Consider the following 72,089-nt stretch of genomic DNA (forward strand, 5'->3'; position numbering starts at 1 on the left):
TCTCAAGCTACACCTTGAAGTTCAAGGAGTTTTGTGACTTGCTCGGCTCAATAAGCGTCGATGTTGATGATGATGAGATGGTGCAAATATGCTTCAGCGCGATGAGGACCGTCGTACTAGCATGGGAGAATCCTCCCTCTTTCTTCGATCTTCAATTCATGTTGTTAGTTGAAGAAAACCATGTTTGAATGAGGAGCAATTCCTCGGAAGACCACATGCTCTACACACATTCAAACGGCGGAAGAGGACATAACCGAGTAAGAGGCCAATTCGGCCAAGGACGAGGCGGACAAGGTCTGACTTACGAAAACAACTCCCAATTTCGGCAACAAGACGGAAGCCATCGAGGAACCTTCAAAAGAAGGAGGAGCTTTCATTCCAGTCTGAACCGATAAAACTCGATTGAATGCGGATATTGTGGCAAAATTGGCCACCACGACGAAGAGTGTCGAAAGAAGAAGCGCGAGTTGGCTTCTACTAGCCAACAACTAACCATCTATGCCACAAATTTTGACTATGACGTCCATGGCGGAATGTTCGTGATGAGACATAGAGAAAATTCTACGTTGGCTTCTACTTCAACTAGTGCCTCCAGTCCGGAGGACGTATGGTTCGTAGACTCCTGCGCCTCGAACTATATGACGTCTCATCAAGAATGGTTTCGAGAACTTCGTGAGCCGGATCGAACCGGCTATATCAAAACCGGAGACGACACTACTCACCAATTCGGCACATCGGCAATGTTCCATTTGGCAAAGAAGCTAACCAAAATTATATTAAGAATTTCTTGCATGTACCGACCATCACAAAGAATTTGGTCTCCATCGGCCAAATTGTTGAGCAATGGATGCAAGTTCGATTTAATCAAGGCAGTTGCTTTATCGAGAAAGAGGGTCAACTCATCGCTCGCAGACGAAGAGAGGGCCGAATGTTCATTCTCGACTCGCACGAGATGAAATCGGCCATGTTTGCACCAAAGCCGACACTGACATAGAGTTGTGGCACATTGTCAAGTGGATTGGCCACATCAACCTCCGAAAGCTCAAGGCAATGCAATTGAAAGGAGTCGTCATTAGACTCCCGAACTTCAAAGAGAAAGAGATTGAAGGCGTATGTGCAACTTGCCAATTCGGCAAGCAACATCGGCACCCATTTCTGAAGGAGAGGAATGTGAGCAAAGGCGTACTTGATGTAATTCATTCCGATGTATGGGGACCAGCTCAAACGACTACATTCGGTGGATGACGATACTATGTGGCCTTTATAGACGACTTCTCCAAGCACACCTAGATCTACCCCATGCGACAAAAGAGTGAAGTGTTCAGACACTTCCAAAAATTCAAGAGTGGCATTGAAAAAGAAACAGGTCGACATGTACGACGTCTTCGGTCAGATGGAGGAAAAGAGTACTTTAACGATTTTTTGGCTTTTCTTCAGAAAGAAGGAATTCGGCGAGCGTTTTCATGTCAACATACGTCACAACAAAACAAAGTAGCCAAACAAAAGAATTGGCACATCCTCGAAGTAGCATGGGCCATGCTTAATGAGAAGCACATGCCGAAGTTGTACTGGGCAAAAGGCGCCAACACAACCGTCTAGCTAATGAACCGGTGTACACCATTTGGCGTGAATGAGGTTACCTCATATGACATGTTCGGATATTCGGTTCCATTGCATACGTGCACATCCCTAACGAGAAGCGACAAAAGCTCGACCTGAAGTTGGAGAAATGTATCCTCGTAGGATACTCATTGGAGCAAAAACGGTACAAGTGTTATAACCCCTAGACTCAGAAGGTTCATGTGAGTCGAGAAGTAGTCTTCGACGAATCAGCCTCATGGTACGAACCCAAGCCAACTCCTCCCCATGGTTGTTTACGTACCCGTATTTAACATTTAAATGGGATAGACATGACAACAACAATCATGTCAAGATTTGAACTCTTGACCTCTTATATATAGTTAAGTGTTGTGCTCTAACCAACACGTCCAAATATATGGTCATGTTATATATATCTTAGTAGATTATTAGTAGATTATATATTTCAAGTCACAGGAGTTTTTAGAAAGTTCTAGAACTACAAGGTTCTAGAGGGTTCTAGAATATTCTCTCGAATATTCTAATGCATGTACTTAGACTCACAGTATAAATACTTGTAACCTCCTTGGTCCCTTTCAAGGGATTCAATGCTAGTCATTGACACATCAATCTAGTATTATCGTCTCGCCCCATCTTGTCTCCTTCATCTTCATATTTCTCTTCATGCTCTCCAGTTAACCCTAGCTTCCTATGTTCATAGTCTTGTCGTCCACAGCTTCTAGAGTTCCTAGCCTTGTCACTTCCGGTTCCACTTATCAGTCGTAGCCTCGTCATCCATGCTCCGTAGTAGTCTGTGGTTGGTGTGTCTGTGACATTAAATACGTATAGTACCTCATCATTTGTATAGTATGTACTATACCTCAATGTTGTTCAGTCAAATATCATGTACATTTGTCCAATACGGTATTTAACGTATTTATAAAAAAACAGGTATAATATGTATTTATAAAGAAAATGTAAGTAAAACCCCAACAAAAAGCAAAAGAAAAAAACGATTTTAGTGAAAAAGAAACCAAAGGAAGGAAGAAAGAAGAATAGAAGAGACGACGATGAAAGAAGAAGAAGAAGAAGAAGAGAGAAAAGAAGACATAAACTTATCCTTACTCTGAGTGTGATAATCGTAGAAGATAGAAGAAGAAGAATCTAAGAAAACGAAGAAAAGAGAAACCTATCATGAGTGTGATAATCGTAGACGATTCCTCAATCTATGAAGGCATAATTGTAAATAATTACAATTTGAAGTAGAACATCATGATACACACTTACACTGATTTATAGAATAAGGGAATGTCAACATCCATATTACTACAAATATTTTAGGATGTGAAATGTTCAAATGTCTTATATGCATTTTAGGATGTAGAACTATATTGTACATCACAAAATTGTGTAAACATAGATGTTTTTTACAATATTATAGATATTGTTTAGAAAGGTAGATAATTTTCAAACTCTAGATGTATTTAACGTACTATACGTAAAATATGTATTTTATAAGTATTTAACATATTAAGAAAACGTATTTAATGTATTTTTAAATTGGGAAATACTGTTCGCGTATTAATACGTTATATATGTATGGGATCCGTACCGTACCTAACAACCTTGCTCCTCCCGAATCATTTCTAGTTGACTTGGAATCCACTAAACAAGAGATAGAAGATGGAGATCGACTCAAACACATGTTCGAAGAAATTCTGATTATGACAAGGCTTAGTGGGCCACAAGAGCTCCCGAGCAACCAAAGCACATCTCGGCCTAGTCCGAAGATGGACAAAGGAAAGGTGAAAATGCCGGAGCATGAAGATGATCAATTCGACGACAACGAATCGACTCACTCCCTCGACAGTAAGTTTGGTGGCTTCGATGTACCAATCATGAAGACACTTGGCGTAAAGAAAGCCATTGCCACGGCAAACGAAAAACTCTGTCGCTCCACCCGTGAGAAGAATACTGTTAGCCGATTCGGCGACAACGATTGCCTTTATGATGAAGGTGGTGACAATTCGAGAACCAAAAAGTTTTTCAAAAGCAGCCAAGGATGCACGATGAACGAGGAGATGCGGGCACTATGCAAGAACGAGACACTCACCGCACAAGAAGGCAATTGATTACAGATGGATTTACAAGGTGAAGTATAATGCTGACGGCTCCGTCAACTGCTACAAAGCTCCACTCGTAGCGAAAGGATACACACAAACACATGGAGTTGACTATGAAGAGACCTTTGCCCCGATGGCAAAGATGATGACTATGTGAACTGTAATTGCACTTGCAATAGCGAAAGGGTGCACCTCCATCAAATGGACGTAACGTCTTTCTTTAAGGAGAATTAGAAGATGAGGTGTACGTGGTACAACTGCTCGGCTTCGAATCAACCATCCATCCAAAAGCAGTCTGCCGACTGAAGAAGCCACTCTACGGCCTTAAGCAATATCTTCATCGAATCGGCTTTCGAATGTCGAAATCCGACAATGTCCTCTACGTACGAAACGACTCTGAAAGCCCGATTGTCACCATCCTATATGTGGATGATCTGGTCATTGGAGGTGAAATTCTAATAGACATCAACAAGGTCAAGTCCCTCCTCTCCAACAAATTCGAGATGACGGACATAAAGGAGCTCCATTACTTCCTTGGCATCGAGGTAATTCGGACTCCGCCCGACATTATGATCTCTCAACGACACTACATCCTCAACTTATTATAAAAGTTCGGGATGACTAAGTGCAAATCTGTGGCAACCCCTCTCGATCGAAACCTCAAACTGGATGCCGACTCCGACACGGAAGAGTGCGAGCTGACTTAGTATCAACACTAACCAGGAGTCTCATCTACCTCACGATCACTCGAACCGACCTCAACTATCCGGTCGGCCTGCTTAGCCAATTCATGCAAACGCCATGAGATATCCATTTGGATTGTGCTAAGCGAGTATTACGATATACATGAGCGGCACAATGAATTGTGGTATTCTCTATGAATCAACCACACCAATTCGACTCTAAGGGTACACAAATGCTAACTGGGTCGATTATAGGGATGATCAACGATCGACCTCCAGATTTGTTTTCTCCCTCGACAACAGAGCGATTTCGTGGAGTAGCAAGAAGCAACCAATTTTCCCTCTTTTGAGCACAGAGGCCAAATACAAGGGTGCAGTCGTGGCCACATGTGAAGCCATATGGCTCAAGAGGATTTTGAAGGATGTAGGCGCTCCCATCAAGGATCTGACTCCCCTTTACTCCGATAACATGAGCAATATTTATCTAGCAAGAAGCAACCAATTTTCCCTCTTTTGAGCACAGAGGCCAAATACAAGGGTGCAGTCGTGGCTGCATGTGAAGCCATATGGCTCAAGAGGATTTTGAAGGATGTAGGCGCTCCCATCAAGGATCTGACTCCCCTTTACTCCGATAACATGAGCAATATTTATCTGGCTCGGAACCTGGTGTTCCACGCACGCACAAAGCATATCGAAGTGCACTATCACTTCATTTGAGAGCATGTACAGGCCGGAGATGTCGACCTTCAACACATCAACACGAATCTTCAGACAACCGACATCTTCACCAAGGCCCTAGGAGCTAACAAGCTTCGGCAATTCATGTCAGACCTTGGATTGACGATCCTTGAGTTGCCAAGCCTGAGGGGGAGTACAAGAGAGGATTGGATATCGTCCGAGCCGGATACCAGCCGAAGCGAACATCAACCGAAAGGAGCCGACCTGAGTTGAGCTTGAGGGGGCGTGTTAAGAATCAAGATCAATCTAACATTATGTGTGAACACAACCTTTGAGAATGTATGTGCTCTCAAAGGTCAAGAGTCACACCACTCTCTACACATTAACTATGAGTCATAGAATCATAGAATCATATTCTATGACACATAACTAATGAGTTCCATATTCCCCATGACTAATGAGTCTTCACATTCTTGAAGGTTCTAGAGAGAAAATGGACATTGCAATGAGTTAATGACGAGTGAGGGTGACCTTATGTAAAGCCCCCTCCTCCTACTTCATAGAGTGTCGGTTGTGACTCCTTGTAATGCTACATTTTGTATTTTGTATTCTCCTTGTTAATATACATCTTCTTCTTGAGTATTCTATTTTCCATTCTTTCATCTATCTATCTTGTGTTTTCTCTTCTCTCATCTCTTTCCTCTCACACATACACATAACACACATCTCTTCCGTTGCACAAGAATCATATCCAACTGTTTACAAAGAAGCATTGGTGTCACCAAAATGTCTAAAAGGTATTTCTACATAATATGTTGCCTCTCTCACCTTAAGTAGTGGGTAGCACATTCATTTCATCTATTATTTGAGAGAACTTTAAGGCCAAGGTGTTCTGTATTAAGTTCAATTAGCTCATTACTAGACATAATGCATGGTTTATCTTTATTTTGGTCTTTCACAAGCATAATATTTGCTTTAGGTCTATTAACATTTAACTTAATCAGCATGCAAAACTCTTTGAATTCCTTGAGAAGAATTTATGCATGTTCGAAAGAATTTGCAGAAAGCATCACATCATCTACATGCGACAAAAGCATGACAATTACGTTCCTAGTGACAACTTCAATACCTCCTTCTATTACGAATTTGGAAACCATTTGTTTGATGCATTAATGCAGAATGCAAATAAAGTTCAAGGTGAGAGTGGGAATCCTTTCTTAATGTAAATATCGCGATTGAAAAAGTCTGAAATTTCATTAGCCATAGCAATGGGCCCGATTCGGTTTCGGTTTGGTTTGGTTTTTTGGCCTTGAAACCAAACCAAACCACTTATTAAGAAAAAAAACCCAACCAAACCGTTTGAACATTTTGAAGCCATTTAAACCAAACCATTTAAGCCAAACCGTTTAGGAACAATTTAGAACCAAACCAAAGCATTTACGAAAAAATCAGAACCAAACCAAACCATTTACGAAAAAACCAAAACCAAACCAAACCAAACCAAACCACTTTAAGAAAATGTAACAAAAGACATTGCAACATCTAAACCAAAACTAGAGATTCGTTAGACATAATAAAGAAAGTAGAGGTTAGATAAACATAAAAACAAAACCAAAGACAAATAATAATAAACAAAACGAATTACAGAAAGAGAAACAGAAATTTAGACATTTGAAATGTTTTTTGAAGAAAAATACCATAATAAACAAAAAAAATTTGATAATAAAGTTTTGTGGAGAATGTATAGATAATACACAAAAAACTAAAAGGTTTTTGGAATGAAATCCTAGAGCTTATGACCAACAATCGATCATATACAGTTCACGTCAACATTTAAGTTTATATCCAACATTTACAACAAAGTCAAAAATATAGGAAAAATGTGAAAAACCTCTACATAAACTAATGTTCCTCTTTTAGTTTCCAATGTTTACTTTCAGCTAGAATTACGGATTCCTGGAAGTATAAAATATGTAAAAGAAGTAATTAGTAATAAAATAATAAAATAAAAACAAATTCGTAAAAGTATGCACTAAGAAATTACAATGTCTTCGAGGATCTCCAATTGCAACTTGCATTTCATGGATTTGTGAAAAAGTATCATGATTCCTGTACCATGTACATATTAAAAACATCAAATAAGTAAAAAACTAGTAATGAAAAATAAACTTAAAGAATGAATTAAAATGTATGTACACCTTATCTCCCATAATTATCACGTAGCATGTAATCTATTACCTCGTCTTCACCAACAAGATCATCTAGATTAAATTTAAGTTCTTCATAAGCCATGTGAAAGTTGTCTGTTATTTGAACATTCGATTCTCGCAAAACTTGCATCCATGATCGAATACACATCTCGGCCTTGAATGTGCATGAATGTAGTTTGATCCTATCATCAAAGGTCATTTTTGCTGCTGAATTTGCCTCTTCAGTAGGTACTGATGATGTTGGTATAGCAAGGTAATCACATGCCATCCTATACAATTGTGGCATTGTAGATTTATTATCATGCCACCATTGTAAAGGATCCTTGTCTGTGCTAGCCAAAGGAAGTTTTATGAACTGCTCAATTTCAAATCGTGAATCAGAAACAAGACTTTTATTGTGTACACCCATTAACCTCCAAATTTTAGAGTTATTATCAATAGGTTGTATTGTGGTTGAAGGTGGCTCAACACCACTCGAGAATGAATGGTAATGGGACTCAATCATGCCTTCAACCAGCTTAATATCTAACTCTCTTTCGATATGGTCATTTGGAATAGGCAATCTATAAAGGAATGAAAAATATTATTAAACTCAAATAAAATATTAGAAAGCATGAAGACAATTGTAAAACTTAAAGGAAAGTATTACCTGGGATCAAGAAACATTGCAATGCACGATGGAATATACTTTAATGATTCTTGATACTTAATTAAATATTGTAAGCAGTTCTTAGACGTTTTTTGAAGCACCTCTTGTGTGAATCTAGATGATCCCGGAAAGGAAGAATCTAAAAATTAATTACAATGATTAAGTAAACAATTATACGCTAGTGATGCTAGTGATAATGTAGGATATCTTGATCCTCCTAGAAAGGTAGAAACCTCTGCAGGTTTTTCTAACCATTCCTCCATAGCATGTATGTGACTCCAATCTTCTATGGTCAAGACATAACCATTGAAATCACTTGAAATTGTTAGATCTAAAATTGTAAAATTCAATATATCTCTATCCTTGATAGCTTGCCTAAACATCTCCAAAGTAGAATTCCATCTTGTAACGACATCAAGCCTTGGAGGTTCCTTTTCACGATGTTCAACCATCTTAGCATACTTCCTAAACACTTCCCTTCGAACCTTGCTAGATCTAATAGTTTGGAGCATTGTTCTCAACTTTTCCGTTGAGGGTGAGATAATCTCTAATGCTGACTTGATGCCCAATTGAAAAGTGTGCACCTGCACCATACACCTTAACATGTGTGAGGGAGCTAAAATTTCCTTACCATGCTCATTTTGTAACAACATGCTCAATTCCTTTGCAACCATTTGTGCATTACTAGCTCCATCAAAAATTGTAGCTAATGCTCGACTTGAAATATTAAAAGATCCAAGACGACAAAAGAGGGCATGTGCACAACGTTTCCCTGATCCAATACCTAGAAATACATGCACAAAATCCAATAGCATGGACCTTGATCTTGTTGTCTCGTGACATGCCCAATGAAGTGTCACTGAGTAGAAGCCCTTCAGACTACTATTTGACCAACCATCAAAAGTAATAGAAAATCTTGATTGACTTTTTGATAACAAATCTATCACTTGATGGCGCAACACCACATACATTTCTAAGATGGAACGTTTAATCGTGTGCCTTGTCTTCATTTGATATCCAGGTACAAGGTTGTGTACGAACTCTTTAAATGCATCTGATTCCACATGTGCATGGGGCAAAGTTCCCTTGACAATATACCTTGTGACGAAACAATCAATTTTCTTCTCTAAAACACGAGATACTTTAGTAGACTCTATAGAAGATTGAATAATCTTCGAAATACCTGAATTTTGATTTGGTTCGTCTAATAGATGATGTTTTTCCATTAAATGCTTAGCTATAGTACTTGTGGATGTTTTTGAAGACCATCATTGTCAAGGTGTGCCATTATCCATATAAGATATGATGTGAGCATCTGTCCATGATGAACGTTGCCTTTTTCTTGACATGCTTGTTTGCCCTTGGCTAACATTAATTGATGATGAGTCCATCGTTGCATGAGTTTGAGAAGATGATTCCATTTAATGTTGTCCCTATAAAACATAAAAAAAGAAAGCATAGTTATGTATATAATACACATATTTTGTCCATAAGATAGTAACTACCATGACTATGACTCATATATGCATGGTTGCATCCTCTTATTAATAGCAATAGTAAATAGCATTGTATGTACTGAGCAAATACAATGCAAACAAGTTAAAAAGCTCACAAAAACGAGTGTGCGTTCAAATGTTAAAGTTAAGCCTATGAACTCACTCACAAAAACGAGTGTGCGTTCAAATGTCAAATACCTCTAGAATGGTAATTGGGTTGCTAACCTCTACAAAATTGGCCCAATACTGAAATTGACTTATTAACCTTCAAAATTCCCATCTATGGCCAGTAACGAACCACTCGCTATCCGATGCCTTACTTAAATGGTCCCAAAAAATGGATGTAGTTTAACTTCTAGAAGGTCATCTATGGTCTAGAATAAAACCCCTTAAATACCCCAAGAGACAGAGAACTCAAGCAAACCAATTCGGCTCTAAAGCCCCATCTATGCCAAGTGTGTGGAATTTGGTTAACTCTAGAAACAAACTGGAATTGGGTTGAAAGATCTTTAAAAAACCATCTATGCCAGGTACACACCTTAAGATTCATTGGCAAAACACGAAATTCAAAATTGCATAAGGGTTGAAATCTTGACAATGTAACATGGTAGGCAAGGTAATCTGATATGTTAGAGTGGGTTCAACTAGAAAAACCCTATTATAGCAGACGACAAAATTGAGTTGAGCTCTAGTAACCCATCGATGTTATGAATGCCTGAGGAGTCTTCGATCAATCTAATGTTCCAATGAACGTAATTATCTAGGCAAACAATGCAACTTGATCTATCTCTGGGATGCAACTGTAAACCAAGTTTGCTTGAAGGCCAGAGAGGAATGTGTCTATCCTCTTGGCCAAAACTGTGATGCCCTTCAACAACACGTAATCAACCATAGCAGCCCATTTACACACATAGAACTGGGTAATCCTATTCATGATGATCCAAATGGATTGTGAATGAATTGATTGCTTGATTAGAATTCACCTCAATTGATGATCCAAAGGATTGTGAATGAATTATTTGCTCAAATGTACTTGGTCTCGATGACAATCTAAAAAGATTGTGAACGAAGTTATTGGCCTCATTTACATTAAATTAATGCAACAAGGTACAGATATGGGACTCCGACTGATTCTAGGATGCTGAATTTCTAGAGCTACTAAAAATGTCCTCCAATGGTGTCACACAAGCATCATCATCATTATGTAACACTTTTCGAGACTTACAGCAACTCTAGTTATTGCGATGGAATGTATTCAATGAATAGTAGAAGAGTTTTGTTTAGATCATTTAACATAAACAATCATCATCCAACTGATTCACTTGTAAGAAAAACATGTAAACCTAAACAATTTTTGATACAAAGAGGTAAGGTAAACTCCATGACGAAAATCCTTAAGACATTGCCTTTTCTTCATATAAACAAGGACACCAACACCATTGTAATTGCAGGGCTTTCTGAATGAGCTCAAAGAGTTCCTTGCTTTCGTATCTGTCTAAGAGAAACCTATACATAAACTTATTTATTGTAGGGTGTTGAATGATGGATTGATCATCAGGCACCCATAAGGAACCCTGTGTCATGAACACATGACCATTATGGCATCACCCGGACTTCAACCTCGAACCTTGTAATTCATACTTGAAAACCTCAACCATTAAGATAGCTTATTGTTATATGAAACAATAAAAGCTACTTCTTGTATTACATTGATTATTGTAAAAACTCTAGATTATTCTAGAATGTTCTAGAATGTCCTAGAGCATTCTAGGTCTGGAACATTCTAGAACATTCTAGAAATCTCTAAGCTATTCTATAGGAACCTATAAATAAGCGCATACATGTACTCTCAAATCAATTCGAATCAAACTGTCAGAACCAAGGATAAAAGATAGAGTGATGGAAGAAGGATAGAGAAGAATGGATGTATAAGCCAATTAGAAGAGGAGTCAAACGAATAAGTCCGGCCAAAATAGGAGCCATTTGGTTGGACAACCCTAGATATGTACAACCTAGTGTGGGTTCCATTTCTTCCAAGCATGTTAGTAGAGTCTTCTCAGCCCTAGTACAAGTTAGGACACCCAGTTGTCAACTTCAAGTCCAAGCCCTCTTAGATACTAGAGCCAATTCTTGTTTCATGGATAGAGATTTTGCCCAAAAACACCAAATATCCTTGCATACACTTCCTTGTCCAGTTTCCGTAGTAGTGATTGATGGACGCCCCATAGCTTCCGGGAAGATATTTGAAGAGTCTGAGCCAATACACATACTCTTGGGTGATTTAGGATGTGTAGTTTCCTTTAACATAATCCGTAGTCCTGAGCATCCAATTGTCCTCGGTTTGCCATGGTTCGAGCTACATAACCCTAGAATCGATTGGAGGAAGCGAGAAATTAGGTGCCCTTTAGCAGAAAATATCATTGTCAAGGATCGAACTCGGGATTATCCTCCCAAAGTATATAGTTCTACCGATGCACCATATCCTTCTCATCAAATTTCAGCCATCACATTGCAACAATTGCACCAAGTGGGAGGCAAGGAGGACCTTTTCTTATTTGCAGTATCAGTGACACCTTCTAGTGTCACTCAAGGGAATTCAGACATCCAAATTCCCAAAAAATATCAAGACTATGCTGATGTTTTCGACAAAGTCAAAGCTAGTGTTCTTCCAAAGCATCGGCCGTACGACTGTCCTATTGATCTCCAACTAGGAAAAGAGCCTCCGTGGGGTCCGATTTACAATTTATCACCCACTGAGCTTGAGGTTCTTCGAGAATACATCGAGGAAAATCTTGCACATGGGTTTATTCGACATTCAAAGTCTCCAGCTGGTGCTCCTATCTTTTTTGTGAAGAAAAAGGATGGCTCCCTTCGTTTGGTCGTGGACTATCGAGGCTTAAATAAAGTCACCATAAGGAATAGGTATGCTTTACCTTTAATCTCCAATCTCTTAGAACGCATTGGTGGGGCAAAGCATTTTACCAAAATTGATCTAAGGGGTGCATATAATCTTGTTCGAATTCGGCCAGGAGATGAGTGGAAAACAACATTTCGTACTTGGTATGGTCATTTCGAGTATACAGTCATGCCTTTCGGGCTCACAAATGCACCTGCTGTATTCCAACATATGGCAAATGACATCTTCCGGGATTTCTTGGATATTTTTCTAATCATCTACCTAGATGATCTATTGATTTACTCTAAAACACAGGGGGAGCATGATATACATGTGCGGCAAGTACTTGAACGCCTAAGGAAGTATGGTCTTTACGCCAAACTTGAGAAATGCAGTTTTGATTGCAAACAAGTCGAATTTTTGGGATACACTATTTCATCCTAGGGTGTTTTCATGGACCCGGCAAAAGTCCAAACAATATTGGAATGGAAACCCCCATGCTCAGTTCGGGATGTCCAGTGTTTCCTCGGATTTGCGAACTTCTATCGCAAATTCATACATAATTATTCAAGCATTGTGTTGCCCCTTACTCAACTCACCAAGAAAAATCAAGCATTTTTTTGGAGTATCGAAGCGGACAAGGCTTTTACGCAGCTAAAAGAGGCATTCACATCAGCACCCATCCTAGCACATATTGATCCTGAAAAGCCATTTACTATTGAGGCGGATGCATCAGAATTTGCATTGGGGAGTATCCTATCGCAACTAGGCGACGACGGGCAGATACATCCAGTCGCGTTTCACTCGAGAAAGTTTACTGTTTCGGAGATAAACTATGAGGTGCATGACAAGGAGTTACTAGCTGTGGTCGACTCATTCGAGCAATGGCATCATTTTCTAGAAGGATCACCTCATCAAATTATCATTTATAGTGATCAAAAAAATCTCACATATTTTCAAACAGCTCGAGTATTAAATAGACGACAAGCTCGGTGGGCCCAATTTCTAACGCGTTTCGATTTCAAGATCATTTTTCGCCCCGGAAAACAACAAGGGAAAGCAGATGCTCTGTCTCGGCGTTCGTATCTAGCACTTCGACCTGGAGATCCGGCCTTTGAAAATCAAAAGCAAACTCTCCTCGGGCCATCAAAGCTAAAGGTAACAACAATTTATGCCACACCACTTGATTCTACCCTTCTTGACACTATTCGGCAACAACTTCATTCGGATGATTTTGCTAAGGATGTCTTAGCCCACTGTGGTTCAAGTCGTCCATCTTGCTCCACATTGCCAGGGTCATCTCAACATTATAAGGACTTCAAGTGGCAAGATGGTTTACTCTTCTACAAGAATCTCCTTTACGTCCCCGACGGATCACCCCGACTTCAAGTGTTGGAACATTGTCATGATGCCCCCATGGCTGGACATTTTGGTATTTCCAAGACCATTGAGTTGGTGAAACGTTCGTTTTGGTGGCCTCACTTGCAAAAATTTGTCGAAGATTATGTTCGCACTTGTGACACTTGTTGTCGCGCCAAAATACCCCGGCATCACCCTTATGGCTTACTACAACCATTACCCCCTCCCAACAAGCCATGGCAGTCTATTTCTATGGATTTCATTACGGATCTGCCACCTTCCAAAGGATTTGATACTATTTTAACAGTAGTGGATCGGTTCACCAAGATGGCACATTTTGTACCATGTGTAAAGATCATCAATAGTGAAGAAACTGCAGATCTCATTATGCGTGAAGTGTTTCGCCATCATGGTCTCCCGAATGATATTATTAGCGATCGAGGTCCTCAATTTATCTCACACTTTTGGAAGCACCTATGGGCAGGCCTCAAAATCTCTTGCAAACTCTCTTCGGCTTATCATCCACAAACTGACGGACAAACAGAGTGCACAAATCAAACGCTCGAGCAATATCTTCGATGTTTCATTAGTTATCAACAAGATGATTGGAGTAAAATTTTACATCTTGCTGAGTTTGCATACAACAACACGGTCCACTCTTCTACCAAAGTTACACCTTTCTTTGCCTACACCGGCAACCACCCTCGATGGTGTATACTGGATCTTCCCGAGGTGTCACGAAACCCTAGTGCAGCGCATCACCTCCACCGACTACAACAAATCTAGTTCGAGTTATCGTCACATCTTCAGAAAGTGCAAGCACACCATAAGACCAATGCCGATCGACATCGTCTTAAGTCTCCGTTTAAGGTTGGTGACCATGTATGGTTGCTTCGTCGTCACATCAAGACTACCCGACCGTGTGCTAAGCTTGACTATCAACGCTTAGGTCCTTTTGTCATCACGGCGCAGATTAATGATGCAACATTTCGTCTTAACCTTCCTGCACATATGCGGCTTCACCCTGTCTTTCATAGCTCTCTTTTGGAACCTTGCCACACCTCTTTAATTCCTGATCGTGTCGTGCCACCATCGCCTTCTGTACAACTTGTGGACGGCCCCGAATACGAGGTAGCTGCTATTCTCGATTCTAAGATTGTGCGCAATAAGCTTTATTATCTAGTTGATTGGCTTGGTTATCCTCCGAGTGATTGCACTTGGGAACCCATCGATAACGTTTGTAATGCTGAAGCTTTGGTCAACGACTTCCATCGTCACTATCCAAACAAGCCCGGCCCAACAATGTTAACGCCGACTTCCACTCGGCGTTCTCGAAGGAGGGATAGTGTCATGAACACATGACCATTATGGCGTCACCCGGACTTGAACCTCGAACCTTGTAATTCATACTTGAAAACCTCAACCATTAAGATAGCTTATTGTTATATGAAACAATAAAAGCTACTTCTTGTATTACATTGATTATTGTAAAAACTCTAGATTATTCTAGAATGTTCTAGAATGTCCTAGAGCATTCTAGGTCTAGAACATTCTAGAACATTCTAGAAATCTCTAAGCTATTCTATAGGAACCTATAAATAAGCGCATACAGGTACTCTCAAATCAATTCGAATCAACACCAGTCTTTAGCTCTCATTACATATCTTGTATCCATTCTCTTTCTTTCTCTATCTTATACATCCATTCTTCTCTATCCTTCTTCCATCACTCTATCTTTTATCCTTGGTTCTGACACCCTGAGGACTAAATGCATTAAGTCCATCTAATGGATTAAAAAATCAAGTTCTCCTTGACAAAATTGCCAAATGGTTTGACTACAAGCTTTGGAAATGGAAATGATTATGACAAAACAAAATGAAGTTTTCTTCCATGGAGAGTATCGCAGAAAGCATAGGATACTTGCAAGGGAAACATATGAATTATCCCTTAATTAATCACAACCATAACAGTGGTCACGACTGCTGGATGATGATGGTAACATCTGTTTTCAATGACATCGTAACAAATCATTGGGTAAAATGCAGCAAACAATATGTACCGGAACTAGTTTCTGATCCTGAAAGTGGAAGAGAAGCCAATATATTTTCTACCAGTATCATCCTAGAAATTAAACTAATGATTAGTGCATTATTCAGTAATCATGCAACAAACATGAAATCATGTGATGTTCCTTGATATCATGTGATGTACATACCCATCCACAATGAATGCATGCATTCGGGTATACCAAAAACATTCAAAGGAAAGATCATAGACATGTTCTGAGATATCATGGGAAGTATAGCAATACATACCTTTGTAACCTATTATAGTAGATTGTAGACTGTAGTAGGAACTTTGAAGAGGACTAGGGAGTTGGGACTCAGGACTCAGGACTCAGGAGTTAGGAGTTAGGATGAGGACCAAGGTAGCGTAGCAGAGAGTATACAGTTTGTGAAGGCGTACAGAAAAGAGAGTCAAGAGGCAAGAGTCAATACTTAGAATTTAGGATTATTATTTTTAAATCTAAAAACCTAAAAACCAAACCTTTAAACCGAAACCGATAAACTAATAAGCCTTTAAACCGCTAAACCGCTAACTCCAAAAACTGAACCGAACCGAATCGTATACTATGAAACCAAACCAAACTAATTATTTAACTTTAAACCGATAAACCATTAAGCCACGGCTTAGCAATTCGGTTCGGTTCGAGTTGAAACCGGGCCCATTGCTAATTACCCATACTCACACATCATATACTCTTCTCATATATTTAAGGAATTGCAAACATTTATTCAATTGGCACCCTGAGTTCTTCCATAGGTTTTCAAAGATGCTTACAAGGTACTATTGCAAATGCTTCCGTGAAGTCCACCTCTCCAATAACCTTTTTCCATTAAACTCAAAGGTAGACATGGTGATGGATAATGTATGGGATTTCCAAAAATAAGCTTGACTATATGCTTTCAGACCATTTTCTTCACTCAATGCAACTACCTTTGATTCCGATATATAATCAAATAGTGTTTCTCTTAGTGAGCTGACCATAATGGTTTAGTTATTGTTTACATTATTTATATCTTCACCTTTATGGTTTGATGCAAATTGTCATCCAATCGTAGGGCACACTATTTGACAATACGTGGTTAAACATATCACCTATCCATGCATGTGGTTTCTTTATCGTACATTTGAACATTGAAGCCTTTATACATTGGAGATCTCTTTTAGAAAGGCCAATTTCTTAAGACCTATGTATATATCTTCAACCATAAAGAAGGGGCGTGTATGTGAAATAGAATCATACCACATAGTTTTTCAAATAAGATAAGGACCTTTGGCCATAATGCACTTGGATGTTCGGTGGAAACCCTAGTGGTCTCATATAGATGTCAATTTTATTCTCTCTTGTACTATATTCGATACAAAACTATTGACAATTTCATAGAGATGATCCCAATTAGGAGCATACTTGCGGGCTTCCTTTATACATGTGTCCTCAACATACATAAATTCCTCTTCTTCAATCATCTCTAGACAATCCCATATTCCTCACTAAATTGATAATTATAGTGTAGCATGAAAATACTTGAATTGTTTGCATGTGTGCCCATATAATCACTTCCTTCAAATGTCGTGAGGTGTGGTTAGCATTAAAATATGTTATATTTATACAATGTCAAATAAAGTATGTATGAAGAGGTTGAATGGGGTGAGTATTATCTTTTATTTTTTATTGTATATGTTGTTGCAACTTCTGTCTTTTGGTGATTTGAAACTATTTGGACGTTTATGTAACTGCATAATCCTATTCTACTTGTATAACTTATAATATAATTGAATATATTCTCTCTGTACTTATAAAAAGATCATTCAAAATTCAAAGAAAATCAACAATTTTGATGTCTCTTGAAATCCCACCTCTCTCTCTTATTCACTTTCTTAAGCATTCATACTCTCTACACTCTACGTCACATTTTGTTTGTCACATGATCTTGGCAATCATACAATCAACATATATGAAGAAATTTTTTCTAGTTTTAATTAAGATATTCTATCTAATATACTGTATTCTATTGCTCAAACATAATCAAGGAGACTTTTCATGAATTGCTTGATTTCTTACTGTCAAGTTTGTTAATGAGTTGCTAAATTGAAAAGGATGTTTAGAAAAATGTAATGTATCATGTGGGACCATCCCAACATCAAAAGGGAGACATATAAACCATGCCAATCACAATATTCTTCCTTGAACTATTTATAATCAACATCCCATATTAGTATATTATTACTAAATGTTTTAAATAGCAATCTCTGATTTATTCTTTTGATACCGGTATGGTAAAGATAATCTATGTCTGCAACATTTCGAATTTCATAAAGAATCACGATTCCAAGTAAAAGGAGTGAAATTGTATTGATCCAATTCAAAAACACATGAGTGAGCACTTAATAGTGCAACTATATTATGGTTCACATAATAACGATTTTGCTATTCCAACCAATCATTTTTATTCTACGTTGATTCCAATTATATTGAAATATCTTGTCTTCTTGTGATAATGCTAGGCGTGGATCATGTAATGTCCACCAATTAGTAAAGTACTTGCAGTGACCCTACAAGGATACTTAATCAAATTCCCAAACCTTAATAATCATCGTTCTACAAATAGCACAACTCAACTTTTTGTTGAGTATTATTCATTGAAATGCTTCCTATTCACCTTTTTTATCACAATGTACTCAATCATAGATATCAGTGTATCACTAATGAAATCCCCCCATATCCATACATAATTCAGACTTATAGTTGATTATGCTCACTTGTGGTTGAGATTTCCAAAATCTTCCTAATTGTAATATGGTGATTATTGACCATTATTTCGTTTTTACATTGATATACATTAAGCACCCCATTGCATTAAATGGTGTGGATGACCCAAACAAAGAAAGGAATAAGACAAAAAATAATTTTGCATTTTCTGTCACAACTCTTGAACATTAGTACAATTATTATTTAAAGCCAATTTTCATTCAATCCTAGTGAAACCCGTTAACCTTCTCGGTTGTTGTGATGCTTCTCTTCTTTTTAATTACAAGTTCTAGTTGTTTTTGCTAACATGAGAGTCATTATCATTTGGATGTATATATTTATTTATTCTCATATACTAATCACTTACAAAATTTAATCTACGTCTAGATCGAGTATCCTTTATGCTATATGACATAACTGAGTGAGTCATTCATTGGACATTAAAACAATGTCATGACCACAACTCAATCATGTTATGCCAAGATACACAAACATTTATGGTGATCCAGCTCAAAAACATGGAATGGGCAACTTTTTCTTTCACAATTGGAGAAGAGTACTTTATGCAATAGTGTGTTCAACTCTCAAATGTCATGACTTATGAATCTCTTGGTCTATATGTATGTAATACCATAATAAAGTGTCAAGTATTGAATCTCTGGAGAAAGATTATTTTGACAATTCAAAGTTTGAACATTGTTTTTTGAAGGTGGCATGATTCCTTAATTGCATATTAATATTGATGTTTCAATTGATACTATAGCAAGAGTGCATTACAATTCGGGTAATACACCAAGAGTTCCATGTCGAGACAAGGGAGGGGTCATTCGATAAATAAAGTTTGCAAGACTTGTTTTAGAACATTTGACAATTAGGTTTTAGAATTTGATGGTTGGAACTTGGCATACTCACTCAATGGGCTCTATATGTTCACACAAACTTTACGGGATTGTTATGCATGAGACGACATGGCATCGAAGAAATGGTAACGTGGCCAACCATATATAATGTGGCCTATGGGAGTGAATATATCATTGTGAAAGCCTCTCTTATTGGCGAGAATATTAGGGGTAAGGGAGCCTCCAAAATGGTTGGTTATCAAATTTGAAAGAAGACTCCACATTGTTGAAAGTATGGTGTCTTTGGGCTAAGTTTTTCATCAACAAAATCCGCACTACTTGGGAGGGAAGGATGGCGGTGGTGCAATATAGGTAGTAGGACATTGGTAGCATTTTGCAAAGAGGCCAAATGTATCAATTTGGCGTACGAAATTTGTGATGCTAGCCCAGCCTCCTAATCCGACACCTACCACTAATGTCCACACCACCGTAAATATGTTGATCGCGTACATGATTGCCCACGGGCTTCTCCCGAAGAAACTCGGCCCTTTATCCACTGCATTCTGAATTCGAACAACATACATGTGTTGGTATAACCCCGTAAAAATGTCAATAATACTCCTTCAATGAATATATCGAGTAATGCCATGGAATCACACCATAAACATAATTTATGCATTAATTTCGTTTCACTCATACCTCTCTTGCCATGGTTGTCCTGTAGGTGATCATGTGAGCCATTGCTGGTATAATGTAGACAGTGAAGGTCACCAACAGAGCACCTACTGCTGAGTTAATGGGTCCAAAGAATGGGAAGATTATTGCTAAAAACCATATGGGTAACACAACTGGTATCCGAACAATGGCGCGCAAGAACATGTTGGTCGATGTATGAACTTTGATAAGTTTCTCCCACACAAAGTAAAGAGGTGTGCATGCGAAGCCGAATGTAATGAACTGCTCACATTTGAAACTCCAATAAGTTATATTTTAATCTTGATCGCGTACATTGGCGGAATTGTTTGTCGAATCTATACATTGGGTGGAGACGTGGTAAGGTATTTATAATCAACTCAATTAACACATTGCTTACTTGATGAATCAACATTAAGATCACGGCAGCATCGCGTGCTCTAGTTTTTGGGAGCAAAGAAAATGCATTCGAATGGTCCAACAACATGTCCCCGAAAGCCCAATACATCGCAATGGCAGATGGTAGAGTGAGAGTCCACACATACATAGTTGCATAAAGATAAATGGTCTTGAATTTGGATGGTTTCCACATGGCATGCATGATTTCCCTATGGATCAAGGAATATGACACCACCACCACAAGACAAAACTATTAATGCATACTACCATATGTATATACATAAGCCGAATTAGAGACATTTAGAATTTATGGCATGTTGTTAGTGGCCATGGTCATTTATACTTACACGGTAATTGCATGTCCACCAAATGTGTAAAGAATATTGGTGGCTCCTGTAAAGTAAAGGACAAGCTTTTGGGGAGCAGAGTGCTTTACATCAGGTACCTACATAAAAGAAGAGGTCCCTCAAGTTTATAGTTGTAAGTGTATGATGATGATGATGAATTACACCCTTGCCAAATTGCCCAAAAACATTATGCAAAATATACACTTGTAAGTTGGGAAGAGTCATAGGATTTGCAACAATCAAGAGTTTTCCATTTGAAACATCCAAACCACACATAGACACTTACCCGTGTAAATACATACATACATTATTACATATATACATTACATACACACACATATATATGTACATACATCCATATGCACATTACATAATACATACATACACACGCACACACATACATAGCTATGGGCCTGGTTCAATTTCGGTTCAGTTCGCTTTTGTTGCCTTGAAACCAAACCGAACCATTAGAAAAAGCAAACCAAACCGTTAATGAACTCCCACGCCATTTAAACTAAACAATTTAAGAAAAGGTAAACCAAACCGTTTAGGGAAAAGTTGTAACCAAACGAAACCATTTAATCACAAAGTTAAACCCAACATTTAAGTCGAATTAATTAAATTTTTAAATAAATAAAATTACGTTAAATGAAATAAACATTTAAGTTAAATTAATTAAAACAATAAAACAAGATTAACTAAACCATTAAATAAATAAAATATTCAGGAGATAAAAAAAGTTAGCTGAAAACCACTAAACCATTACATGCATGCATACATACATATATACATGCATTACATACACACACACACATACTTATATCATATATGTATACACATACATACATACGTAAATACATACATATAGATACATCCATACATACATTGCATAATACATACACACAGCTATGTTCCCGGTTTGGTTCAGTTCGGTTTTGTTGCCTAAAGCCAAACCAAACCGTTTATGAACTCCCAAGCCATTTAAACTAAACCATTTAAGGAAGGGTAAACCAAACCGTTTAGGGAAAAGTTGTAACCAAACAAAACCATTTAATCACAAATTTAAACCTAACCATTTACTTCAAATTAATTAAATTTTTAAATGAATAAAAATATATTAAATTATATAAGCATTTAAGTCAGAATAAATAAATAAAAATACATTAATTTAAATAAATATTTAAGTTAAATTAATTAAAACAATAAAAAAGATTAATGAAACCATTAAATAAATAAATATTAAGGAGATAAAAAATAGCTAACCAAAGACCACTAAACCATTAAACCGAAGAGTTAAACCTATAAAGCTATAAACCCGAGTTTTAGAACCAAAGCAAACTAAAACCAAAACGTTTAATTATATTGGAAGCAATAAACCATTAAACCATGGCTTAACGGTTCGGTTCGGTTAGAGCCGAAACCGAGCCTATAGCTACACATACATGATACATACATACAACATTACCTGACCATGGATTAATGCAGCCACTGCCAGATACCATGCTGTGTATGTTGTCATTCCTAAACCCAAGAAGGACCACACACGATAGTTGTGAAACGTCGGAATGAAGACGGTCAAGCAACAACATGCACCGAATATGTATGTCCAAGTTCGCTTATCAAAGTGATCACTGATGTAGTAGATGTTGCTGCAAAAGTAGAGCTACACCTAAATAACTGTTGCATGCAATGAGGGCTTCAAGTGTCATTGCATGTGAGTTTATTGTTTGTGAATACATTATTTGCACATGCATTATATACAATACAGAAATTTGTATTGTAGAATGTGAATCAAGTGTAACAATATATTGTAAAATGCAAGATGGATGGGATAAATTGAGTATATAATTACCAACCTCCCACAAGCAATCAATTGAATGACTGATCCAAAGAGTAGGAATGTGCAATTGAAAGCCAAACCCATAACTTTCCAGTAAGGCCCAAGTAGACCATCCAAAATCTCAAACCACTGCAAATTTATGTCACATAACAAGCTAGCTATAAATATATTAGTCTCCCAAAATGTTTTTCCTAGCCTTGATGGATGGATATTAATTAAATCTAATTGGAGGATTCTCATTAATAAATGGATGAGCATGATTAATGGAGAGAGATTAAAGATGAATTACTTGGATGACATGATTGTTGGGGCTAATGACATTGGCCTTCTCTAGCCTTGACCTGTACTCCAAGTAGAGGGAGCTGATAAGATACGCAGTCCAACTCCCAAGAACACCATAGAAGACTTGGAAAGCTATCCCAGAAGCCATCCCAAGTTGAGAGAAGGAGTAAGGCAGAGTAAGTAACACTTGTGCCACCTTCTTGCAAGGAATCAAGAACAGAACAGTTTGATGAGGGATTCAAAGAAGATCCAACCCACCCCCCCAAATCAAAAAACAGGGTCATTCCATTTGGAATACATAATAAAGGGAAAACTCAGAGATCCGAAACAAAGGAAATGTCGATGCAATGAATGTTCCAAACTGGTTGGGGGGGCATTTTTGCTAGAATTAGATTAAAGTGCGGAAGAAGGAAGGGAATGTTTCTAGGGGCATTTGGTAGAATTAAAGGAAAGTACGGAAGAAGAAGGAATATGTACATACATACATACATACATACATATGTGTAGGGGCATTTTCCGAGAAATAAAAGAAATCGTGAACCAAGAAATATGTTACATTGGAAAGGGGGCATTCCGGAGGAATAAAGGAAAACCGCCCCTTCTCATCTCGATGCTAATTGCAATCTAGTACCCCTGGAATTTTATGAATTGGTATTAAATCGTATGCACCTTGTTATGCATTGCGATTTGTTTTGTATTTATTGGTTAGTCATTAAAGGAGTAATTAATCATCAGTCATGAACTTGGAGTATACCTGATTGGAAGCACAACTAAACCAAGCATCATAGGCTGAGCCACCATGCCATAGGAGCCTCTTCATCACACCTTGGAAGGAAGAATCAATATTCACACGATCCATCTTTACTATATCTCTGAATACTGATGCTAATTATGCCTCAATTCATAAGGGAAATAAGTACACATGCATGTATGTAAGTACATATATGTGTCTATGTATGTATGTATGTATGTATGTGTATTCCCTTAGAATTTGATGTGTATCCTAATTGGGGGGAAGGCTGTAGTAATATTGAAGAAATTAAGAAGAACTGCAAAGCTCCTTAACGAGAATATAATTATAAAGGATTAATGTGAGTATGATGCATTGCATTTTATTGGATGACTTTAGAGAGAGAAGAGACTTCGTGTGTGAAAGAGAAAAGTGAGTGAGAGAGAGAGAGAGAGAGAGAGAGAGAGAGAGAGAGAGAGGAGTGGCCACTGGATCCACACTTGTAAATAAAGAGACGATTTTAAGTGATACGATAACAGTGACAATGTGACATGGGTGGGAGACGAAGTGAAGTGTATTAACATCTTTGAGAACATAAAAGTTGACAAATTACAAGGAAAGATAAACTTTGAGAAGCCAACATTGGTCATTCCAACCCATCCCCACCCATGTCCCATGACGTCCGTTTGATGCTTTCTAAAGATGGCTCTTATATTTTTGTGGGGTGTCTTTCTCGTTCTTCTCGTCTCTTGACCCCTTTAAGTCTTTTAGCTCAAAAGTGATCTCCCACTATGTGAGCTCATTTGCCTCTATTTGAGCTTGGATTCTTTGACACATAACATTTGGAAGAGAAAAATTAGAATTGATAGTCCTACATTGTTCAAATGGGTTTCGATATGCTTGATCTTTCAATATTCATGTTTTATTGCTCTAACATTGAGGAGATAGAATCCAACACACTTTTGGTTCTTGAAATGTATTATATCATACAGTGGCTCAAACTTGACTAGAAACACTCAATGATATTTGTGTGCCCTTGTAATCTAAGGACAATATGAACATTTTTTGAGTAAGCTACATGTATTTTGTAAGTGAAAACAATCCATATTCAAGAATGTTACTAAGGAACATTGCAAGTGACATTGTGATTGGAGTAGGTTAGTGCTAACAATATAGGTAAAGAAAAATTGGATATTATCATATATGGAGGATTATAGTAGAGTAGGATACTTAGACTCACCTAGTTGTTTAAAATGAAACATCCATGTAAGTTGATGAATCTCCTTATAGTACTTTGTTATACACACATAACGTGAGATTATGTAATAGACATGATTCTATGGTGGAATGTAGGGGTTGAACCCATGACCTCTTGGCCTTATTGGGCAACCTTACCAATTGAACTACATCCATCTGTACATCATTAAATTTGTAGAGAATATATCTTTATGCATTCTCTAGAAATTTCCTAGCTTGCATGCGTCCTCATGAATTTTCTAGAATATCCTTAGTTTTCATGTATACCTCCTAGTTCTTGTATAAATACTCAATTGCACCTTGATTCTAACCAAGGTGAACAACACTAGTTACGGAAGCATAAATTCAGTTCTTGTTCTCTTCTCTATTCTCTCTCTCTCTCTCTCTCTCTCTCTTAGTATTTAGCCTCGTCAACTTCCGTGATAGATTAGGTCACTTATATTTGCAAAACATAAGTGAAGGGTATGTTCACTAATGTGATGGGATAGAATGAATTATAGGTGCATGCACTATCATGATCATGACAACCAATGAATGAAGAGTTTTTTATAAAAACACATCTACTCAAGGGGCCTAAGAAGAAGTATAATAAATATACGGCCTAACTACCCTATTAAGATACATTATGTCCGAAGGCTGAAGTCTTGAGACATCAATGCTGCGGGCTAGGCTTTCATTATGACAATCGTGTTACCTATTTGAAGGTTCTAGTCATCCCAATATTTGTTAGTATGGGATGTCGTTGGTAGGCTTGCTATGTCTTGGTCATAGCTCCGGGATGGTCATGAGGAAAAGGTTATTCCATCCAATCTATTCCCTTTTATTTCTATTTTAATTTGGTCTATTGATTAGTAATAACACATCACCAAACTGGTCGAGTGTGGAAAGATTTCGTAACCAACATACCTAAGAGAAGCAAACAACAAGTTACAAAGTGGTAATCTGATGTGTTCAGACAGTAAATCTATGAGAAAGATAGACTGAAAATGCACCACGGAAAACAAAAAACATAAATCAATAGAGCATCCACAATACACAGCATTTATGTGGAAACCCTAAAACGGGAAAAACCATAGGATGTACAAAAGGAAGATTTACAAATCTCTGTAAAATAGAGAATACCCGCTTAGGGTTTAGGCAAGTTTCCCTAAACTCTCTCTCTCTCTCTCTCTCTCGTGCACTCTCGCGTCTCTTCCTAGTCTCTCTCTCTCTCACTTCTGCACATGATTACAGAAGTGCTAACTTGAATTACATTCATAATGGTTTCCCTAGGTGTATTTATACTCATACATAGTATGGGCTATTTACTAATGTAGTCATTATTATTATTATATAATGTATATAATAATTAATCAGCACGACTAGTCGGCCTTGTCTTCGACCATCCGGTCGGCCCGACTTGTCAGCATTGTCTTCACTCGAAGCATCTTTTAATGTAGTCAACTCTCTATCTCCTCCAAGAACCAGTCGATGACCCTATCGACTAGCTGGTTGATCGGACCAACCATCTTATATTCGGCTCGTCGATTTGGTTGCCGACTTCGTCCTAGACTTTGATTGTTGACTTCTCCCATAGGAGGGAAAAATTCCTAACATAATCAAAGAGTGGAAGTTTTGGTTGGAGATAGAGTGCAAGGTCAAACTTGTTGTTGACTTTTTTACATTGAGTAGAGGAAGCAATAATCTACAACAACTTAAGGAAGTAGTTTAACATAGCAACAAGAAGCACGACTAATGGGGGAACACGAAATTGGTCACAAACATATCAATTGAACCCATGAGACTCTTTGGTAAGAAATTTCTGAAAATGTTGAATAATAGAAGGATAATGGAAAGGGAAATAAGTCCTCCCCAACAAAGGCGTAAATTATATAGAAACCATGGGCAAGTTTGAAATTATCACTATACATGGATGAAAGAAAGGGTTGAATTCGAACCTCTCCATGAGCAATTGGAAGAAGGGCAAGATTCAAGGGAAGAAATGACTAGAGGACTCATTGTTATAGAAGATAACAACAATCAAACTCAAGTAGGGGCATAGGAAGGGGAAGCGGATGTTTCAAGTCAATCAAACCCATGATGTACATGGGTGAATGAAAACCATTAGCTTAAAATAGGTGGATTCATGAGGTAAAACACTTTTTCCACAAAGTGGCATATACCTTGAGAGCAACGAATATTATCTGCAACAAACTTCTTGGAAGGGACAACCTTAAATTTGTATCTTGCAAAAGAAAATGCACATCATTTCATGGGATGGCAAGTGCGGCAATATTTCATTCCAGCAAAGGAAACATGTTTATTGGACAAGTTTAGGAAACTAAGGCAATGCGAGGGAAGTTTATCAATATATGCCGACAACTATAGACAATTTATACTTTAACTTCCCCATATTAAGGAAGTCACTAATTCATTGTTTTTTATTTCGTTTAAGAGCTAAAATTACGATGAAAATTGAAAAGCAACAATCGGAGGATTTGGAAATGGTGGCCCAACTTGTTGATAAAATTGGTGATTTCGAGGAACTTCAACAACGATTTCAAGCCATGAAGTTGTCCACCAACCATTTTGCAATCAACAACAAATAGTTTTCAAGAAATCAACAATTCCATTCAAGGGTAATTGGGGGAATAGTAGTGGAGTAAGAAAAATAACCACATCAACATCAAATGGGGAAGTATTCCAAGTCTCCAAAGGGGTTGTTTCAAATGCAAAGCTCAACACTTAGTACTTGAATGTCCCAGACGGAAATAAACAAAAATTGTGGCGGCTCAAGTTGACGTTAACGATCTCGATAAGGAATTAGACAATAATATATATGAACCAACCAACATTCTTGACGAAGTGAATTATGGGATGGATGTCATGGCAAGAGCATTAAAGGTAAAACCCATTTATTTTGTTGGGGGTGTCTCTCGCATTGATTATATGTACTTGGCAACGAGGATCAATGGGCATGCATCCAATGTCATGATTGATAGTGAAGCCACACATTAACTTTATCACTTCTTAGGGCATCAACCAAATTTGGATAGAAAACTATGTCTTTGAAAGGCATATCCATATGCTTTGTGCAAGGCGTTACCAACGTTAGGCTCATGGTGTTGGATATCAATCATCAAGGAAGCGAAAGCACACAAAGGAAAGGTAAATTCTCCAACAGTTCGATGAGTTTTGATTTCATATTGGAATTAGATTGACCACATAAGTATCTTATTGCACATTTTGTAAGGAGAGTACAAAAATTAGTGCTAGAAAATTTGGTTGGACAAAATGAGGTTGTGGTAAATCTTTACCACCCAACAATGAAGCAAGTAAAATCAATTTAGGGGTTTCATGCTCAACTATTATTATGTGTCACCAAAGTGGCTGACCAAACACTTAAAAAGGAGGGAAATTTTTCTTATGTATTGCAATTGGTTACCATCAAGAAAAACTGGCAATGGAAGGATGCAAAGCTAATCAGGCAATTCAACATCTATTAATAGAATGTAATGATGTTTTGGCGACCAATTTACCTTCTAGTCTACCCCTTAATAAGGCATTGATCTCAAATTCAATATCTTATCAAGAAGCACACCACCAACTAAAGCTCCATACAAGTTGAATGAAACTCAATTAGCAGAATTAAAGAAGCAATTGATTGAGCTAGAGAAATCTAGGTTTAAACGCTATAGCAATTTGTCATATCCCCCCCACTCCATCTATGCCTTATGCAAAGAAATATTTAAATAATGAAACAAGGTGGCCTACTCATGAGAAAGAATGACTTGCCATCATCTATGCCTTAGGCAAATAGTGTCATTATGTCCAAGATAAATTCACTAAAGTAATCATTGATAATATACCCTAGAAGTATTTTCAATCGTAGCCAAAATTGTCTCCTAAACAAGGGTGCTGTCAGGATTTTCTGGCAAATTTTGATTTCTCCATTAAATCATAAAAGTGGAGCTCTTAATACTATGTCAGATGCTTTAAGTTGAATGCCTCATGTTTGTACCATGTCAATTATTTCTAGTGACTTTCTTTGTTACATGGCATTCAAATAGCTCAACAACATGATCCCTATATGCAAGAACTAATTTCAAATATGGAAATGCAACATGCAGCCCATGGGTCCCTTGGAATACAACACGGTTTAGTAATGGTACATGGTAAGTTGTTTGTACCCAATGTAAAGGAAATTATTGTGTTGATTTTCTAAGAAGCAAATATTGTAAAATGGCGAGGCAAGGCGGTATTCATTGGATATTTACCAACATTCAACGACAATGTTTTCATCCTAATATGGAGTTAGATGTAGAAGACTACATACAATCTTGTTTGACATGTGACAACAAGTTAAAGCTCGGCATGGGAGACCTTATGGCTTACTACAACCCATATTTATGCTTGTTAACTACTTTATCGATGCTCATGGATATGGTTAGCATGGATTTCATAATGAATTTGTCGATATCGAGAGGTTATAATGCAATCATGGTGGTCATTAACTACTTCCCTAAACAAGCTACCTTTGTTCTAGCAAAACCACCTCTCATAGCCCTCCAAGTTACCAAATTGTTCTTCAAGTTTGTTTTAAAATATTATGGAATGCATGCTAACCATATCCCACGAGCATCAAATTGTTGGACACACAACTCTAAATGTCCTCCACTACACATCCTTAAATAGATGGCCAAGCAAAAAGGGTAAATCAAGGTATTGAATACTGCATTTGTTGTTATGTGCAAGCAAAACAAAAAGATTGGATGGATCATATAAACATGCCCTTAAATTTCTTTATAATTCATTTAAACATTCTCACACTAGTTTTTTAAATTTCGAATTAACTAGAAGGAAGCAAGTCCTTATATTGTTTGAGATAAAAGTAAAGAGTTTGATATCATCCTCTTTCTAGTAGACTAACAAGCAACAAAGTGGGTGGCACAATAAGGATTACAACAATTTAAGGAACCAATGGTTCAAGTAGCCAACAAAATACGTCAACACAAAGAATTTCTGAACGAAGATTTAGTCTTAGTTAGAGCTTCTCATTGGCCATTACATGGATCACCCGACTCAAATTTAAGCATACAGACCATATGAAGTACTACAAAGATTTAAAGGGGTGAATTACAAGTTAAAACTACCTAATTCTGTCAATTATTTAAAAAAGTCATAAATGTAGACATTGAAGCCGAAACACTAATATGCGTAAAGAAGTTGTAGAACCTAAAGAGGTATTAAATAACAAGTGTGTAATGGAAATACAAAATTCATGAACAACGAACTTTCAGAAGCCATTGTGGATCTGTGAAGAAAGTTTGTTTCGTTCGGATCCGACATTCTTGTTAGGGCATCCTATCCATAATTAGTAGTACAATGGCAAGCGTTCAAACATTGCCCACTACATTAGTCTGGTAATCTTCACCACTTTTGCCATTGTTTTTATCTTTATCATTATATTTTTAGATTTAGTGGGTTATGTCATTGTAATAGTATCCTTAGTTTTGACGATGAAACTCTCCTCATAGGAAAGTGTTATGGAGTAGTTATCATTAGAGAAATTAGTTAGATATGTTAATGGGTTGAGTAGTAAAAGAGTAATTGATGGGATTGGTATTTAAGGACCCTCTGTGCACAAAGGAAAAGAGGGCCTAATTTTGGAAATTAAGGTAATGACCTTTTCTCGAATATCACAATACCCTCTTCTAATTTTGTTGACTACCCCTCATAATAAGTTTTTCTTGCTACATTGTCTTATGTGGTATATTGCTATTAGAACTTCTAGATGTTATCTACTATACTACAACCTTGCAAGTAGTATTGGTATTATTTTCAAAGAGGTGTTTCTTAAGAATCCCAAATTGGACTTCGCTTAAATTTGCATGTCTTTATCTATTCATTATAACTCTAATATGTTTTAAGTGGTTGATTAAGCTTTCACACTAGCTTCCATGATATCATTTTTTTTTTCCAAAACAAAATATCCTTCCATTAGTTTTCAAAAAACCTATCAGGTATTGTCATGAACACATGACCATTATGGCGTCACCCAAACTTGAACCTCGAACCTTGTAATCTATACTTGAAAACCTCAACCATTAAGATAGCTTATTATTATATAAAATAATAAAAGCTACTTCTTGTATTACATTGATTATTGTAAAACCTCTAGATTATTCTAGAATGTCCTAGAGCATTCTAGGTCTAGAACATTCTAGAACATTCTAGAAATCTCTAAGCTATTCTATAGGAACCTATAAATAAGGGCATACATGTATTCTCAAATCAATTCGAATCACCACCAGTCTTTAGCTCTCATTACATATCTTGTATCCATTCTCTTTCTTTCTCTATCTTATACATCCATTCTTCTCTTAGTATTTCGTTCCTTTCTTCTCGTGTTCTCTAATATCCTTCTTCCATCACTCTATCTTTTATCCTTGGTTTTGACAGGTACAAACTACAAAATAGATGGAAAATAAGAGAAAAAGGACGATCCCAATGGCTAGCCATGGATCCTTCATTTAACTAAGGATCCATCTCAACATCTAATTTGATTTCAGTATGACTACCAATTCTCCCATGTTGGCACATGCTTTCAACAACATACTAGAAAATGTCATCATAGTAGTTAGAGACCTTGCACAAGCATTCAAGGATAGAGTTGTATAGCATCCTCATTCTTATCCTGCTCAATATAACCCAATAACATGGCCGGCCATTGTACCATATCTCCTCGAATCATGTGTGATAACATAGCTTCCATGATATCATTGATATCATATATGTTGGGAATTCATTTTGTTCGCAAACAAAGGTTATTAATAGAAACTAGATCATTTTTACGTTGTAGCTCCATGCAACATACAACCAATTTAAGACTAACACGACTAAGATACATCCTAGTTTGAACATGGGGGTACTTTTATGGTTCTAGGTTCCCTCTAAAAACCCTTATTCTACCACATACATCTCTAGTCGGGGTTGACAATATTCAAGACAACGCCATAAATTCCTATCTCATTCTAAATCAACACTCCAATTACTTCCTCTTCATCTCCCTTGTATGAGTATCATAGAAAGTTCTCTATACTTCCTTGTTTTGGTGATTCTAGACATCATGAATTTGTTCATGTACTTCCCGAGAATCACATTACTTATAGCCTCTCTATCTTTTTGAAGGATGAATGGTCTCTTGGGCAAGACACATTTACTATTTTTAGCCTTAGGTCAAGATTTCTAGATCTTTTTGTCTACAAAAAGGAATGCACTTCAAGCTTCAACTTCCTTCACATGCAATCAACTATCCACTATCTCATTGGTTTACTTTAACAATTGGCAAATGCCTTGGTTTAAACCAAATTGGGTCACAAAGATCTTGGCTTCACAACTTAATGGTTTAAACAATTTGGTTTGGTTCAACTTCCCAAATTTTCATACAGTTCGGTTAAGCTTGGAGGTTCAAGGGTTCAGTTTAATTCGGTTTGAGCCTTCGGCGACTAAACTATTTTTGGTTTAAACGGCTTCAAAGTACAACTTAAATGGCTTAACAATTACAATTAAGAAATTTTTAAAATTCTTTTTAAATATCAATTAACATTATAAAACAAGACTTACAAGCTATTAACATAATTTGAGATCCAATATTTTTTTCTTTGTTGAGTTAATAACTAGGAAATTTTGGTTAGAAAAATCTTTATTAAAAAATTGTGCAAAAGTTCACTCAAAATTGAAGCTCAACAACTTAATGGTTTGTAAATATGTTGACCTTGGAAATCCCTCAAATGCCTTGGTTTAAATTGTTTTGGTTTTAATGATTTTCACGTAAATTGTTTCACGGTTTGGTTTGGTCAAATAAGGGTGAAGGAACTTTTTCACAAAAATGTCAAATAATGAATCTGGCATCTTTAACACAAATCGATTTTGTCAAATACTTAATGGTGGGGTATAGTCTACATGATTAGCGACTTCACACAAAGAGAATTTAGCCCTCCTATTTCTTAGGTTAAATCTTGTTCTTTCCTTCTCTTACTTTTGGTAATCTTTCTAGAATGCACACAACCTTGATGTTTTCTTCTATATGTTTCACCACAATATTTCATCAAGATTGTTCCAAATACATATCATGATTTACTTTGCTTTTATACTTTCCTTAGGATTGGGCCACATGTGCAATTCTAAAGCACATTGTTTTAAAAAGAATAAGAAAAAGTATATTAACATCATTAAAGCATATATAGCCACCGCAAAATAAATCAAATTCGAATGTGTCGTGAATAATTATATTCAAATCTAAATCAAAGAGGAGAGAAAGAGTATCATTAACATGTTTTCCCATCACAAACTAGCTCCCATGGGACACATTATCTCAATTACATTTTCTGTCTTGAATATTCTTGTCTTAATCCTCTGCTACTTCCCACTAATTTCTCTTTCTCTATGTGGTGTGTTTGATAATTTGTTATCCTCACCCCACATTTTTGACCCATATGTACATGAAAATGTTTTCAATAAATCGATAACTTAGATCTTGGCTCTTCCAACTATGTATATGTGCATTGTTTCTTGAATGCCTCTAGGGTTGCATATGCCAAGGTCATTGAGAATGTTGTAGGTACATCACTCTCACTATACTAGATTAGTTCCAATCTTTCCTTATTTGATATAGTTTCAAATACGATCTATCTAGAAGCCAAATAGGGTAATGTATATCCCTTGATTACTTCAATATTGTACACACAACATTTGGAACTCCATTTGTGCCCTTATTCTGCTTGCTATAGTCTCATGTACTAAATATACCATCCACTACATATCCTTGGATACTCCACAATAACATTTAGTCTCTTCATTACTTTTTCCATGTGAGACATCAAATTCTTTGTGAAAGTGTACACCATCATAGAGAGAGAGAGAGAGAGAGAGAGAGAGAGAGAGAGAGAGAGCATGTCTTTATGTGTGAGTCAACTAGTACAACTACTTGTTAGTTTTTAATTTACAATTATTTAGCAACCAAAATATAATCTACAAGGATAAACATCCATAGTGGCGTAAACAATGATGTAAAGTAGATTGCAGAATTCCTTACCTCAAACGAATCACAATAAAATCAAGCATTACGTCCTATATGTGTTCTCTTTGTGTAGTGTCTTTACAAAACACTCATGGATTTGACCCTTGGTTGTCTTCACACAGTAATGTTGACCATCCTATTACGGCTACTTTAACATTACATTGGAGGAAATTGCGCTACTCATTGAAGACTTCTAGGTAGAAGGAGGACTTAACTTTAACACGTGTAGAATTTAGAAATCTCCTCTCTCATCTGTTTGTTGATGGTCAATGACAATCAAATTTGGTAGCTCGTCCATCAATATTGGGAAAAACATATGGGACTAGGATAGAAAACTAAACAGAATATGCATTGTCGCCTTGTATGAAAGGATCTTTTGAAACTTGACACATTTATGGGACCATTGCAACTTTCTTATCATGATCCTCTATTGTAATGTGAAAACAATTGCAAACTTTAGACAATATTTGTTTTTCTAGTAAAATGTGACCATTTTAATTATCTCATGTATATATATATTTGTATACACAACGTAACACCTATACAAATGAAGGCTACACCATTCAAGAGGTTCTAAATCATTAAATAGATAGTATGTTCTATTAATATTATAAGAACCAAGATACTATTGAATTAGTCATTGATATTCATGGTTTCTTATGAAAATGTATATGCCTCTTTCTCTCCACCTTTGTTGAATAATTTTTGTGCTTATATGTTTTCTCTTAGGATAAGTGTTCATTGTTACAAAATATAATATCTAGATCCATTCTTAAAATAAGTATGTGTTATTTAATAGTTGAACCTCTTATGCTTGGGATCCATGTGAAGCATATCTTATTGTATCTTTGCGATTATTCATTCTAGACAACACCAATGACTATTTGACAAACACTTCTTGATACATGTGAGGCATGGCATTGGTCTATTTCTCATTTTGTTTCGTAAATGCATATTGAGGACATGATTATAATGATCGTCTTTCGATGTGCTTCCTTCTTGACCACATTTTGGTCATCATTTCCACCAAAAGACATTTTGATATTATTTATATATTGCTAGAGATTTCTATAGTGGTCTCAAGTTACGATAGAAAGATATGTACAATTTATTCTCTAATGTGTCTTACAATCAAGGGATTTCCACTTTTTCCAAGATTGCAAAGGAATTTCAGCATATTTTGAAATTTGAAAATGATGGCATCATTCTACAATTTATGCATACACATTGAGGCTCATCTAATCATCATAAGATAAGGTTATGTGCCATTTGGAATACTTTGTGTGCCATTCTTGTTAGTTGGTATTTCGGTTAATGAAAATGTTTTATAGCTTGCATGTTCTTATAATGGAAGTTAGGAAATGTTTCCGTCATCATTCTAATACTAATGGTGTCCAACATCAATAATACTCCCCATATTATATGACCTAGAAATATGAACAATTATCAAAAAGTAACATAAAGTGCCTATATTTGAGATATGTTAATTACATTATTAAAGCAAAACATTAGTTAGTGGAGAATACCAATCATCAATGGAAAAAATCGATCTGTGGGATAATTTTGCCTCATTAGCAAGTCACACACTATATTTGCATTACGAATTGAAACAACATGAAAAGCAAAATATTTGTTTGTTAATGGAATGCATATTTGGTCAACAGTTGTGAAAACATTAATAGCTTATGATCAATACCCAAATGAAAACTTTACCCAACATACTTATTAGATAAATTACTTTCTTTCAAGAGTATACAATGAAATTTCCCAAGTTACGATGACATTAAACACAAGTTGGTTCACTATTATCCTCCAAAGCATACCCGAGAAAGTCACGATGGAAATGAATACATGGCTCGTACGTCCCCTATCAATCATCGAGATATGGGAGGCCCTCTATGATCTGGATGTAGATAGTTGCCCCGGAATTGACGGCCTTACCCCTCACTTTTTCACATGCCTTTGGGACACTATTAAAGAAGACCTCCTCCAGGCATATGAGGAGATCATCACCTTGGAAACATGCCTGAGGAATTTGGACAGGGGATGATACATCTCATTCCTAAAAGTGGTGGGAGTGCCAATGGCATTAGCAAGTGGCGGCCCATAACTCTTCTCAATATTGTCTATAAGTTACCCGCAAAAATCGTGGCACGCCGTTTAACACCACTTCTCCCTCAACTCATTCATCCATCCCAGACAGGTTTCGTTAGAAATCGGAGCATCCTAGACAACCTCTTCTCATTCTGGGAAGCAGTAGCCCTTTCAAAGCGTACCAACAACAAGGTAGCAGTGGTACTACTAGATTTTGAGAAAGCATATGACAGGGTATGCTAGAACTTTCTCGAATGTGTGATGGGGAAACTTGGCTTTCAAGAGACATGGATCAGAGGCATTCCCAGACTTATATGAACGACAACAATTGCGTCTCACTAGCAGGTGAAAGGGGCCCCTTTTTCCGACTATTCCGATTTGTACTACAAGGATGCCCATTAGCTCCATCCTTACTTCTATTATACGCTGAAGCACTCTCTTGCTTTCTCAACTCGAGACATCTCAACCTACGTGGTCTTCCTGTGCCTCATTCTCATCAAAGCATCATGGATATAGAATTTGCAGATGACACAACGGTCTACATGCAAGGGGACTTGGAAAACCTACAAAAGCTCGAAAGTGGGTTAGCCATATTTTGCAAGAGATCCAATGCCATGATCAATTGGCACAAATCCTGTGCAATATGGCTTTCTGATGAAACACATCCTGTGTGGTACCCACATCCTGTGTGGTACCCACATCCTGCTTTCAAATGGATCAATCAAGGAACAAGCACCAAATATTTGGATTTCCAAATTGGTTTCAACATACCTCTGGAGACTATGATTGCACCCATTATCCATACCATTCGACAAAAGTTGATACATTGGAGTTCGAAAAAACTGTCGCTAGCGGGTCGCATCATAGTGGCAAACCAGGTACTACTCGCAACAACATGGTATAGTCTATCATGTTAGACAATCTCCAAGGAAAGTATACATCAGATTCAACGACTGGTACGCAACTACATTTGGTCTGGTAAGGAAGATCATGTAACTCGTGCCAACGTGGCATGGCCTATACTCACAACACCTAAGTCGAGAGGGGGATTGGGTCTTATTGATCCCCTCTTACATTGGTAGTCAGCAATACACACGGTGAAACCAATGTCATAAGTCAACAAACAAAGTATATAGAAATAAAATTGAAACATATAGAAGAATATAAAGAATGGAATACACCAAGTAGAACCCAAAATTTGTATTAGTAATGTGAATTCCTAACAATACATTTCGTCAACAAAAGAGTCTATTACATAGCAATCAAATCATCAATGTCATTTTCTTCTTCATCTATTATAGAAGTCTCTTCGGCTATACGTGCATTGTCTTCCCATGTTAGCCAAGCCAACATAATATCTTCATTAAGCTCATCATCAGGCTCTATTAGCTCCCCCGGTTCCCTGGCTAATGGAGGAATAGGCTCTCGCGAAGCAGGTTGAAACCTTTCGGTATCAGCGAGGTTCTTTGCACCGACCTCCTCATCCTAGTCTGGGCACTCCCACAAAGCCTTAATCCTCATGTTTATAAATATAACTTGCTCCTCGTCCTTCTCCAATGCAACTATGTTTCTGAAGAGCTTCAATGCACATGCAGACGTTGTCCCTGTGAAGAAAGCAACAAGAAGAATTAGTTTTCAAACAAAAAAGAATCAGTATAGGTTATCTCAAGATCATTAACCTAGTTCGAGGAATACCTGTGCCAGAAAAGAGGTCTAATATCCAATCTCCTTCTACAGAAAACATCTCGATCAAGCACATCATAAGTCGTTGAGGTTTTTGGTATGGGTTGACAAGTCCTAGTTCTATCGTGGTGACATGTCACAATTTCCGTGTCACTACTGGATATACCAACAGATTTGAACCTCCGACTTCATTAGAATGCTCCCAGATTCTTTGTTTCTTTATTTTATCGAAGTAGCCAACCGTAATGTATTCAATGGCATTTACGAAACGAAAGGTTGACCGTCTATTGACATTGGTTTTTATCCTATAACAAATATTGCATCGAGTTAAGAATAGATTGAACAATATTAAGAAAGGCAATATAGTGAATGAGACTTATAAATAATCCTTACCATGCAAGGTTCTCGATGCCATGGCAACGAGATCTCAAAGCTTGAGCTACCGAGTACCCTTGGTCCATACTATGAAAGATAACTATCCTCCACAAGGATGCAGTCGTTAGCTCAGCAAAATCCTTCAAAATCCTTGACCATCTTCTCTTACTGTTTGAACCTAAAAGGTTCATCGTCGTATGATGACCCTGCCATTCGAAATTCGTATGGAATATCAACAATCATTAGCGTATATTCCTTCTTTGGCACTTTTTGGATCATGTCAACGACATCGCCGCAAATCACGTTGTAGTAAAGATCTTTAGTAATGTCCTTTTTGTGGCTAATTTTTTTGAAGGAACCATCTTCCTCAATTTCGTACGCCTTGACTAAGCGACGATCCATTTCTTTTCTGGCTCTCTCGAGATGTGCAAGGAAGGATGTTAGGAAATCGTGTATATCCTTAACTTCTCCTTGTTTCTTGCCACGACATGGTTTCTAATAGAAGCAATAAGACATCAAGATTATTACACAACTTCTACATATGAGGAAAACTTAATGAAAAACACCAATACTAACCCAATCCTTGAATGCAATAAAATACTCGGATAACGCCTTATATGAAGACGTTAAAGGATAATCCTCGGTCACTTGTTCCCAAGTTATACATCCAAGTTGTTTCATCATAACTTCTTGGATCTTGATGTACACCTTATGATTGTGAAATTAGAAAACGAGATTAGAACTTTCAATTGCACCATATTGAATTCAATATCACTATTTGAAAGACTTACTTATTGAACTCAGTCACCATTTCTTCAAGACTTAATTCTTTCGCCACAAACCTTGACAAAACAGACACAAGAAGCTACTCATCCTTAATACCTTGCATCGCTCTCCACAGAGATAGCTTCATGTCGTCAACTATTTCTTCAATTGTCAAATCAATTTTCTTGGCCGCTTGTGACTTTAATTCTAGATGAGGGTCTACCTTACATTTCTTTTGTCATTGACCCTTGACTTTCTTATTCTCCCAGATTGAGAAGATTTGATCTTGTAGGTCCCATACTTCTCCATCTCTAAAGGCAAGTTGAAACTAGGACTCATATTTCCGAAGACCATCCGACTTAACATTATCATCCACCACAATGCCGACCTCATGAAGACATTGACGTCGTAGGCCGGGGTGTAGCTTCACACCAAACTTTTGTTTGACGTCCAGGTATTCATGGTGGAAGAACCTCATCCGTTCAATAGATTACATTTTTTGCCTATAGTCGTTGTCGTTGTTGTGGTCCCATGCCAAAAACTTTGCCTCTTCAGTTGTGAGGCCCACGTATATTTTGCACTCGGCATACTTGAAGAAGAAAGTAGTTGGGTGCTCTCTAACAAGTTACCATCGTGCTTCAGCCGAATGTGATCCACCAATTACAAAGTACTTGTATTGATCATGCTTTCTCACATTGAAGTCCTCAGTTGTGGAACATTCTTTGGGATCTACCATCACAATGAAAGGCACAACTGTAGCATGCAGATTTATTTTCATTTTTTTCTTGAGATTCTGAACATGCATTCGGTGTGGCTCTTTGATCTCAAGTGGTCTTCGTCCTATTTTTACAACTACTGGGGCCGATGGATGTATATTATAGGCAAATTAAACACTTGCCCTTTTCTCACCAGTTTGCGCTTCATTAACTCTTTCCGTATCTGATTCTGCTCGTATGACAACACACCAGATACCAGCTTAGCACTTGGCGTTCCCCTAATGTTCTCATCTTCGGTTGAGCTTGATGAGTCGGAGTTAGACATTTTAGTGGTCTTGATTGCACTTTAGATGCCCTTTTTGGGGCCTTCACCGGGGAGGGAAAGGGCTCCCTTAGAGTTACATGGCCTTGTATATAAGGCCTCAAGGTGACAATAAGGTTTTGTGAGCTTTGTAGATATTTTTTAAAAGATTCTGGCCCACAAGATTCCTTTACTAGTTGATCTTCAGAAAGGTACACTTTACGTACCCCCTTCGAGCACTCTATCATTACAAGAATGTTGGCTGAATCTAAATCTTCGTAGTCAAATCGTAAAATACGGCCATACATAAATGCGGTGTTATTTTCAAGCTGATCGTCGCCCTTCTTCTTTGCCGTATACAACACGACTTTTTTCTTGGAGTAGTAGCTAACATACTGCATACACCATTCCTTGTCCGTTAGATTACGGTCAGGAAGGTCCTCACCACCAGTAGTAGCTAACATTTCCTTTTGGCTAATTCCGTCTGATGGTTGAGATTTTGTCTCCTCGTTGAAGAGAAGTTTTTTTCCTCTCTTCATGTTCTGAGGAACTATTTGTTTCTGGGTCTCAATTAGAGAGCCCTGAATTCAGAGCTTTATTTTCTTCACAGGTCGGTTAGACAAGCTCTCAAACAACCTATTTAAGAAAGGACATGTGAAAATATAAGTTAGTTGGTTGCCTAGATTAAGGTTGGATGTTAAAATATACATAAACAGACCAAGACAAAAACTAGCAAGCGATTTGTGCTAAACTCTAAATATCAATCATACTTTTTGTGAACATGATAAACCTTTATTGTTAATTTAAATCTAGTAAGGGCTATTCACTTCGAATATTATATATCTTAATAATTTTACAAGGGTATATATCATATTGGAGGGTAGGTATGGTTTATATTGATTCCATATCCCATATTGTTAAGAATTTTAGTATGATAGATTTGAATTTGGTATCATAAAGGTAATTCGTGGGTTATTTTCTTTTATTTTAATAGGTCATAAAACCTGTTTCAATAAGGGCCCTAAATGGTACAAAATGTAGCAAATGTCACTAAAAAAGTCTGAATTGGACATAAAATTGGTATCTTTTCAAACATATATCAGAATGTTCCCCCAAAGACACAATATTCCAGTATAAAGTTTGTATAAAACACAAACTCTATACAGGAACTCGATATGGCGTATCGAGTTCTTGAGTGCTAAAACATATTTACAAAAATGTCTGTACTACTAGGCGATTACTTGGATTCTTGACGCTTGCTCTTCTTCGAAGACATGATTCTCGTCATCGATGCTTATGGGGGAGATGACGATTTGGTGTTGCGTGCTCTCGGTTGTTTGTGCTCTGTGTGCTCTGTGTGCTCTGTTCTGCGTGTGAGTGATTGCGAAATGAGGGGTATTCCTATTTATAGGGATTGACCACTGTAACCAGGGTTGGTAAACTTAAGGTTAGTTAGTTAGACCTAAGAAAGAGTTTCTTTGACCTTAGGACACTTTTTTCTTAGACCTTAGTACACTTTATTTAGTACATAATCTTGAATGTACCAATGACTCTCTAATAGATTTGAATTAAATGATGCTTATGAATGAATCAATGATTAACTACTCAAACTAACATATTAATGATTATTTTATACTCAAACTAACATACAATGCCTTTAAAGATCATAAATAAAACAATGATGAGGTTCATGAATGAACCAATGATTGAATACTCAAAGCAACATTTTTATGACTCTCTAATGTTTTGTATTAAAGATGTGGCCATGAATGAACCAATGATTGAAAAGGTTTATATTTAAAATGGTGGGCATGAATGAACCAATGATTGAGAAGTTCTATATTAAATATGGGTGCCATTAATTAACCAATGATTTTAACTTTAAACCAACATATATATGGCTTGGTAATGATTGTAAATATATTATACATGATGGCTAAAGTAAATTTAATTTAAATTATATACTATAGGATTAATAAGGTATAAAATATAATTGATTTGACTTTATACTGACTAGTTTAAGTAATTATTAATATGTTGAATAAATTTATTATATTAAAAATAATATCTTTATTTATTGTATTAATATAATATTAAATAATATAGACATTATATTGAGGGAGCTTATGTTTAGAGAGGAGTTTATGTTTAGAGTGGAGTTTCTGTTTAGAGAGGAGCTTATTAGTTTTTTATATTAGCCCAAGCACATAACTTGAAAAGCTCTATGTGGACCTTAAGCCATGAGTGAAGATTCACCGCTCTCGATTGAAGAATATTGTTTGTCATCAGAGTCTTCGTTTTCTACCGAAGAGTATTGTCTGTCGACAGACTCGCCATTTTCTATTGAAGAATATTGTCTGTCAACAGACTCACCCATTTCTATCGAAGAGTATTCTCTGAGCTCATCTTTACCTACAACACATGTGAATAATGACACATGTGAAGAGTTCTGTTTATAGAATATGGTATTAATAAAGATACGGAGAATGAAGGTAGTGCCAATGAAATATCAAATATCATGGGCAAACATCGAATAACATGGGCGATGGTCACAACAAAGAATTGGATTGTAACAAGGTTACCCCAACTTCTATGTAGGAAGAGAAATCTGGAAGCCTTATGCATATTAGAAGAATCCCACGCAGATTGGATTTGATGTCAACAAAATATGTTGTGCCTGTGGTTGTATGTCTATGATTGGAAAATCAAAGTTGCGAGAATTAAGGCGATACTATTTTTCGATGACTGGTGATGAGCAAGACACTTACCTCGGGTCACATATGCAACTAGTGTTTGACAAATGTACGGGGATCAATGTATCAGTCGAGTATTATATCTTCCATGCGCAACAGATATGTAGAATTGCCTTCAAAATTGCAAGAGGTTCCAAGTATGAAAGGTGCAATTGGAAGACATGCTATTGGTTGGATGAAAAGTTACTTTCAGTTAAATTGTGAAGTAATGCCCACTACAGGTAGGATGCACCTCTCTGATAATTACACACGTCGGGAAGTTTATGATGTCTATCGATCAGATATGGTGGGCTCACTTAATAAATCTGTCACATATAGCCAATTCACAAGATTATGGAGAGCTCGGTTTTCAAATGTTATCATTCTGCGTAAAGTACGCATGGGCTATTGCTCCATTTGTGCAAATCTTAAAAGTTTGGCTAAAGGTGCAAAGACATCAATGGAAAAGGATATGACTAAGAAGTTACTACAGGAGCATCGTGAGGCACAATCGTTAGAACGAAAGAAGGTGATGCATCATAGAGAGAAGTGTTTGAAGAGGCCCGAAGAATACATGTGCTTAATGATAGATGGCATGGACCAGAAGAAGATGTGCTTGCCGCATATGCGAAGGCTCCCCAAAGACATCAATGATGAGTGCCTTGTTCAAATGCACTTGGTGGGATGCTTGGCTTATAATAGGTTTGTTGGACCTCACGTCTTCGTTACATACCCCAATGTTTGCAATGACCCTAACCTAAGAGTTACAATGATTCACTGAGTTTTGATGTCTTGGGGCCAACTGTTCCCCCCTGTTCTATACATTCAATTGGACAATACTGCTAGAGAGAACAAAAATTCAATTGTGTTTGGCTATCTAAGTATGTTGGTCAACCAAGGATTGTTTAGAAAAGCGAAAGTCAATTTTCTTTTGGTTGGCCACACACATGATCATATAGATGAGATGTTTACAACATTCTCCAGACAGTTGTCTCGGCATGATGCTTTCACATTACCAAAACTATTTGATGTCATTTGTGATGCATATACACCACGCCCAAAAGTGTTACACTTGAAGGAGGTATATGACTTTAAGAGATATATATCAGATGGGGGTGTTGGGAATGTTAAAGTGCTCGCCTAGTTAAACAATATAAGCTTCAATCACATTTTTATGATAAAGAAAAATGAAATAAGTGGTTCTACGCTTTTGTATGCTAAACAATATTCATCTTCTACAACATGGGAACCTAAAGGTGGTTGTCAGTTATTACTTTGTATGTCGAGTACAATTGTCCATGGAGCCAAACAAATGCCAATTGAGAAGAAAGGTCAGTTGCATAGTGACTTGGTATCGGAACAAAAACAATTATGGCTCCAAGTGTTAGAAGAAAAAAGAAAGCATATTGAGGCCGCAAAGAAATATGCCGCACAACAAGACACGTCATGGTGGGATGTATATTTTAGTGATCAGAAAGGAATTATAGAAAATTGTGTATTTGGTGATAATTGGAATTTGGAAACGCCATTCACATGGTCGCTACAACATGATCGTGTAAATAAAACTCCGGAGCAACTAGCAAATGCGATTAATGACAGTTTGGTCCATCCACAACAAAGAGACATTTATGTGGGACCAAGGACGACCAAAGCAACCAAAGCTAGATGGCAAGGCAATTTGCAAGAGCTCACGGTGGGGATGTTGATTGCAATGCCGGCTGATGAGAACTCACATGGCCACCAATTTTGGGTTGGTAAAATTCTAGAAGTGCTAATGCATGAAATAGAAAACATGATCAAGTCTATAAACGTTCATTGGTACAACACTAGAAGTGCAAATGCTTTTATGGGTAAGTATACATTAGAGATGATTGAATGCCCAACGACAAGGGGAGGTAGGAAGAGGAAGCAAAACATTCGTAACACCTCGACCCTTGATATCTCTGATGTGGATATCATCGTGTACGACTTCACGCTTACAAAAGCCGGATGATTAAGGAAGTCAACAATAGATATAATAAAAGAAAAATTACCAGGTCTACAAGTTGGCTCGAGTCGAAGGCAAATGAGTTCTGCTACATATAATCTAGGGTCAAACCATTTGGTTTATGATGAAGATAATGCACTGATTGGTACATCCATGGATGACGAGGAGGAATCGTCATTGTATATTAGTTATAGTAGTGATTCTCTGTAAAGGAGTGATCGTGAATGTATTTTTGGCTATTAAGTGTAACTACATTCCACTTGTAACAAATCGAGTAATATAAAAGCATGTGTTTTGAATTCTTATGATTTCTAAAAAATCATTTCTTATAAAATAACATTGGTTGTAAAGTTTGTGATATAAATTGAGAATTTGAAATTCCTCTTTTTTTATTTATTTGTAAATCACAAGAATAGTGGATTTTAAACCTTTTTCATAGTATATTTGAACATGTATGATACTGGTATCAACATGTTTTGTAAAATCATTGAAAAAGTACTAAAATCAATCAAAATATTCCTTATCCTTCCATTTATGCGCGATCCTTCCACTTGTGAATGCGAACGTGTTTGCTACTCAAAGGACGACAATGGAGAAATGGATAGGCTATGAGGAGGGATCTTTGATCCTGAGAGTTATGGGAACACTAGACAGGATCGCAGGCCCTAAATTGTGAGACACTGAGACGCCAACACAGAATAATGCAATTCGAGTACTCGGGTATACTGGTCATAAGTGGATTGTAGATCCTGATCCGATCAAAGTACAACCCGATTGGCACATATGTACTCATGCAAACATATGGCTACGTAAGGTTAGTTGGGACCCTTTGCAATGGACATGGTGTGATCCTTACGTGGGGCAAGGAAGCAAACCCATCCCTTTCTTCTAATTCACAACTAGATTGGGTCGCCACATTCTAGCTGCTCAAACCACCTGAGAGCCGGCTGTTGTAAAGGTCTGGCACATGTATCAAGTTCCTCACACAATTATCACCAAGTTTTGGCAGAAAATATGGAAACAACAACACGCGAGGCGAATTACCACGTTCCACTGGCTATTAATACACAAGTCACTACCGGTGGGAGCATGGCAACGTGGGAACCTGAGGTCTCCTAATTGTGTATAGTGTCCAAATGCAGTAGAATCAATACGACACGCTCTGTGGGACTGCGAACGTCCCATCGAATATGGCGGGGGGTTGGCCGCTTGCTGCAATTATGCCAAGTGCAAGGCTCAATCAAGTGGGGAAATCTATGTTGGCTATCATGGCAGACCCCAGTTGGCAGATACGAGCATCAGGAGGAGGGGATGACTTTGGTGATAAAAGCACAAGAGGTTTCTTTCTCCACCATTGGCAATGGCCACTCAACTCCTCTTAATGACAAATCTCAAGTTGTGGTAGAATTGGTCAGCCCAATAACTCTTTGGATTCTATGGAAACAATGATGTAGACGGGTCTTCTCCAACCAAACCACGCATCCAACAATGTTACTGCAAGAGATATGGACTGAAATTGTAGCCACTATAAAGAGCCAATATGATGGCCTCAAGGGAGGCTCCGATGGAGTTGAAAGACAACGAATAGCCTTCATCCAACAATGGTCGTCCTCTCCATTTCTTGAGTCAGTGGGCATCCACATAAGATGGAACTATCGCGTGCCTACATGGATTTGTACATGATAATCTCATTTGTAAAATTTTATAACTAATGGAAGGAGTTTGTTTTGGAAAAAAAAGAAAACGAAAAAGAAAGAAAGAAAGTTGGTTCACTATTTTTACAATGAACAAAAGGCTAGGGCTTGGAAAAGTCCATGGCATGATTTGACATGTCAAAAAAGTGTCACAACAACAACAATAAAATAACTTCTTGCTACTTAACCTCCTTCCTCCACAAGGTAAGAAAAGTTCTCCTTAGGAGCTTACACAAAGCTCATCAACAACTTCATTTGGCAACCTTGGACTCCTTAGTGGTAACACGAAAAAGATGTGTCGACTCATGATGTACATATGGAGTCACATCTTTATGTTAGCAAATGTTATGGGCATTACCATAAAATAACTTGTGGTATGTTTTATCGTAGTATTCTATACACGTGGATAAAGTGTGAGGGTTAAACGAGAGTGTAAAGAAGGGAAGGATTACTTTTAATCCTTGGGATTGGGACAACCCATTACGCCAAGTGTAAACTGGCCTTGGGGCCTTAGGTCTGGCTATAGATATGCGGCCTACCTACCCTCATTTGATACATTATCGAGTATGTCGAGACTCCGTCATTTTGGTGGGTCAACTCTTGTAGCGAGCGCACTAGCACCAGGTACGACTCGACGCCCCTGCGGTGGTATGGGACACCGAATGAGGCTCAAGTCTATCTCGATCCCTTTGCTCGGGGGTGGTCGGGTGGATCAGCACCCTTCTTTCTCTCCCTCCTTTCTTATTTGTTGAGAGCAAGACAACCTAGTCTAGTGTGTGAACACACCTTAAGAGTGTATGACCACTCAAAGGTCAAAGGGTCACACCACTACTCTCTACACATTAACTATGTATCATAGAATCATATTCTATGACACATAACTAATGAGTTTGCACATTCCCCATGACCGATAAGCTTTGGTAGTTATTGAAGAGAGAGGGTGACTATATAAAGAACCCTCCTCCTACTTTGTAATGAGTCGGTTAATCTCCTTTGTAATATACAATCTTCTTGAGTATTTCTATTTTCTATCTATCTTGTGTCTCTCTCCTCTCCTCTTCTCAAACACACACACACACAACACAAATCTCTAACATATTCAGCTGCATAGAATCATACCATGATGCTTTACTTCGTATAAGAGCGCTTTGGTAGCTCGATATAGCCCATTCGTGTGCATTGTGTCTACGCCGACGATTCAAAGAAGAAGGAAGAAATCTACGCCGGCTCATCGTTATCGTAGTTGCGGCTACATAGAAGGAAGAAATCTACATTGAACACCATGAATAATCAAATGGGGAGCGCTCTCCCTAGCGAGAAGTTGGACCCGCATCTTGGGAGCACAAGATGCATCAATACCTTATCGAGCAAGGTTATTGGAGCTACATCAAAGGAGCATAAGAAAATCGACCTGACCCAAAGGACACCGACTACTCAACATGGGAGCAAGTGGTGAGTCAAGTAATGTATTTCTTGGCGACATGTGTTCATGCCCATATGCTTGTCTACATTCAAGAAGCCATGATGCCAAAGGAAGTATGGGAGAATTTAAGGAAGATTTTCGCGGCCAACAGAACTGCAAGAAAGCTTCAACTCCGCCAAGAGTTCAACAATGTCCAACAAAGGGACATGTCCATCACGAGCTACACCTTAAAGATCAAGGAGCTTTATGGCTCATTGGGCTGAATAAGCTTCAATGTTGATGATGATGAGATGGTGTAAATATGCCTCGGTGACCTCGAACCACGGTTCGGCGTGATGAGAACTGCCGTTCTAGCAAGGGAGAATCCTCCCTCTTTCTTTGATCTTCAATTAATGCTATTGGTTGAAGAAAATCGTGTTCGAACTAAGAGCAATGCCTTGGAAGGCCACATGCTCTACACACACTCGGATGGATGAAGAGGATGTAGTCGAGCCAGAGGCCGATTCGGCCAAGGACGAGGCAGATGAGGTCCGACTTATGAAAAAAACTCCCAATTCGGGCAACAAGATGGAAGCCATTGAGGAACCTTCGGATGGAGGGGGAGCTTCCATTCCGGTCCGAGTGACAAACCTCGATCGAATGCAAATATTGCGGCAAAACCGGCCACCTCTCACAGACATCATGACTGTCATTTGAACTCTTAACCTCTTGACATATATTCTCAAGTGTTGTGTTCTAACCAACACATCCAAATATATGGTCATGTTATGATATCCTACTAGATTATTAGTAGATTATCAATTTCAAGTTCTAAGAGTTTTTAGAAAGTTCTAGAACTAGAAGGTTCTAGAGGGTTCTAGATGTTAGGAAACAGGTCCCTCCAGATGGGAATTGAGAAGAACCGTGTTGATGAGCAACTCGGCCGAGGCCGAATCCGGAAATCGTGGAGATAGCCAACACGGAAGGCTAAGTTTGTAAATAGTTGAAAGGTTACATTAGTATATAAGTACTTAGGGCAATCATGTTACAATAAGTGCGTTATTGTAAAGTTACTGTTGACGAGGTCGTTGCCTCTGTAACCGTGAGTGTAAATGAGTGTGAGTGGAAGCGCGTGAGCTCCATAGCCGCTTGTTGGCGAAGCAGGATCTCGAGGTTGTTGCCTCTAAGATCTCTGATTGTATTCCTTTCTCTCATAGTGTTCTATTTCGGAGTTTGTGGACTTCACGTGGTTTTTCCCAGTTCGGGTTTCCACGTTAAAATCTGTGTCATTCTCAGTTTCTGTATTTTGTTTTTCCTTTTCATTAGATTGACTATTATTCCGCACACGTACAACCGGTTGTGGCCGGCAAAGATTTTAACTTCACTAGAATATTCTCCAAAGTATTCTAATGCATGTACTTCGACTCACAGTATAAATACTTGTAACCTTCCTTTCAAGGGATTCAACACCAGTCATTGACACATCAATCTAGTATTCTTCTTCCATTCCATCTTTGTCTCTTTCTTCATCTTTGTCTTTATTCTCTTATGTCGTTCCTAGCATCTTACATTCCTTGTCAGCCTTGTCATTCGTGTTCCATCCGAGTCCACAGTTCGTGTATCCGTGACAGTTTGAATCCCTTCCAACTGGAAGTATTACCCGTCTTCGTCATCGCCCTAGAGTTATCATCATCACCGTCATTGGTTCTAGAGTTACCATCATCAAACATCCCTTTGTTTTCTATCTTCCTTGCCATCTCTATCTCTGTGAAGCATGCTAATTCGGCAAGCAACATCGACACTCATTTCTGAAGGAGAGGAACGTGAACAAAGGCCTATTGGACGTAGTCCACACGGATGTGTGAGGACCGGCACAAACAACCACATTCGAAGGATGTCGGTATATGTTACCTTCATCGACGACTTCTCCAGATACACATGGATCTTTCCCATGAGGATGAAAAGAGAAGTGTTTTCACACTTCCAAAAATTCAAAATCGAAGTCGAAAAGACAACTAGACGCCATGTATGATGTCTGCGGTCAAACGGAGGAAAGGAATACTTCTCAGATGCATTCATGACATACCTTCGCCAAGAAGGAATTCAACGAGAATTCACTTGCTGACACACACTGCAATAGAACGGTGTAGCCGAACGCAAGAATTGGCACATCCTCGAAGTAGCAAGGGTCATGCTAAACGAGAAGCATATGCCCAAGCCTATTGGGCAGAAACTGCAAATACTGTCGTCTACCTCATGAACCGGTGCACAACATCCAGAGTGCACAAGGTCACCTCGCACGAGAAATACTATGGGAAGTAGTCGGATCTATCCCATGTAAGGATATTCGGCTCCATTGCATATGTGCATATTCACAATGAAAAGTGGCAAAAGCTAGATCCCAATTCGGAGAATTGTATCCTCGTAGGGTACTCACTAGAGCAAAGGGGTAAAAGGGCTTCAACCCCTCTACTCGGAAGGTTTGTGTAAGTCGGGATGTCGTCTTTGACGAATCAGCACCATGATACAAACTAGAGCCTACTCCTCTTGAACCATTTCCAGTCGACCCGAACTTGGCCAACCAAGAGTCAGAAGATGAAGATTGACTAAGGCATATCTTTGAAGAAAGTCCAATCATGATGAGGCTCAGTGGGCCACAAGAGCGCCCGAGCAACCAAACCACATCTCGACCGAGTCCAAAGATGGACAAAGGGAAGGCCAAAATGCCGGAATACGAAGACGATCAATTCGACGATAATGAATCAACTTACTCACTCGACAGTGAGTTTGGTGGCTTTGATGTGCCTCTTATGAGGTCACCCGGAGTTAAGAAAGCACTCACATCGGCAATTGAGAAACTCAGTCGCTCCACCCGAGAGAAGAATCTGATTAACTAATTTGGCCACAACGACTATATGGCATACCACTATGCCTTTATGATGTGTTGGGAATTCGGTTCCTCTGGATGGGATCTTGATGAGAACTGGAGGAGCTAGATTGGACAAGCCGAAGGAAGGAACCTAACCGGACGGATCCGGAAGGTATCCGGATGAATCCAGTGTGAACTGGATCTAGGGACATATCTGTAAATATGTTTCTAGAGTGCTTGTCATGGCCATATTTGTAAATAGTCCTAAAGTATAAATATGACTTAGGGAAATCACTTATGCATATGTGTATGTGTAGAGATATTGTTGTATAGACACAAAGAGAGCTTTAGAGAGCGGGCGAGAGAGAGAGCGTGAGATACATATTTTTTTTTTGTTGTAACCACTGGTTGGTGAAGACATAGGGCTCAAGGTCATTGCCTCCGAGTCTCACATTGTATCCTCTTCTTATAATGATAGTTGGAGTCTGTGGGCTCCCCTGTTTTCCCGTATTAGGGTTTTTCCACGTAAACATCCAGTGTCGTCTCTTCTGTGTAAGTGTATTAACCTACATTTCTATTTTGTCCTTCCATTGAGTGTTTAAGACTCGGTTGTGGTTGAGCGCTATTCCGTACAAACTGGTATAAGAGTGAACAACAAATGGAAGAGTAATTCGGAAGCATGTTCAAGCTTACCGGCTCCAACTACTCAGTGTGGAAGTCGATGATGAGGGACATGCTCATGGTAAAAGATCTCTGGCTGCTCGTACAGTTTGGGGACAAGAAATTGGACAAGATCGATGTCACGACGTGGGAGGTGATCCACATGAAGACGACTGCATACATTTGGTGCTTCATCGACATGTTTGACAACTTCAATGAAGAAAACAAGGCAAATGAGCTTTGGGAGAAGATATGCATCATGTTTGACAACAAGAATGTCGTAAATCAAGTCTCAGTCTTCCGGAAGTTGGTGAGACTCAGATATCAAGATGACTCCAGTATGGCGGAGCACATGAATGCCATCTAGGGGCTCATAAATCAAACAACCTCGTTGGAAGTACCTCTAGTTGACGAGGTACTCACGTTTCTGCTACTTGGTTCCCTCCTAGATAGTTGGGAGACGCTAACTGTCACTTTGGGCAACGCTGGGCCGGAAAGAAAACAGTTGTCCCTCTTGCTGGATGAAGAAGCTCCCCGGAAGGACCGGGAGTCACGAACCGATCCGAAGGGCTTGGTCATAGAAGATGACCACAACTGGGGAAAAGGATGGATTCAGAGTCCCCAAAACTGGGACAAATCAGGGACGAGGTCGAAGCCAAGGGGGAGGCCCACTTGCTTTTATTGCGGAAAGCCGAGGCACTTTTAGAAGAATTTCCAACACTTCCGGAAAATCAAAGGAGAAGCCAACATTCTCGAACCGAAGAAGATTTCGGAAAGGAGAGGAACGTCGACAATCCCAACAAGGGAGGAAGAACTGTTGCTAATCACCGAGGAGAGTGAGCTGCATCTTGTTAGCGACGAAATGACATGGGTGGTCGACTCCGTAGCGTTGTTCCATCTAACCCCCGATCGGAAGTGCTTCACATCCTATAGAGCCGGAGATCATTGTTCTGTCTGGATGGGAAATGAAGGTGCATGCCGAATTGTCAGCATAGGAGATGTGTGGCTGCGAACGAGAACGGGCTGCAAGTTTTTGTTGAACGATGTCCGACACGTTCTGGAGGTTCGGTTGAACTTGATATCAGCGGATCGGCTAGATGATGAAGGCTACACGGGTAACATCCGGAACGGAGTCATGAAGTTTTGCAAAGGGAGCCTGATCGTGGCCCGAGCCTTGAAGATCAACACCATGTACCTCATGCATGCCCGGATATGCGAGGAGGAAGTGAATGTGGCATCCGACAATGCCAGTGAGCTGTGGCACAAAAGATTGTGCCATATGAGCCAGAAGGGGATGCGAAGACTTGCTGAAGAAAACCTCATTCTGGAGGTGAAAGATGTGCATCTTGAGAAGTGCACCAATTTCTTGGCCGGCAAGCAAAACCAAACCTCCTTCTGAACCCGACTACCGTCGAGATGGAATGCACCGCGGGAACTTGTGCATACCGATGTATGCCAAATGGACACGAAGTTACATGCCGGATCGGAGTACTTCGTCACGTTCATAGACGACCACAGCCGGAAGCTATGGGTCTCACCATTGTAAACGAAGGATAAGGTATTGTCCGTCTTCAAGGAATTCCAGGTGAGAGTTGAAAGGGAAACCGTCCGGAAGTTGAAGGCGGTTCGAGCAAACAACGGAGGAGAATACCAGGGGCGATTTGAGGGAATCCGACTCGACTTCACCGTGTTGAAGACACCGGAGCTAAACGGATTTGATGAAAGGATGAACCGGAACGTAATGGAGAGAGTCCGGAGCATGCTAGCACATGCTAAACTGTCCAAGATGTTTTGGGCTGAGGCGCTGATAATGGTGACGTAAGTGATTAATCGATCCGCATCTGAAGGTGTTTGGTTGTCTTGCCTACATGCATGTTGCAAAGGACAAGAGAGCAAAGTTGGATCCGAAGTCCTGGCCATGCATATTCCTTGGATATGGTGATGATGAGTTCGGCTACCGAGTGCGGACTTGGTCAACAAGAAGGTGTTCCGGAGTCGAGACATAGTCTTCATGGAAGACAAGACTATTGCTGACTAGGAGTCGGAGAAGAAGAGAGTGGACTTGGGGTCGACCAACAAAGATTGGTTGGAAGATTCTAGGACACATCCGGTTGGAAGTCATATATCAGACGAGGACCATGATGAACCGGCCGGATTCGGACAAAGACTTGAACTGACAGAAGAAGTGTTGCCGTTTAGGAACACGGTCCGCGGTCAGTCCTTCGACCTAGACCTCAAAGTGGGTGTGGAACAACGAACAGGTGTTTAAGCATAATGCGTAAGGGAAGAACCCCTGTAACTTATCAACGAATAAGGGGAGACGGCTACAACTGAATCCCTATCAAGGGTTACACTTACGTACTTAAATGCTTAGGTATTCAAGACACAGACACTGAATTAGCCGTAGCTATGCACAGAAAATTAGAGAAGATAGAATTCTATTATCAGACGTTTCTTTACATTCCCAAAATTACACGCACCTCCATCAGAGGTTTTCTGCCCTTTATATATGCAGGGTCTATTTAGCCGTTCACGCTTCCTGCGTGAACCGTTACACGCGTTATGCTCTTATATAATTTCTTATTCCTACGCTTTTGTCCGTCGGTTACTACTCTGGCGGACAACACTTGGCATGCCTGTGGGACAGTGCCTTGGCACGTCGGACCCATCCCGTTAATCCTCTTCCAAAATGGCCTAGATGTTCGGCTCTACTGTGGTGTCCTCATCTGGAGGTGATGTAGGGCCCGTAGGTGCATCGTGGTGTGGCTCCTCTGTTTGGTCGGGATGGTTTCTCCCGGAGTCACCGTTGCCGTGTGTGGGTGGTCCGGGTATGATGGGCTCTTCTTGAGTTAGTGGGTTGGGCTCCGCCGTTGTCGTGCTTGCAGGCGGCTGCGGCTTTGCCTCCATTGTTACGTCCTCCGTGGTGTCGACCGTTTTTGTATGTTTCGGGGAGTGGGGTGGAGATTCCGCCTGGTTCGCACCGTTCTCCGCGTGGTCTGATGATAGTGTGGGCTCGTGCAGCTGGACCTCTTGTTGTGTAGTGGTTTCGCTGTCTGGTTCTGTGGGGAACTTTGCTCGTCGGTCCCCGCTGTTCTCCATCGTTGTCATCTTTGGTGATTGGGCCTGAGGTTCCTCTTCTTCGGTTGTGCCCAGATTTGGCGTCGCGCTGGATTCCTCGTTTGTGTGCGTGTTGCCGGCTTGTGTGATCTGGTGAAATAGCTCCTCCTGACTTTCACCAAAATCATCTAAGAGCTGTGCGAGCTCTTCGGAGTGTTGGTCTGCTAGCGCACGATAGTCTTGTGCTAGGTCCTCCCGTACGGCCGCAATGCTCTCCTCATTTAGTTTATAGAAACCTCGACCGTCTTTTCGCCGGTTCTCCCAGTTCGCACAATACACGTGCAATTCCACTGCTTGGGTTGCCCATGCCATCCATCCTTTGTCCAACGCCGTTTTCAATTGCGCTGTGAACCTCTGCCGATTTGTTTGGAGAAGGATCTGCACGTTATCTGTGATGGCCTGGCAACGGTTGCGTGCGTCTTCCATCGACTTCTAGAGATTTGCGATTTCCTGCTGTTTAACCGTTGTCGCTTCCTCATACGTGGCCTTTAGGCCCACCCACAACTAGGATTCCTTTGCATGTTGTTCTTCTAATTTCCTCATTTCATTGTTTAGGCGGATTTCGAGCTGATTCCTTTTGTCTTGTTCGACCACCAACTGCTCATCGAACCATACCTTCTTTTTTTCTAATAAGGCCCAAAGTCCTGCTATTGCTGCCTCCGATTTCTTCGTGTCCTCTCGTAATTGTGCGTTGTTGTCTTTTGTCCGGATGTGCTGAGCTACCTCCGTAGCGAGTTTCTCTTCAAGGGTTTTTACTGCCTTCCGTCCATTAGCCCGTATCTCCTTTTCTCTGTCTGAGGATTGGGGTAGTTCTGCTCGAAGACGGTCAATTTCTGATTCTGCTAGTTGCATGGCCCTTTTTGCTTTTGAGGCGATGGCGGTCTAAGCCTCGATTTCTTCTTTTAGAGCATCGATGACGTGGTTCGGTGGTGGGGTTGCATGTTGCGCTGTAGTCGTGTGAGCTTCCAACTCCGCGATGCGTGCGTTGGCTTTTTGTAGTTCGGCTTGGGTCAGTTTAACCTTCTTCTAGACATTCTTATTTTTTATGGCCATCTCCTGGGTGCCCGTGCTGAAGTTTGCCAATTTCCGATGTACTTCGACTAGGGCCGTGTTTAAGGGGGGTATCTCCATCCCCACTCGGCATACCCCGACGTTCCTCTATCTGCCGACCCTGGCTAGCCAGTCCTCATCGTCGCTCTCCGTTGTTTGTGTTTGGGTGCGCTCGATCATCTGGCGTTCTACATGCTCTTCGGCCATTCATTGGGCGCCTTTGACCTGTTGCGTTGCCAGGAACTCCATGAGCTCAAAAGAAGTACCGAACTACAAGAGGGCGCTGAACTCGTGGGACGTATCCGGGATATTCGGATATGCCAAAACCTCACTTTCCGCCATCAATATGGCTTTCCCTCGTTGGGACTGGGTCGTAATAATCGGCCGTGGCTCCCGGATGATTTCGAAGGTGGTATTGGAATCCGCTGCTGCGGAGCCTTCGCCTTCGGTTGGTGTCTCTGTTGCCGTGGGGGTGCTTTTTACCAACCCCCGCCCATCTTTCCTGTCCAATCTGCGTCTTTTGGTCTGGGGCTTTCCCGCCATGTTTCGGTGTCTGGTTCTGGGGCTGCTTCCATGGAACGTCTCGACTGTTCCTCCTACGTTGTCCGTGTGTCCGGCTGGTCGGTAGGAGGTGTTGTCCTTGGGTCTGGCTGGGCCGGTTGGGGTTCCTCTTCCCACTCTGGGGCCGATAACTCCACTAACCTGCGTTTCGCGGATTGGGGCGGGGCCATGGGTTGGCTGGGCTGTGCTGCCGGCAGGCCTCGGGGCGGAAATAGTACCGTAAGGTATTGTTGGATGATCGGCCTGAGCTTTTTGCCTGCTTGGTACGCATGCAAGCCTTCCCTTAACGCTGGCCCTGTGATGACCCCCCAGTCGACGGCACGCCCTTCAAAGGTATCGATAATGATGCCCGCCTTCTGCTTAGGCATCCCATATGCGTTGACATGAATGTAGCTGACTTCTAGCAGGAACTTGGCCACTTCACGGAAGAAGTGATCCGGAATCTTTTTTGTTCTATAGGCCTTGGCGGAGGAGGAATATGGCCCAAAATACCGCTGCAGCGCCTCTGTAGGAGGTATTTCGAAATGTCTTTCGCCTAGTGAGGATAGGTCCAACTTCTTCCGGATGGAAGAGTTGGTGACCGTGTCGATGTTAAGCTTCCTGGCAATGTCCATGGCATCCGGGTGCGGAGGTGCTTCTGCGACCCGGATGTAACCATCCAGGCGTTTCTCCACGAGCCATCGGCGTAGGGCAGTAGAGATGAAGATCGACATCGCCAGAGTAGGTTCGTGGGGAGGAGACGGGTGGTTGTGGTGAGTTGGAGCTCTGAGATAGGATGGGGGAGAAGGTGAGGGGGAGGGGCGATGGGAGCGCTGATAGCTAGAAGATGGGTTTTTGCTTTGTGTAGAAAATCTTCTGTTTCCTTCTTTTTGTGGCTTAGGGTTCATTGGGCGGTGAGCCATCGTGGTGCCACGTGTTCTTGAACTAGGAGTTTGTGCATGCCTTTAGTCGTTTTAATAGTCGCTATCTTCTCCTTCTTTTTTTTCGTAATAGTTATTTACAACCTATTTTTACATTATAGTACAAGTGGGGCTGTCCATTTTACACTGCAGGTTCTCCGGCTCTGTCCCGTTCGGCGGTGAATGGGTTAGGTGGCGTAGGGCCCAGGTAAGGTTTGAGCCGAAACCCATTCACCTTTTGCCGTACTACTCCAGCCAGCGTTCCTAGTTGGAATGTGCCTTGTTCTGCTCCAATTATCCAGTATGGGCCGGTCCAGCGAAAACGTAACTTCCCCGACATATGGCCCATGCGCGTTTGAAAAACTAGCACCGCTTGGCCCACGACGAACTCCTTTTCCCTTGCGTTCCGATGTCGATCCACAAACGCTTTACGCCTTTGCTATTCCTATTCCAACACATCCATGCTGTGGATGCGTTTTTCCCCTAGTTTGAGGAACTGGTAGAGCCGTACCTCCTCCGACTTGGCTTCTGATAATCGGCTCCGTACCTGAATGCGCAAACTAGGTACCTGAGATTCGATGAGCTGCATTAGTGCGCTTCCTATTGCAATCTCTGAGGCGTCGACGAACATGTGGAATGGCTTCGCCCAAACTGGTGGTTGTACGACGGGAGCCTGTGTGAGCATTATCTTAAGTGCCTTATAGGCATTATCCTCCGTTGCAATCCATTGGAAAGGAGTCCGATGTACGACAACGTGTAGCGGCGTGGTGAAGTCCGCCAAATACCGTATCATCCGACTATGCCACCGTATTTGTCCTAAAAACCGGCTAAGCGATTTGGCATTTGTCGGAGTTTTTGCTTGCGTAATCGCGGAGATCTTGTTTGGGTCGACTGCTATTCCCTCCTTGCTCACTATGTGGCCTAGGAGAGTCCCGCTAATCACGCCGAAGGCACATTTCGCGGGATTCAGGCTTTAGCATGCGGTGTGGCAACGTTCCAGGCACAGTCGTAAGTGCGTAAAATGGTCTAATGTTTTCCCATATACCGCAAAGTCATCTAGAAAAACTTGCATGAACGCCGGAATGTATTCCCCAAAGATCTTTGTAATCGTTCGTTGAAATGTTACCGGCATTGTCTTTAGCCCGAACATCATGACGATTGCCACATATACTCCCCAGTCCGTGACAATCGCCGTCTTCTCCTGGTCCTCGGGATGCATGCGTACCTGGTTATAGCCACTGAAGCCATCTAAGAAACTGTACATCTCATGGCCTGCGACGGCGTCCAACACGCTATCGGTGAAGGGTAAGGGAAATGCGTTCGTAATGGTTACGACGTTTAATTTTCGGTAATCTACGCATACCTGTATTTTGCCGTTTTTCTTTGGGACGACCACTATCGGGCTTAGCCATGTCGCTTGTTTAACTGGTCGTATGAACCCTACCTTCAGGAGCTTGTCAATTTCTTCTTTCACACGGGTTGCGTAATTGGGGTTCATGCGGTAGCGGCGCTGCTGGACGGGTTTCACGTCAGTTGCTAAATTGATCTTATGCTGATAGAAATTGGGATCTAACCCCTTCATGTCCTCGTGAGCCCAAGCGAACACATCTTTATATTCCGTGAGTAGTAAGATCATCGTGATTCTTTGGTCCGGCCTTAATTCCTTTACGATGGAGAGGAGTCGGGGCTCCGATTCTATACCCACATTTACTTCTTCGAGAGCGGAAGCGGTGACTCGTCGTGAAATCTCCATTTCCCTTTCGAATGTCGCACGTGCTCTGTTGAGTTCCAAGTTGGACTCTGGGTTTGGTTCATAAGGCTCGTCGTGGGGAACAGTGGCCGTGGCATATTTTGCCGCGGTTGCGATGACATCTATTTCGAACAGCGGAATAATCTGAGGGTGTTCGTCGAGGTATGCCTCCAATTCTGCATTCTCCACCCCAACCAACATATTTATGTCCTCCACGTATAACGGTGTTATACCCTTAGGTTGTGGCGTGCTGCCTTCCGTAGGTACTCGAACCTTGGTGTGTCCATGCCGGAAACTGATACACTCGTGTTGCCAGCTCTACTTTATATTTGTTGTCCGAAGCCATGGTCTGCCCAGAAGCACTGGGTACGCTCCTGGGGCGTCCAAAGCGAGGACGACCGCCGAGATGTCGGAGCGGTGTCCGCCCACGATGATGCCTATTTTGCGAATTAACCCCAACGGTCGCACTGAGCAGGTATCTGCCATGCGGAGCCAGAATGGACACGCCTCCCATTCGGAAATGCCTAACTGCTCGCAAGTTTTCTTGCTAATTACATTGACGCCTGAGCCATCGTCGATTACGCATCCAGGAACTTCCTGTCCGTGCAATATTACTGTAATAGCCGGGTTGTGCTGATCCACCACCGGCGGTCCATCGCTGACGTCTGTCAGTTTTGTGGCGACACTTGCCCCGGGTTTGCCCGTCACCCGTTCTTCCATGGTCTGGCGGAAGCATGGAACTAGCTATAGCAGTTTTTCCATGGTTAACATTATTTCACAGCCTACTAACGCCTGCCAAATGGGGTCCGGACCCGGTCTTTCGTTCTTTGTTCGCTCCATTGTGTTCGCGGACTCCTACCACATACGTTCTGTATTGGTCGCGTTTGCTTTTTTCACCCATGCTTGGGCTTGTCGGCATACCTCGTCTTGAGCAGCCCAATCCGCCATTTTTGTTTGCTAGCGTGTCATGACTTGTTGCACCTCCGTCGTAATTGTATTGACAGCAGGCCCCTTTCCCTTGCGTGCTGGGCATTGCGTGGCATAATGTCCGGGTTGCTGATAAATAAAACAATGGATGCTTGATTCTCCCTTCTCGGCTCCTGGTGGTGTGTGTCGCTCCCCTGGTACTACTTGCTCTTCGCGGTCCAGCCTCGTTTGTCGGAACATACGCGGTGGCTGCTGTTGGTTCCGTCATTGTTCCTGGTGCCGCTCATCCCCCGAGCTTTCGTCATAACGCCGGTGATCTCTATATTGCCGTGGCTTACCCCGATAGCCATTGAAGCCGCCCCGTTTGTTTGTCGGTTGTTGATTCTCGTAGCGCCGACCCCCTTTGGCGTAACTTGGATGTCCACGATAATCCTCGTCCTCTGGGTCGTCCTCCTCGAAATCGTTGTGATTCCGGCGATTTCGATTTTACCGGTCCTCCCGCGTGTTGTGATCCTTATACCGGGGTTGGTCTTCTTGCCTACTTTGTTCAGCCCGGTGCGGTTGATGCTGTGTGTCCATGCTGCGGACTGCGGGAGTGGCTCTGTTTAACATATTGTACTCGCATTGGTCGACTGTGTGAGCCTTCAAGTGGCAGATTGGGCAGTGGATTTGCATATTGCACTCCACTGCGGAATGCCCCGAGTTCAAGCAAATCGTGCACTGGATTGCTTGACGAAACTGGCGTTCCTCATCCTGAGGTAACGCTTCTTGTAAGGAGGACATAGAAAACCTTTCCTCCTCGTCATCCAACTCGAGCTGTAACGGTCGTTCTATTACCATATTCGCCGTTTCCCCTTTCACGCTATTGTTGTTCAGCGTTGCCCGGATGGGCCGGCGTAAAGCTGCCAGAAATGTTTCCCTCGTCCTCCGCGGGGCTTCGTCCCAGTTTCTGTCGTAAATTTTGGAAACGTAAGCTGAAGTCCGCTATCGTCTCGGTCGGTAGTTGCTTAATTGTGTAAAACTGCCCGAGAATCTCGCGTTGTGGAACCCTTCGATGGAAGAATCGCAAGAAAGCGGACTACAGCTGATCGAAGGTTGTTATGGCTGGTAAATCCATCTGTGAATGCGAAAACGCCGCACGCCCATCTAATGTTAATCCGAACTCCGTCATTTTCGACTGGTGTGCCACCATCTCGGAGAGGCTCTGCGTCATGTGGTTCGCATTCCAGACATTCAGGAACATGCGAATATGAGTTGCGGCGTCGGTTTTGCCGTTAAAGCGGGGGTAGGCAAAGGCCATAGTGGGAGCTACGGCGGGTCGGGAAAGACCACAAGGTGGCTGTGGTGAGCGTGGTCCCCACGTCTCGTCGAGGTATTTGGGGAGCGAAGAATCCCCTTTGCACTCACGGCAGGTAGTACTGAGGTCGCTGAGGCGCGACTTTTGTCGTGCGTGTTCTTCTGCCTGGTGCGTGACGGACCTTGTTATTGGCCGGTCTTGTCGTGTTGGTTCTCTGGGTCGTCTGCGGCTAAACATCCATTCGTTGTTGCTCGTCTGTGAGAAAACACAGATCAGCAAGCGTGCCAAAAGTGTTGCCATTTAGGAACACGGTCTGCAGCCAAAAGTGGGTGTGGAACAACGAACAGGTGTTTAAGCGTAATGCGTAAGGGAAGAACCCCTGTAACCTATCAGCGTATAAGGGGAGACGGCTACAACCGAATCCCTATCAAGGGTTACACTTACGTACTTAAACGCTTAGGTATTCAAGACACACACTGAATTAGCCGTAGCTATGCATAGAAAATCAGAGAAGAAGAGATCTACATGCACCAGTCGGTGGGATTTTCAAGAAAGGCTAAAGCCAGCTCCCCGCCAATGGTACCAGAACTTCGACTCCTTCATGACCGACCATGGATACCACACGACGTAGGGCGACCACTGCGTGTTCATGAAGAATTTTGATTGAGCCAACTTCATGATGCTCCTTTTATATATGGATGACATGCTAATCTTCGTATTGGACCGAATCAAAATCAAGAACCTGACGAAGGCCTTGAACCAGACCTTCTCAATGAAAGATTTGGGTCCGGCGAGATAGATATTGGGGATGCACATAGTCCGGGATCAGACGAAGAAGTTGGTGTGGTTGTCAAAGGAGAAGTACGTGATGAAGGTGCTCCAACGATTTAGTATGTCGGATGCTAAGCTGGTTGGGTCGACACTTCCGGCAAATTGCAAGTTGTCCGGAAAGGAAACTCCGAAGACCAAGAAGAAGAAGTCAGAGATGATGAAGATACCATATGCCTCTGCCGTCGGAAGCTTAATGTATGCAATGGTGTGTACCCGGCCGGATATCGGATATGCAGTCGGAGTGGCAAGCCGGTTCATGAGCAATCCGGGAAGAGAACATTGGACCGCGGTCAAGTGGATACTCCGGTACTTGAAAGGCACCTCAAGTATGTGCCTCTGATTCGGCTCAGGTAAACCCTATTTGGAAGGCTTCATCGATTCGGATATGTTGGATAATGCGGATACCAGCCAGTCTGTATCCGGATATGTTATGACATATGCAGGGGGAGCCATATCGTGACAGTCGAGGCTGTAGATGTCCGTTGCACTATCGACAACGGAAGTGGAGTACATGGCAGTTGTAGAAGCCGGTAAAGAGGTAATTTGGATGAAGGACTTCATTGGAGAGCAAGGGATCTAGCAGGAGGAATTTCGGCTCTATTGAGATAGTCAAAGTGCCATCTACCTTGCAAAGAACACGGCCTACCACTCACGGACCAAGCACATCCAGAGAAGATATCACAGGCTCCAGGAGAAGGTAGAAATAAAGAGTTCTTGTTGACGAAAGATCGATACGGAGGAGAATGGGTCAGACGCGGTAACCAAGGTGTTGTCAAACGACAAGCTAGACGTGTGCAGGAGACGGATCAGATTGAAAAGACATCCCATGCTGGAGTGAAGGGGGAGTTTGTTGGGAATTTGGTCCCTTCGGATGGGATCCGGATGAGAACCAGAGGAGCCGGATCGGACCAGCTGAAGGAAGGAACCAAACCGGACGGATTCCAAAGGCATTTGGTGTGAACCCGGATCCAGGGACATATTTGTAAATGGGTAAAAGCATGCGAGTGGAAACACTATTATAGCTAATTAGCTACTAAAATGGCCATAGCTAATTAGCTATTTGTTTAGCTAGTCCTTTTTGTGGGAAAATCAAATATTTGAAAAACTAATTTATGAAAAAACTCAAATATTTGAACTTCTGTTTCAGATGTAGTGGAACTTGGGGAATAGCACCATCATCTAAGGTCGACTTCAATGTCATCAATCTCTTGTTTAGCCTAAGTTTGATTTTAAACGCAGATGGAGTACTCAGAGCACGAACGCAGACGTAGCTCCCGCAACAGCAGAAAATCGACATTGCAGATTGAGAGCTACAACACAGAACCCGCTCGATCATCGTCCAGGTATGTTTCAGTTACAGAAACCCCAAACATTTGTTTTTTCTTTTTGACTACTGTCTGAACTTTGGTGCCGATTCATATATCCCCAAAATCGAATAGGGCGAAGTCCTTGGAGTCCCATACAAGGATGTCTCGTAGATCGGGGAGTAGCAGCAGGTGTGTTTATATTACTTTTTTTGTGTTTAATCCTGTCTTTAGTGATGATTGGGGTTTCTGATTGGAATTTCTGATTAGGGTTTTTGTTTATAAATTTCTGATTAGAATTTCTGATTAGGGTTTGTGATTGAAATTTCTGATTAGGGTTTTTGATTATAAATTTCTGATTAGGGTTTTTGATTATAAATTTCTGATTAGAATTTCTGAATAAGGTTTCTGGTTACAAATTTTGATTACAGATTAGAATTTCTGAATAGGGTTTTTGTTTATAAATTTCTGTTTAGGATTTCTGATTAGGGTTTCTGATTGAAATTTTTGATTAGGGTTTTTGATTGAAATTTTTGATTAGGGTTTTTGATTATAAATTTCTGATTAGAATTTCTGAATAGGGTTTTTGGTTACAAACTTTTGATTACAGATTTTGATTAGGGTTTCTGATTTCAAACTTTTGATTACAGATTTTGATTAGGGTTTCTGATTTCAAATTTCTGAATACAAATTATGATTAGGGTTTTTGATTTGCTAAGTTAAAGATTTTGCACCATTTTTGTTGTTGTTGATTGGGGTTTCTGATTCTGACATATTCTGATTTTGCACTATTTCTGATTTCTGAAATGATATTTCAGATGGCTCGTTCCTCCGTATCCGAGAGTGCTAAACTTCGCAAAATTTTGCGAGACAAAGGAGGACTTCCACAACACCTATGGTCTGTCACTCGAGGGTGTTGACCCTGCTGTCCTAAGTGATAAATTGATCAGTGATGTAGACTGGATGACAGTATATACAGTGCCTAGAGTCAAAGGCAAGGTCAAGCTGAAGCATGTACGAGCCGACTTGTACCATGACTGCATGAGGCTGCACCAGAAAGTTCATTAGGAGATCCCAGTCAACAATGAATTGTCAGTTTCATTTGCTAGAGCATTTGCATATGAGTACTGCAAAACAACGACGGAATCTAGAGACCCTGAAATGTATAGGGTAGCTTGGGCAGTCTATGGTGAGGCATCGGCAAATAGATGCTGAAAGATGGGAACCTTGGCACAAAAAATAGATAGATTTTGGAGCATGGCAGTTGTTGATGCAATTGCCGACTACTAGCAAGACCGGGGGGCATACACCACACCAACACCCAAGGAAAGCCAATGTCGATGATACAGGTGAGACATTGGTTAGCTATATGCTAAAAAATGTCCATGAAGCCTGTGAGACATTGACATTTTTTAAGACTGATTTAGAGAAAGCCACAATGGCTTCTGCAATGGAGAGCAAAGTTACTTCCGCTGTTACAACGATTAGAAATAAGATTCAGATAACTATTGTTTTGCTAGTATGTGATTGTGTTATAAATAACTTTAAGGGTAAAATGTGCTAATCAAGCATTATCTGGAATAGGTTGTGCAACAGGAGCTTGAATTAGAGGGGCCACTGGATCCCTAGCGTAAAATACAACTGCAAATAGAGATCCAGGTTCTTTCAATGAACCTGGACCTTCTAGGTGTAAATACTGTTGCAGATTACAATTTCGATAAGCTTCAAGTAAGTTAACGATTCCTGAGCAAAGTTGGTGTATCTTTCAACAACAGGAATAATTAATCACTAAATTTCTCTGTTGCGTTGAAGGAACAATACATTCATCAAGAACAGGTTGTTAGCTGCCTTAAGAAGCAGCTACATTTTGTGGAGGGAATGGTAAGGACCAGAGAGGATTTGGACTTGAACATTCTTGCTCCCTTACCAAATGAAGCAGAACCAGAAAATGATTTATTGATAGTTGAAGCACGTTGCATCACTTGCGGGTTAGGTGTGGAGGACAAAACTGCGTCTTTGTTGGTTCACCTACAACCATGCAACCACACATACCATCCACTTTGTTTTCAACATGCCTGTCAAATTACTGCATTCTGTTTGGGAGATTGTAGTACAGCTCTACCAAATGAGTGGAGAAAACTAATAGCTATACCATACTGTAGCTAATAAGCTTAGTCTTTTCTAATTAGCTAAGCCGTAAAAAGTATGGAAACTATTTTGCTGCTATCGTTGTAGCTAATTAGCTACTACCATAGTTGATTAAAGCAGCTAATAGCTATCCTATTAGTTAATTAGCTACTGCCATAGTTTACTACAGTAGTTAATTAGCTAAGTGGCAGCTAGTTAGCTACTAGCTAATTAGCTATCCTACTGGCAACTAATTAGCTAATGCCAGCTAGTTAGCTACTAGCTAATTAGCTAGCACCATAGTTGTGTAAAGTAGCTAATTAGCTATCCTACTAGCTAATTAGCTATGGTACTAGCTAATTAGCTAGTACTATAGTTGTGTAAAAAAGCTAATTAGCTATCCTACTAGCTAATTACCTATTGGCAACTAATTAGCTATCCTACTAGCTAATTAGCTACTGCCATAGTTGTGTAAAGTAGCTAATAAGCTATCCTAGTAGCTAGTTAGCTATTGGCAGCTAATTAGCTATCCTAGTAGCTAATAAGCTATCCTACCTACTACATAGTTGAGAAAGTAGCTAATTAGCTATCATTGTAGCTAATTAGCTATCCTAGCTACTACCATAGTTAGTAAAGTAGCTGATTAGCTATCCTGGCTACTACCATAGTTGAGTAAAGTAGCTAATTAGCTATCCTAGCTACTACCATAGTTGAGTAAAGTGGCTAATCAGCTACCATAGTAGCTAATTAGCTATCCTAGCTACTACCATAGTTGAGTAAAGTAGCTAATCAGCTACCATAGTAGCTGATTAGCTATCCTAGCTACTACCATAGTTGAGTAGAGTAGCTAATTAGCTACCATAGTAGCTATTAGCTATCCTAGCTACTACCATAGTTGAGTAAAGTAGCTAATTAGCTATCGTACTAGCTAATTAGCTATCCTAATTAGCTATCGTACTAGCTAATTAGCTATCCTAGCTTCTACCATAGTTTAGTAAAGTAGCTAATTAGCTATCCTAAATAACTGCCATGTTATTGTAGAATCTTGTGGATTAAGGACGACACATGATGTGTCTGGTGCTGATGACGCTGCAACAGATGAGGATACTGCTGCCAACGTGGCTGAAAGTAAGAGTCCTGCTATCACATCTCCTTTAGATCAGCTCCACCCTATTCTTTTGGAACAGTGTACTGAATTAGGCAACGATGTGAAATGCCATGAAATAGTGGAAACAACATGTAAAACTGAGGTTCAAAACAACAATGTTTATGAACACTTGATGCAGCATTTCTTCGAATCTCAAGACCTTGATTCCACCCCACCGAGCCCAACTACTGAAAATGTCCAAACAGATCCCTCTGTACTTGAAAAGCTAGTTCAAGAAACGGCTGATGTGCAATTAGCTGCTGAGGCGATGGGAAGGTTGTCGGAGGAGGACACACTTGCGCATTGGGTGAAAGAAGCAAGGCTAAATGGGGAACCGACCCGAAAAAGGCTGAAGAAGGGGCCACGATCGGGAACTAGACCAGTTACTCGGTCAAGGGGCCCAGACATAGTGGAGCGAAATACTGTTTAGTTGGATATGATTGTTATCTTAGGGATTTTGCTAGGGTTTTATGAAGTTTTACTATCCTGTTGGACAAGTAAAACCTCAGATTGGTTGTTGCTTGATCCACATTATGTAATGGAACTCTATGATGTTTTTCCAAGATAATTTGAAGAGTGTTGTTCTATGACTGAAACTCTTTGATGTTCAGGATGTTGTTTTGTGAGACTGCTAGTTACTTTGTGAGTGTTAATATGTTGGTGTTTTCTGATATTGCAGAGTCTAAAGGGTTTGATTCTATTGTTCGTAAGGCCAATGGCAGTGTGGATACTGTTGATGTTGCGGCATGTTTAAAGGGCCCCATCTTGAAAGTAGATGTAGCAACTGACACAAGTGATCTGGTCACACAAGTTGATCAAGCATGTTGCACGGATGACTTGGTGTTGCAGGTAGATGCAACATGTGATACCAGTGGACTGATATCGAGCAGATCAGTAGCTACATGCATCGAGGTAATCCAAGGATTGATAACTAAGTCGACAAAACAAGAGCACCAGAATGTGAAGCCAGGACCAACACAGTCGACTAGGGGTTTGAAGAGGAAAAGGACGCCAGTTGTGTTGGCCGAACCTGAGCTGATTGAGATTGATCGTATCCTACCAGAAAATGGTGTAACAGCGGCTCAGTTTCAGGAATGGAAGCCTAAACCACTAGAAGTCGAAAGAAGAGCCTTGATCTTGGAGCTTGATAAAGTCTTGATGAGTGTGAGATATATGCAGCCAAGGAGGGACGCGAATCAGTTTCTAGAGTGGGTTGTGCAATACTTTGATTTGTTTATTTGGAGTGAAAAACCAAAATCAGATGTGTGGAAGTGTTTAGCAAGATTCTTCCCAAAATGGCGAAGTCGTTTTAAAGGTCAATGAGCACGAGAAAATTGTGAGCAAATGGAAGCTGCAAGATTCAAGAGACTTTCTGATTTTTGGGCTACTTGGCCTGAATATAATGCCAACAATACATTGATTTTGGATACAGAACATTTCCGGCACTACTTCAATATTCAGAGATGCTGTCTCATTCTACCCGAGGAAATGCCTGAACAGTACCTGGTGCAAACAGTGAGCTGCCAACTAGGTGCATGGTTGTGGACTCCATACTGAGCTCGATATGCGGATAATATATGTAGACTCGTTCCACTGACTAGCAAGAGCTTAGCTGTTTATAGGAGATTTGTAGACATTTCCAATGGTAATTTATAAATATGTAAAGAGATGACATTATTCAATGAAGAATTTAATTACTTGTTCCCACTGTACTTATCTACTGTGTAATTTGAGGAATATGTTGCAGATTGTTGATTTCATGCTATTGATGACTATTTAGCTATTGACAGCTAATTAGCTGCATTTGTACAACTAATTAGCTACTGATGACTATTTCGCTATAACTTATAACTTAAAACTTAACAAAAAAGACATGATTTAATTGAGAAAGAAGCACAGAAAGCAGACTGTATACAAGAAATTGATTCTCAAACAAATTTATTTAACTGTTTTCGCGAAATACATGTTTGTTTTACAAGAGAACATGGTAAGTGCTACTTGTAGCTACAAATTCCATGGCATACTATTGTAAATACATTCATACACATTAGCACCAACAGTGTATAAACCTGAGCAACTATTGTATTCTGACATTAGGACGTTGATGCACCTGACCAAATGAGAGTACATGTACACCACTGGTTTGTCTTCTAACAGCCTGTACATATATTCGTAGTCATCTAGTTTTGCATAAAAAATGCCTTCGATGTAGAATGTCCCGGCAGATACAAAATTTCCCCATGCATCTACAATATTCTGCCTTGCACATTGTTTACTAACCGTGCACTTCAATATATAGAAATCAACACCCTCTGAATTGCCTTCTTCAGCATTTACACCTATTTCTCCATCAACTGCTTCCTTATCATTCAAAGTGTGATACTCCCAATTCTGAATGTATGCTTTGTTTAGACAATATCTTCAATTTCCCTGCACACAATGGAAGCAAAAACAAGTCAATTCTCTAACTGCAATACAATGACCATCCAACCTGGAATAACCGTGAACCAACATGCAAAGATCACAATTCGGGAATTCCTTGGCACTCCCAGGTCTTCTCCCTATTTACTTGATCTATCTTCACTTCCCAAAATTCACGTTTGATATCTCGGACTTGCGAGGAATAAACACTTGTTGCACTCATTGACATATTTGTTCTTAAAAATTCAACTACATGTGATGCACAATTCATGTGCACACCATCTGTCTTTAGTTGTTCATGGGTAAGTGCCCGCTTTATAACAGCCCCTGCACCATCATGTTCACCTTTACCATGGCCAGACCCAAAAAAATTCCATCTCATCTCCAAACCTGTTATAGCAGGATACCTCCCCACAAAATAAAATGGACGTCGAGCCTTGAATTGTGACGCAGCTCCGTCAGACTAGACCCAATGTTGAGTAAGCTCCAAACGTTGAGCTAATAACCACTGCCAATGTAACTTAAAACAGTGTTGGACGAACAAGGTATCATGCTTCTTATCGTCGGAAATAAAGAAATGAATTACTTTTTTAACATCACCTGAAACTCGAAAATATGTTATGTGCACAAAAATGGTTACCTGAACTGAACACCAATGCATAGATTGAATTTCATTCTGCTGCTTGAAAGTATAATTCTCTGCAAAATATACTACTGAGACTACTACATCATTTGGGAAATCAAATATGCAAGTCTTAAACTGATGGGCCTGCCATGAATAAATGTTGTGTTTAATGAACTTTCCTAGAGATACTACAAACAAAGACACCAAATCCCTTGGTTTAAGCATCTTCCGAACTAGATCCTTTCTTTTACACACCTTTCCTTCGAAATTGGTGTTCACTGACTCAAAGAACTTCACAGAGATCAATATTTCACTACTCAATTAATTTGGAAACCACCTAAATCTAGTAGGGCCACAATCTTGACATAAACCCATACACATTTATGAATATGGAAGATAACATCAGTTTCTCTCGGACACAATATTGAATCTAATAAATAACTCATGGAAGAGATAACGTGCTCAGATGATTTACACTCCTCTTGCGGGCTTGATCGACAGATTGGGCACCCACATGTGCAAACTGTATTAGTTAGGGATGCGCTATGGTGACGTAGTAGATTACCAGAGTCCTTCAAAAAACCCATCTGTACATGGTAAATGCAACAACATGTGTATCGATCCTTTAAGCGTCTCACAAAGTGTGGCTTAAGAGACTCGAATGTTCGTAGTTGAACTTTGATAGTTGGATGCATTCGTTTGAACCTAATAAATAAATCAACCTGCGTAATAAAGGGGAATTAGTTATTCTCGTAACTAGCTAACTATCCTAGTAGCTAATTAGCTATTCTAGTAGCTAATTAGCTATTCTAGTAGCTTATTAGCTATTCTAGTAGCTTATTAGCTATCATGGTAGCTAATTAGCTCTCATGGTAGCTAATTAGCTATCCTAGTAGCTGGTCTAGTAGCTAATTAGCTATCATGGTGGCTAATTAGTTGTCTTAGTAGCTAATTAGCTATCATGGTAGCTAATTAGCTGGTCTAGTAGCTAATTAGCTGGTCTAGTAGCTAATTAGCTATCACGGTGGCTAATTAGCTGTCCTAGTAAGCTAATTAGCTATCATGGTAGCTAATTAGCTTTCCTAGTAGCTAATTAGCTGGTAATAACGAAATAGCTAACTAGCTAGCATGATAGCTAACTAGCTACCAGGACAACTAATTATCTGGTAGTACCTAAATTAGCTATCATGGTAGTAGCTATTGAGAGTAGCTAGTTACCTATGTAGTAGTTATCCTAGTAGCTAACTGAGGTAAATGTAACTGATAAGCTAATTAGCTTTTCTGCTAACTGAGCTAATTAACTTTTCGTGTAGAGTCAAAACAAATGTTGAGATAAATGTAAATACCTGAGGTACATCAAGAAGATGAATGGGATGCTCCTCGTATTGATTTCTTCCAACACGTTTCCTGCATAAATCCTTTTTATTGGGTGAAACCCTACTCTCATTAGTCCAAAACTTTGTGATTACATCCTTGATTTCAAATGTTATGGGTGTCATTGGCTTACATCTTGTAGTTAGCTTTAGTAGACTAGTTCCTTCACCCGAGGAAATTATACGGTTCATTGTATTGTACACTATTTTTCTACTAACACCAATTACCTTAGATAGCTCACTGATGTTTATATCGTCAACATCACTATTAAGTAACATCATTAGACTAGACCTTTTTAAGACAAGATCATCTTCTAACCTGCTCATGGATACAAAACTATTACGAAGATTATTTACTAAAATAGATGATATGTTTGCATTAAGACCATCACAATCAACTAAGTCCTTTATCGATGGATCATTACATATTCCATAAAGTACTACCTTCTTTTCTTCATTACTGATGTGCTTGGTTTGAACATTGAAATAGTCTACAACCTTTCTCTCTACGATGGTAGTCGCATTACTTACATTCTTAGCTAAACTATCCTTACCTTTACTGAGTGTGGCTTTCGTATCCTTCAACAATTGACGATCTTTCCTTTTTTTTTTCTACCCAATAGTTTTGTATGGCTTGTTGTGTCCTGATAGCATCATCCCTATCCTTATGATCATTGAGGGGTAATTCTAAATACCCTTCTTCCCCTTCCATTTGGCTGGACATGTTAAAACCCTAAATTTCCAGAAAAAAAAACAAGTATTTAAGATGGCTATGGGCAACAACAATACACAAAAATATTCCACAATACACAAGATTAGACACAACAATACACAAGATAATCAATAGACAGAAAAGTTATTGCAATCCAAGTCCGAACAATAGAGGAGTACACTCCGTTGGATCGAACAGTCGAGGAGGCGATCCAGGACCGACCAATGGCGACAACTAAGTGTAGAATGTTGCCGTTGGATGAGTGAACTCCGTCAAATCGAAATGTGGAAGCAATCCAGGACTGGACAGTAGCGGCAACTGAGTGTAGAATGATGGCACTGGAGGAGAGAACCCCATCAGATTGAATAGTTACTGATGATGCTTGGAACGCACAGAGAAGGCACTTGAGAGTAGAGTGGCACAGAGAAGAGAACCCCGTCAGATTGAATAGTTACCGATGATGCTTGGAACGCACAGTAGCGGCTCTTGAGTGTAGAGTGGCACAGAGAAGAGAACCCCGTCAGATTGAACGACTCTTTGATGATGCTTGGAACGCACAGTAGCGGCCCCTAAGTGTAGAGTGGCACAGAGAAGGGAAGCCCGTCAGATTGAACAGCTCTTTGATGATGCTTGGAACGCATAGTAGCGGCCCGAGTGTAGAGTGGCACAAAGAAGAGAACCCCGTCAGATTGAACAACTCTTTGATGATGCTTGGAACGCACAGTAGCGGCCCCTGA

General features: G+C 40.0%; 1 protein-coding gene across 1 annotated transcript; it reads right to left on the minus strand.

The window, feature by feature from the left end:
• Positions 1 to 19,312: 19,312 nt before the first annotated feature.
• Positions 19,313 to 23,834, minus strand: LOC147866317 (auxin transporter-like protein 1). The gene is made up of 8 exons (XM_087316687.1): positions 23,640 to 23,834; positions 22,893 to 23,081; positions 22,620 to 22,732; positions 22,229 to 22,412; positions 20,764 to 20,861; positions 20,418 to 20,625; positions 20,024 to 20,281; positions 19,313 to 19,887 (listed from the first exon to the last, which is right to left on the minus strand). Exons 1-8 carry the CDS (start codon positions 23,742 to 23,744, stop codon positions 19,660 to 19,662), a joined length of 1,383 nt encoding a protein of 460 aa, XP_087172813.1. The 5' UTR covers positions 23,745 to 23,834; the 3' UTR covers positions 19,313 to 19,659.
• Between the last annotated feature and the right edge of the window lie 48,255 nt (positions 23,835 to 72,089).

The sequence above is a fragment of the Azolla caroliniana genome, unplaced genomic scaffold, assembly GCF_043228905.1.
Source record: "Azolla caroliniana isolate FFs.n. ecotype wild unplaced genomic scaffold, voAzoCaro1.0.p SCAF_3, whole genome shotgun sequence".
Classification (NCBI taxonomy): domain Eukaryota; kingdom Viridiplantae; phylum Streptophyta; class Polypodiopsida; order Salviniales; family Salviniaceae; genus Azolla; species Azolla caroliniana.

What these genes read in the sequence shown, in the direction of transcription:
- LOC147866317 (XM_087316687.1), bottom strand. Translation starts at nt 23,744, where the DNA reads ATGGATCGTGTGAATATTGATTCTTCCTTCCAAGGTGTGATGAAGAGG. An exon ending in TCTTAATGTTGATTCATCAA is followed by an intron (nt 20,282 to 20,417) that starts GTAAGCAATGTG and finishes AAATGTGAGCAG; the next exon opens with TTCATTACATTCGGCTTCGC. An exon ending in GGACAACCATGGCAAGAGAG is followed by an intron (nt 19,888 to 20,023) that starts GTATGAGTGAAA and finishes GTTCGAATTCAG; the next exon opens with AATGCAGTGGATAAAGGGCC.